Here is a 60948-nt window from a genome sequence, read left to right as displayed (position 1 = left end):
CTGTACTTAAGTAGAACTTTAAGGCAAGGCTTATACTGTACGTTTTAAATACAGGCTCAATTACATTTGTGAACTGTGATTTTGTTGTTCTGCATGTCTGTCTGTCCTGGGAGAGGGATCCATCCTCTGTGGCTCAAGTTGTTTTTTTTCAATATGGCAAGTTTTCCCTCACTTGAATCGAGGGTCTAAGGACAGAGATTGTAAAACCAACTGTGACAATGTGATTGTGATTTTAGGGTATATAAATAAAATTGATTTGGTTGATCGATTTGATGATAATTGTTATTTTGCAGTTTGCATGCTGCATCAGAGTGGGACATTTTTAATTAATCAACAATCTGATTAAAAGAAAACACTGTACTCTTAATACTAAAACAGGCAACATTTATTTCCATTTATTCTGATTCTGATATAACTTTAAGATTTTTCCTCAAGTAGGCTACAAGCCCATTTGTATGGTGACTTTAACTGTTACCAAAGTCATATTTAGGCTACCGTTACTTAAGTAGTCTATAACTCGTCGGTCATGAACAACAAATGTGTGTAGAAGCCAAAAGTTTTATTTATTTATATATTTATTTAAGTTCAGTAGTGCAGAGCTACTTTATGTGAGTTTATGTGCATAAATCCAAAAGACAAAATTCCCGATAACACGTGAAGGCAGCAAAACTTCCCCCCTGTAAATTGAATGTCAGTGACCTGGCACTTATCTACAGAAGCGTACAGAGGCGACACTAGTACATCAGACGATCAGAGCGGGTTTGTGGCTGACTACTGTCGCAGCCATGAACTGTCTGAGAGCGCTGCGTCTGTCCAACTCTGTCCAGCTGATCGTCAAAAACACAGAAGCGGTGAAGAAGGTGTCTCTCCTCCGGCCGGCATGTTGTCTGAGCGCAGGATCAACCACCGCGTCCCAGCGACCACACTTGGACCATTTCCATCTCAAAATGTGAGTGTTTCTGGGTGAACAGCTGTCAGCATCTGGCTGCTGGCAGGGATCCACACTCAGGCGTCATTCACACCGTTTAATGACTTTTATCTCAGATATTAGACAAATTTCATGAGTGGAGAAGGACGTATTCAGATCCTTTAGTAAAAGTATTCGTCCACTGCATGTTAAAAGTCCTGCTTAAGCCTAGTATGTAGCTGTAGGCTTATAGTAGATCCTCACATTTAAGACCCTGAACCATAAAAATATTTGTCATTTTTGCATGAAAAGTGATTAAGTATTGAATCATTAACTCTTACACTAGCCCACTGTTATATTCTTAAGTCTACAGGCCTAATAAATTGTATTATTTCATAAGCTCTTCATATGTTTGGTATGTTATTTTAAAATGTTTAAGGAAAATAAATGTAGCGCAGTGCAAAAAAAGTATAGTAGACTAAAAGTATAAATGGCATTAAAAGAAATACTTCAAGTAAGTTGTAGTAAAGGAAGTACGTAATCACAGTACTTGAGTAAATGTACTTTTTTTCTATTCCAGCACTGCATTTTCCAAAATAGCTATACCATATATGATGGACAGGGGATGTACAGAGTGATAATGTAAAAACTTAATGGAAGATAATTCAGCTATGAGTTAACAGTTAATGCCGGTCACATCAGGCCAAGTGTCATTTATCAGGATGTGTCGGCTATAAATCAGAGGCAGTCAGCACTCTGAGGTGAGTTCAAAGAGAACAAATCATCCAGCAGATAAACTGGAGGTACACCTGTCAGCAAGGATCTCCATAAAACTGAGAAATAAACGCAAGATCCTGCAGGATTACTTCATGTATCATTTCAAGAGGAACGATCCTGAAAAGCACAGTTCATAATAAATAGTTTTTTTTTCTGTCGTATCGACATACCAATAAATTATTTAAAGTTAAAGGTGCACTATGCAGCTTTTTTCAGGTCTGTAAACAGAAACAGATGTTTTGATGCAAAAAATAGCAGTTTGCAAGACGTAACATGAGTTTTGAATCTGCTTTAAAGCCACATGTTTACACTTGTAAACAATAGAGCAAAACAGTGGGGTAAGAACAGATTAGAGCATAATGCCCATCAAGAAGTAACTAGAGCTGTTACTAAAACATCAAAACAAAAAAAAGCTACATATTGCACCTTTAATATTGTTGTTTATTGGTCACATTGTAGTGACAATAACAGTCAAGTTGTAGTTAACTTAGCATGATTGAATGATCCAGCTGGGCAACTGTCAGTTTAAATAACTTAAGCTGTGTGCCCATGTGTAAGTGAATAACACACGAGAACGATCGCTTTACTGCTTTTAACAGTTTCCTCTTCCCTTGATCAGGAATGTTGTCTCAAAGTCTCCGAGCTTTGGAGTGGAAGACATGCTTTTCTACACCATCACAGAGGGAAAAGAGCAAGTCCCCATTTCATACTTTAACTCAGTAAGTAGCTAAATGATCCATCCATCCATCCTTCCTTCCTTCCTTCCATCCATCCATCCTTCCTTCCTTCCTTCCTGCCTCGTTATAATGTTTTCATCTGGTCCATTGTTTGCAGGCCCTGAGGAAAACTGGCCTTCACCCGTCAGACCCTCGTTTAAAGGACTGCATGGAGAAGCTTCGACGAGCTGTTACGGAGTCTGTTGGCGAGGTGATGATGGACAGAGACCTTTTCCACAGGTGAGACAGTGGAGGACATGGACGAGTGGTTAGGACTGACTCAAATCATTAGTGAACTCATAGGCTAATGGTGTAGTATGACAACACTGCCTGCCTGGGATTATTTGGAAATGCACTTTATATCATGTTCAGTTATTTCTATTAGTGTTATCTACAGCCTCTATCTCCTCATGTCCAAAGAGAGTTGTCTCCAGTTATGTCTCATCCTGCCGGCCACGCACACATTATACAGTACAAGAGATAGGGAGCAGTCAGATCCAGAAAAAGATCCTATACAACACAGATCCTGATGTGCTGTGGTTTTATTTCTGTGTAAGTAAGTTTTACATAAACTGACGGTCTCTAATACAGCAGATCAACAAGTTAAACAAAGGGACACAACTTTTTAATGAGCGACGGTGCCCGTGAATTATGGATGTAATCACATAGTTGGCAGGAAATATAACAATAGATTAGATTAGATTGTCTCTGGGAGGACTTCTCAGCGCTGTCTGTCTCTCGGTGTTTTGTTTTCCATTCACCGCCCAGTGAAGGCATGAGAGCGAGCTATTTTTAGTCTGACCTTCCCGCAACATAATTAAGGATTTGTTATATGTGACCTGCTGCATGATTGTCTCTCTGCCAGTCTCCTCCATTTCTCTTTTTTCTTCCCTCGTCTCCGACACATATGTTTCATTTATGACAGGCGTAAGATCATTGGGTTTTGCATAAAGTCATAATAAATTCACCTGAGTAATGACATGAAAATCTAATATGTCAGAAAATGTGTTAACAGTCATTTCTTGGACCTGTAATCAGTCTGAAACATTTTTTTTTTTTATCACTCTGGTCTCTCTTGATTAATATATACTGTAGCTAACCAAAAAAAAGTCATTAATCTTTCATGTTAACTCTTCAGAGTTATAAATTGTGCTAAATGTGGTGAAATATTAATTTAGTTTGGTCAGCCCAAACCTGGATGTGTGAAAGTCAGTGTAGTGCAGCATGTGTCAGGACATGTCAGCCTTATTTACCGTCATGCTGATGAAAGCAAAGGCCTGTTGGTCAGACTGATAGCTTGCAGCTGCTGCCCTCACGTCATGCACACAAACATGCGCACACATGTACTTCCCTCACAGAGCGTTTTTTCTACATTCGTTAGCACACATTTCTCATACTGAGTTACCTATTTCAGAATAGTTCACACTGATCTCTTTAATGACATGCAGCTCAGTTAACCTCAGTTAATCTCACTTAAAGTGCAGCCAAACACTTCGTACATATCTCAGGATCAAATCTTGTTCCCAGGCACTGAGACTTGTCGGCCCACAGTAACACTTTATCACCTACACAATGACCTAATAAACACTGACGACCGGAAGCATAATATGCAGTATTTGTCACTATTAGATGTTTAAAGTTTCATTTTCCTATTAATTCATTTATTGGTCATAAAACAAAAAATAAAATAACTTCTTTACTGCATGGACTGTACTACCTTCTTGTATATGACAAAGAAATAAAACAAAAATGCTGCAATGTGCTTTAATAGCACCCAAAATTATATATTTATTTGAAGATAAAGTAGCAAAATGCAGCAATTTGCAGTAATTTGTTGTGCGTTATGTTTCAAATTAAAGTGATACAGCTGGGCCAAGTTGGTAATGAGTGAGAAAGCAGTTCATGACCTTTGAGAGTCATGTAGTCATTTAATTCATTTGGTGTCAAACCCATGAAACATGATCCAGAAATGAGTCCACATTGACCTCTATTGGGCTGGCTGTAGTTTGAAAAACGAACTCTGTATTGAGAAATGTGTGTTAACAGTGGTAAAAAAAACAGCAGTCATCGTCAGTAAGTGTTCCTGAGTACCACTCCAGTGTCTCGTTTTTCTTTCAGGTGTGTCGGCGGAAACATCGTCCTGCTGATCCAGGCCTTCAGAAAGAAATTCATCATCCCTGAGTTTGACGTGTTCGCACAGAAGATAAATGAAATCTACACAACGGTGCAAGCCCAAAGCCAGGGGAAGGTAGGCGTACGTTGTTTGTTTGTTCCTTATTGTAAAGTAATGCAAACAGTTAACGGTTAAACTGACTGTTACTGTTGTTCGCTTGTGTTTTCTGGCTTTAGGTTGCAGACTACATCCCCCAGCTGGCCAAGTTCAGCCCAGAGCTGTGGGGTGTGTCTTTGTGTACAGTGGATGGCCAGAGGTGAGAGAGGCTGATTATCACACATCACACAATCTGCCTCAGCAGATGGAGTTTGTCCAGTCGTCATTGAATTCTGGATGATGAGACTTTTTATCCGTGTTGGCTTAAGGGGGGCTTGGGGAAAGAGTGATATGTGGTGAGACTGTTATGTTAACTATCATTTCTAACATCGAGAATAAACTCTGAATCTCAACAGATTTGTAGTGAATGAATGCAGATGAATGAGACTGTTTTGCGATGTTGATATATTTTTTTATTACATTTTTAAGACACCTTACCCTCAAACTGCCCCAGTGTTGCAGCTGAGTTAGTACTGAATAGGTTTTTTATGTTCAGAGAGACAAGACACATTATTTTCCCGATTCTTTGGGTTTTAAACGTCTGCTCTGTCTTCTTCCTCCAGGCACTCTGTCGGAGACACTAAGCAGCCGTTCTGCCTGCAGTCCTGCGTGAAGCCCCTTCAGTACGCCATCGCCGTCCACGAGGCGGGAACAGAGCTGGTTCACCGTTATGTCGGCATGGAGCCCAGCGGACTCAAGTTCAACATGCTTTCGCTTGATGATGAAGGTGTGTACTGCTTGAATGTGAAAAAAACATCCATGAGATATGATTTTCTGACTGCATCAGTGTTATTACTCACTGGATGGAATCAATGTCTTTCTCCAGCTGATCATATTTTCAACACATCATATATTTTTTAAGTTTTTTTTTCTCTGCTGCCGTGATAAAAGCAAGAAATGTAATTGTGGACATTGTTTTCTTTTCAACTAGAAAAAACTGACTGTACACAGCGTGTTAGTGCTAAGGCAGTCAGTCAATGAATTGAGTATTTGATCGTCAGAACGTTGTTTATATACAGTACTGTAACAGATATGCTGTGTATCACTGCATATTGAATATCTTATCTTTGTTGGTCAGACAAAAACAATCTACTGGGTTTTTTTTTCTATTTTCTATCCATTTTTAAAACATTTTATGGACTAAATAAACAATTTATCATAAAAAATCTGAATAGTGAAATAACTGATAGTTTAGTTAACTGATATTTAGTCATAACTAGCTTCTGTTTTTCCCAAAAATGACTTAACTCACTAACTCTCTAAATATCTCTCTAAATATTAAACTTGATTACGATACGCTCATGTTGGAGGATTGTTTCATACATACTGATTCCACAATGTTGTTTTATTTGGTTTTATGTTCTTAGATATTATATGTTGAACTAAATAATAAACACCATGTAAAATAGAGCTATTATGTTGCATGAACTCGTGTCAACACTGTGTCTTATCTGTCCTTTGTCCTCTCTCTCAGATAAACCCCACAACCCCATGGTGAACGCCGGAGCTATAGTGATCAGCTCTCTTATCAAGGTAAACAGACGGACATATACAGTGTATATTATGGATGAGTCAGCACATACAGTAAATCATTCTCCATATATTAAAAAATCAGTGACAAAGTAACTATTTAATGAACTATTATTTGTACTTTGGAGCCACACAGGTGTTTTGCCACTGGACAGGAATGACAGGAATCCGACTGGTTATGGAGATTATGGAAATGTTATTTACATTACACATTAATTGAACATACTAAAATGTTTTCTTCTGATTGCTGCATATACATTTGTTCAACAGATACGTCTTTTATTGTCTTTATTTTTTACTTTTATTGAAGCATTTCTTTAACTCAAAAACTATGTTTAAACTGATTCTGCAAAAATATTGACCCACCAACCTCATAGGAAGTGCAGTATGTTCTAGTTAAGCGTCTGCAGCTTGTTGAGTGAGTGTTGATGGGAGGATGATTTTCATGATAGCAGCAGCAACTTATTAAGATGTCTTCAAAACATTTAAAAATCTTATCTCTCCTGACTGAATGTGGCTATTTTTTAAAGATATTCAAAGCTTGTTTTACGGATTCAAATCAGAAATACCAGGATCAACAGTTTAATGTTTTTTTTTCCTGGAGTCTGTCGTCCTGATTCGTGAGATACTCTCCGAACGCAACCTGAAACGCTCTGTGGTTTATGATCACTGCCTATCTTTCTTCATGCCATGCCAGCTGATAATACAATACTTAATGATACAATCGGTGATACATTCATGTGTTGTTTTACATGCTGTGCTATGAGTAGTACTGGGGTCATATGAATGTTGGAATGGTGTGAGTGTGGACATTACAAACAGCACTTTTATATACCTTAAAGTGACTCTCGTTTGGTTTTCAGCCTCGTTCAAATAAGGCAGAGAAGTTTGACTATGTAAGTAGACCAGTCCTCTTCTGTCTTCCTCCTCTGTTAAGAGAATATGACACTGATTATAATCTCACACATCTGACTTTGTCTTTGTTCTCCAAGGTGATGGAGTTTGTGAAAAAGATGGCAGGCCAAGAGTACGTGGGATTCAACAATGCCACGTGAGTGTACTGTCAAATGCATTGGAGGTATTTTATGTTAATATATCTATGTTTTGCACACCTAAGTTGAATGACGCTGTGAGGCAAATTGCCCGTCCACTGCCCTGTTGCATTATTGATGCTTCAGTATTGACGAAGTCTGCCTGTCCGTCTCAGGTTCCAGTCAGAAAAAGAAACAGGCGACAGAAATTTTGCCATCGGATACTACATGAAAGAGAAGAAGGTCAGTTACAGAATGCTGAAATATGTAGGATTATAAGTGCTTCTTAGTTTCTGTTGCATCTGTTTGAGATTAATGTTTACAGACCTATGTCTAACTGTTTGTTGTTGTTGTGATGCCACATACCAATAGGACTGCACCAAAACAAATTCTGTTTTCATTTTGCGATTAATCTGCCATTTAATTTCTTTATTAATTATCAATAAATCATTTAGTCTATAAAACATCAGAAACGAGGAAAAACTAAATTTTAAAGTGTATATCAGTTTACTGTGATATAAAACAGGTGAAACCTGAGAAATACTTACTTAAACAATCGGTCGATTATCAAAGAAGTTGTTGGTTAATTTCCTTTTTTTTCACTAATCGATTCATTGATTAATTGTTTCAGCTCTACACATAAACAGCATTTACATTGGTAAGGATTAGCTATTACTTAGATCTTGTTGTCCGATAAAAACATGTTTTTATTATATTTTTTGCTTGGCCATGATATCGTTTTATTATATTATGTTTGGTTTTGTTTGTTTGAAAGGTTTCACGAGTATTCAATATTCATTATTCCTACAATATTACTTTTAAATCTTTTCACAAATGTTCTTTTTTCAGATTTATATAAAAGATCATTGTATTAAACCATCCATTTTTGCCACCATCATCACTTTGCTCGACCAACATCCTTTGTGTCTTCCTTCTTCATGACCTCCCTCACACACCACTCTGTGCATTGCCACACTATCATAGAGGGGATACACATGACCTTTTGACCCTGAGAGCTGTGCTGGTGAGGGTAATAATCCCTGGCAGGGTCTCTCAAGGAAAACTGAGCCCATTTGTCCAGGCTACGAGAGAGCCTTATGAATTGGCCAAGTTATCCTTTATTTTTTGGTTGAGAAATCATCTGGTTTGATAAACTTCATGATGATCATATTTCATTCACCAGTGTTTCCCTCCTGGAGCAGAAATGATCGATGCCCTGGACTTCTACTTCCAGGTAAACTGCTCTGCCATAAATGGAGCTTCTTATGAAGAATCATTAAACAACCTTTTGCCCTTATTGTGTAGCCTCATATGGATTTTGCGGGACCGGAAATTGTTTCAATAGCGTTGACCATGAACTTCTTCTGGTCACAGCTTTGCTCCCTCGAGGTGACCTGCGAATCGGGAAGTATTATGGCTGCCACCCTGGCCAACGGAGGGATCTGTCCAATCACAGGCGAGCGTGTCCTGAGTGCCGAGGCAGTGCGAAACACTTTGAGTCTCATGCACTCCTGTGGCATGTATGACTTCTCTGGTCAAATGGCTTTTCATGTGAGTACTGTGCCATCTCACCACCTGTCTAATGATATTAAACTGAAAGATGAATCAGTGTTCAGTCTTCTAAGGACCACCACATCCTCCTGCTCTAATCTCTTAGGTGGGCTTGCCGGCCAAATCTGGGGTGTCTGGTGCAATACTACTGGTGATCCCCAACGTCATGGGCGTGATGTGTTGGTCTCCTCCACTGGACAGAGTTGGAAACAGCGTCCGGGGAATACACTTCTGTGAGGCAAGACCAAGGTTTTTACGTTTGGACTATTTCTGGTAATGAAGAAGAGGCTAAAATCTATGCAGACTTTTTATAGCATCAAACCAGTCGGATAGCATATGTTTTTTTTATTGTCTGCCACAGGTTGTTTTTTATAGCACAATATGATATAGAACGATGGAATGCGATACAATGCGATTTGATACAATACAAAAAGATACAATATAATGCAATATGATACAATACGATACAATATGATACAATGCTATACAGTACGATACGATACCATTGCGATATGATACAATGCCATATGATGCAACTGCATATGATACGATACGATACAATACGATACAATACGATACAATACGATACGATACGATACAATGCAGTATGATATGATATGATATGATATGATATGATATGATATGATATGGTACAATACAATACAATGCGATACAACACAATACGATGCAATACAAAACGATAAGATACAAATGACATATCTATAGACGTACAAAGCACATGAAACAGTCACAGCGATAAAACATATCACATAATAGTAATAATAGTAATAATAATCAGCTTTGGATCTTAATTAGCAATTAGCATAGAAGTAATTCTTCAGCCTGTTGGTTTAAAATGGGGGGACTCTGTAACGCCTATTTGAGGGCAGAAGTTGGTATTCACTGATTAGCCACAGTGAGCCACAGGTTGACCAGTAATCTTTGCACACGTTTGGAGTTGATTATATAGCTTAAAGTTTCACAAATATGCTGCTGAGCCAGGTGGTTCTCAGCCCTTTCTAAGGCCCACTTCGAGTTGTTAAAAAAATTGCCAGGACCACTTACACAAATAAATTTGAAAAGTAAAACATAAAACGACAAAAAAAGGAGAAGAAAATAAACTGGGCTGTGAGGATTTCACGCATTCAACACACAGCACTTTTGGTTCAGCATCCCTGCCTGCCATTATGATTCAAAATTTTATGCGTCCTGGGTAATTTTTCCTCACCACACACTTTCTAGCTTTTACTGGCGCAAGGTTGTCTCCCACATCACTTTTTCATTTCATAAACTGATCCATTTTGTGTCACAGCGTCTGAGGAAACAGATAGCAGTGGCAATACACATGTTTCTCTCCACATTTGTCACTGAAATTATGCATTTTAATTTGATGTTTTTCAGTCTGTGAATTCTTGGGCATGTTTAGATATTCAAAAAATGTTTTAATATATCCATTGGCAGTACTACTGCCTCTGAGGCTTACTATAATGCACTGTAGGGCCCGATGGTCGAGAATGGTTGTCTTACATCGGCTGAAGAAAGAATCGATTGCCTGCTTAGTCAGACAAATCAATTAAAGTTAGTGTCTCGCCGCTGTCTACCAAAACCAGAAACCTTAAAGTTTAGGCTCAAGCAATCAATATAATCGAGATATAAACTCCTTCCTCCTTCCTTTCTGTTAAGTCTTTCTGTGAAGCATTATAGTTTCCCTTGTCCTAAAACATAAACAATGCATAAGTCCTCCAGTGTTTTCTTCCTCTGACTATTATACTGTTTCTTATCCTCAGGAGCTCGTGTCGCTTTTCAATTTCCACAATTATGACAACTTGAGGCACTTTGTAAAGAAGCAGGACCCACGCAGGCTGGATGGAGACGACAGGGTTTGTTGCTTTTTCAGTTTGTTCTTTTTTGGTGTTTTTAATGTGTTTTCTTTTCTGCCTCTATGTTTATGTTCCTTCCGTGTAATTGCAGAACAAGTCTGTTTTCAATTTGATGTTCGCCGCTTACAGTGGAGATGTGTCTGCCTTGAGAAGGTACAGCATTTACCAGCAAACCTGATTATTGTTTTCCTGTTGTAACAGATGGCCTTCAGGATGTTTACAACAAGCCTGGGTATTGAAAAACATATAGATGGGTTACAAATGAAATGAAATGCAAACATAAAGTGTCTGATTAAAGTTTAATAAACAGCTTTAGTGCTGCTTGGCATACTGTATATATTCCAAGTCTCTGGATCTCTACTGGGGGGACATTTTTGGTGTCTTGATGATGGTAATGGAGTCCTTTTATCAATTAAGCAATTCTGAAATAGGTATTGTAGATCTATAGTTAAATTACTATGTGAGCAAAATGACATTTTAATTAAGTATTCTGTTTTCACTTTAAATACCAAAAGAAATATTGAACTGTGCTTTTTCGTTCTTCCTTCAGGTTTGCTCTCTCATCCATGGACATGGACCTGAAAGACTATGACTCTCGAACAGCGCTACATATCGCTGCAGCAGAGGGTGAGCGCCACATGATCTGCTCGTCTGTGGTCCTGATATTTATTGAATCAGCAGCACTAAATCAGTTCCTGCAGGCAAAACTATAATTGAGTCAGGCAGCAAATCTGTATAACCGCTTAGAAATAAAAGCATTAAATCACAAAGCTCCTAAAGGTCAAAGACGGCATTAAAAAGAGCTGAAAATTATAAACTCGAATAAAACATGGACAATGACAGAAAAATAACAATTGTTGGCATGTACATCTGATTGTCCTTTCAGTTTTGTGTTTCCTGTTAAAAGGTAACTTTGGTATTTTTCAACATGGACCATATTTTAATGGGGACAACAGTTGTGAAACTGGTCCAGTACTGAGGGAGACCGCTGCAGCTGGAAACCGCAAAACGGGCTACTGTGTAATCGTCAGACTACATCCACTTAAAGTGAAGATTGCTACTCTTAAGTTGCTGACAACATTATTGAAAACATCCCTACACAATTAGATAGTTTTGCTAAAGAATGGGATCCTTTTTGTTTAACCAGAAAAAGCCGCTATTGCTCTTGCCAAAGCCACCAGACCTCATTTGCAAAAACAGCAATTTTATCATTGTAAAACACATTTCATTCAAACCAAACTATAACTAAATAAAACCATTTTGGTTTATATGTACGCTTTTCCAACAGTCACCAACTCTTTGGTCGAAATAAACCCTTAATGTGCCACGTTAGACATGAAAATTCGGATCCCACACGCTGTTTTGCTTTCCATAAATTACTGATTCCTGAGTCTGGTGGCTTTGGCAATTTGGTAGCTATTTCTGGTTTGACAAAAAGGACCTTAAAGCAAAAACAGACATCTTTTCAACTTTCCTCACTCCTAGCATTTCCGTGTACTACTGTTGACGCTGCTGCGAAGAGAGCTTCAGCAACTTGGTTACTGCTAACAGCCTGACTACAGTCCAAAGCAAAAAATGACTGTAAGAATCCCAATTTGACCTAGAAACCCCAACTGCAGTGCTATTAAAAGGCAGAGTACTCTACCTCTTCGCCTTCTTTGCCTCCTCCATCAGCAGCATTCTTATTATTCTGGAGTTTACACAGTTAATCCAGTTGTACCACTCTTACCTGGGGATAGCGACCGGGTAAAAACAATTCCTGTTCCTTCCTGTCTTGGTTGCGCAATTAAAGACTCGCTTCTTTTGCACCTTCATTCATCATTCTTGTTTTCAGGAAAAAACAAGCCCCGCGGCAGACCGAACAGCATGGTAAAAAAGAGGTTTATAGGGAACCAATCTATAAGCAGATGGTATCATTCTCTAAAATCAGTATTTACAACAGAATGATGAAGAATAAAAGTTGCCAGTTTTACAGACATCTATGTCTGCAGTGAGCCTTTAATTATGCCGTCAGACACTTAAAATAACAATCTGAGCCTGTCAGTGGCAAAAACAAGACAAGCCCTTTAAGCGGAAATAATTTGATGGGGCTCGATTGCCCTGACAGCTGACAGCTGCAGCAGTCAAGCTCAATACTGGACCAATTTCAGAAGTTGTCGTCCCCATTAGTCACTTAGACACAGAAGCATCATAATAATTTGTGATTATTTCTTCAGCAAAGCGCCATCCAGCTTCAATATTAGCAGAGAGAGTTAAACAAGCAAGTGAAACATTAATGAAAGTGTGTCACAGATATGATGAGCAGTAACATTTCACTCCACTGGACACCAACAATAATAAGGTGAAACGACATAACAAGTCCGTCACTACACGCTCTGGCATGCTCGCTGTAGTTTTTAAAATGACAGAATATAGAAAGCTACAGATTTCAGCTTCGACATACTTCATTTTTAATGAGGACCGCTTGACACAGAAACCGAAGGGTTCCTTCATCACACGCCCACAAACCTCTGTTCAACCTAGTTGAAAGGATAAATGTGTTTTACTTGCATTGTTTGCTGACATATGTTGCTGTTCTTCATGTCACACTGTTAATCATTCGGTCCCTCAGCACTTCTGTATGAAAACACAATGTTTCTACGCCTTACTTTATATTTTTATCTAAAAAAAAAAATTAAAGTTTTTCTGTGATTGACACTGAAAAGTACTCATACTTGTTAAATTGTTTGTTTTGACACTAACAGCAGCAATTAGCGCTAAGTTAGTTTTTGCTTCATTCGTTTCATAATTAACTGCGGAGGCTCAGCACCTACATTTTACAAAATCCATAACGAATCAGCTCACAAACACCATATGGTCCATTATTTGTCTTCTATTGTGGTCTTAGTTTATCCGCAGCACAAGTTTAATGCTCCACTGCAGTCTCTTCAACACTAACATTTCTCATAAGGAGCCTTGTGAGCGAGTCATTTGTTTACGAGATAAAAGTGGGAGTAATAACTGTTTTCATCCAACAGAAATAGGCAGAGCTTCTGCACTCTGGGGGAATTAGTCATACGTCAGTTTTTTTCATTTTTCGCTCATATTTATATTCACCCATAATATGTCGTGTTATTAGATGAACTTGTAAATCAGGGATTTTGGGGGCGGCATAATCTTAAGGTATATGTGGCTCTTGCATTGCTTTTTGAGTTATCAGAAAAAAAGATTGTCTCTATCTAAAAAAGTATAAATACAACACTTTTGTTTTTGCTCCGATTTTTCAGAGGAGTTTTTATCCACACAAAAGAATCATCAAATTTGTTCTAATCTGTGTTAGTGAGCACTTTAACTTTTGATTAAACAGCCTGATTAGTGCACAGGTGTGGCTTGGACTGGTCATCCCCCCCACCCCCGAACTAACCCCAAATGTATGCTAGCGAGTCTGGCTCAATGGATGTAGGCTGTTGGTATAAGTTACCTTAACACTAAGCTGGTTGCTAACGTAAGCCTACAAACCTGAACAAGCTAGCAGCTCTTACCTTTTCTTTTGGGATTTAGCCATTTTAATGCCAGGGCACACCTCCCCACATGCAAAACAAGTTCCCCGGGATGCTACCTAGCTGACAGGGGCGCCATTTTTGTAGCATAGGTTTGGCCCCGCCCAGGATGATTGTGATTGGTTTAAAGAAATGCTAACAAGCCAGAGTGTTTTTTTTCTCCTATACCAGAATAAGAATAGGTGCAGTGCTAGGTGCTAGTAGCTAGATTCTAGTTTTCATTTTTTTATCAATGTGAAAGTAATGAAATAGAGATACAACAGCAGTAATTGGTTGCCTGTCGTAGCATAGCAAAGGTTTTTTTAATTTATATTTTTTATATTGATATAATGGGGCAGATATTTTAAATATATTTGAATACTGGGGGTTACGTTTCCCCCCCTCAAACACATAATTTACTTACGGCCCTGATCATATTCTCCCTGTTGTCTTTTCTGTTCATTCTCAGGTCACATAGATGTGGTGACATTCCTGACTGAAACCTGCAAAGTCAATCCATTCGTAGAAGACAGGTGAGATCGACATCTGTAACATCTGTCTCTTAAACCTTTAACTTTATATTTCACTGCTCCAAATGTATGGGCTTTAATTATGTTTAACTGTTTTGACTTTACGTCTGTTTTTCATTGTTTTTCGGTATAATCAACAACGTTTTTTTCCTATCCCTTTAATTACAAGCTCATTTTGCAGAGAAAAAGCTATAATGAGATGTTCTTCTTTTCCATCTGTCTCCTGAAACGTGACTTCTAATCCTAGTGGGACTAAAAGAAATGCTTGAATGAGAGTAAAAGGTTTTTACCGTTAATTGAAAATGTACAATTATTTCTCAGAGCGACATGCGCTAACATAACCACAACACGCAGAATAGATAATTAAAGTAACTCAGTGTCAGTATGTGAATTGGCTGTTGGTTCATCATCTAGCAGTAGTCTAGTTGACATTATGTTCTCGCTGGCTTGCTGGCACAGACCATTTTATCTCATTTGCTACAGCTTCTCTGGTGCGACACTCACACAGCCTCACACCCAGATGTAAATCTCCATGCTGTTCGCCATAATTGCCGTTTTAGGCAGCTCTTTTTTTGTGTTTACTTGCAGCTGGACTCGCAAACTAGTATTGAGATAATTCATGTGAAATTCATGTTTATTTGGAAAGCGAAATTGTTGTTTATCCAAATCCTTCGAAACAGAGGTGGCAAGTGCAAAATTAGCACCACCCATAGAGTCACAATAGACGTTTTTATGGGAGACTACCAGGTTGAATTTGCCAAAATTTTGATATAATCTACATATCGTGATTCCTTAATTGAATACTGAAACGTGCAATGCTGAAGACTTTCCCGACTGCTTCCTTCTCTCTTCCTCTTAACCTTCGCTCATTGCTGTGCAGGTGGGGGAACCTCCCAGTCGATGACGCCACACAGTTCGGGCACGATGACGTGGTGAAGGTGCTGAAAGATTACCAGCAGGTCTGCAGCCAGCAGGAAACACAGCACAGTCAGGCCGTGCATTCCCCGAAGCTGGACACCATCGAGGGCATGGTGTGATGTCCCAAAAACTGCAGCATGTCGGGGCACCTGTGCAATCTGTCAAGTTTTGAAATACGAAGCTCCTTTCGTAGCACATAAAATAAGTGCAGAGACTATGACGCCATAAACATAAATGAAATATGCAAAGTGAATAGGAGAAGATTTATAAGTGAAAGGGAAAATGGTCTGAAGACGCAGATAGAATATAAAGCAGGCGAGAAAATACAATCCAGACACAAAGGGCAAAAAATAATAACACAACAAGCCAAGAGAAAACAAGATTTGTGTGTGAATAATGGGATGCTGCGAACCGGCTCAACCTTTAAATCAGTGCTGCTGGACACAATGTTCACGTTATAGTAAGATTCATGCATGTTCCACAGGGAAGCAGAGCAGACAGGAAACTCAAAAGATGGATTTTTGTACTTACAATGCTCCTCTGCTTACTCACAACAGAACATTTCACCGTTATATGTTTTTATCATTCTATTGTGCCTTCTTGAAACCTTTAAATACGTAAAAGTAACTGTTATGTTTGGATGTAAAATCAAATTTTTGGTTAATTCCAAAAGGGAGACGAAGTAAGGAATTGTACATGATCCTAATAAACTTAAAGGGTAACTCCCCCAATTTTACACATTAAAGTGTGTTTACAGGTCTTGGGGAGTACTACTGCATATGTGAAAGAAATAGTTTAAAGCCCTTTGTGGCTCCAGAGGAAGCTGCATGTAATCTGATAAATTGCCACCAATGATGTCACTCAGAGGCTAGTTGCATTGTGGGTAATATAGGCACCAGGTTTTGAAAGCAGTCCACTGGTCCACTGGAGATACTGCCAATGTATATCACGCATTCTTCTTCCTTTCCAAAACCCGGCGCCTACATTACCCAAAATGCAACTCAGCCACTGAGTGACATCACCGGAGGCAATTTATCAGATTGCATGCAGCTTCCTCTGAAGCCACAAAAGGCTTCATACTACTTCTCACGTATGTGTTAGTGCTCCCCAAGACCTGTAAACACACTTTATTGTGTGAAACTGGTGGAGTTACCCTTTAATGTCTGTGAGATACATTGTATATATTATTTTCTTCAGCTGTAAATACATTATTATGTGCAGTGTCTATGCTATTTTTTTAGTTGCATAAGCAAGAAATTTAATGGAGTACTTTATTATGTGAAATATTTTGACATTAAAGACGTCTATTAAACATTTTGTATTTATCCGCCACCCTTTGTGTCATTCTGTTTGGATTTTATTCTGGTATTCAATGCGTCACGCAGTCAGCAATTTGCTCTTAAATATTAAGCAGCGTGTGCTAAATCAGCTGAACGTAGGATGGAATACATGATGAAGAAGCAGCAGGAGTGTTGTCAGGAGGTGGTCGCCACCGAATTGTTTTAAATGCTATTAGTGTAGGAGTGTGCCTGGCATAATTATTATGTTTCTTTTGGAAACAGACCGTAAAAAAAGAATGAAGTAATAAGGGATTCAGCCGGGGCTCGAGAAGATATAACTAATGTATGCTGAGTCATGTCCAGCTCATTTGAACAGCCTTACGTTTCTTTATTTATTTATAGATTCAGAGTTAATCAGTGTTGACAGACTGTCCCTTTAGTGACCTGGTTCATGCAGCTGATACCGACTGAGATGAAGGCAGACACGATGGTTACGGCTTCAGTTGTCCTGGCCTCCACCAGATGGCACTGTGCCCCTGTCAAAGAAAAATCTGTATTCTCGTCTGGTGAGCCCACAACATCCGTGTAAGAGGTGCAGAAAAAGAACATTAAGGAGCAGAATAGAGCTTATGTAAGACCGACCTGTCGTCCAGAGAGACTGCTGCCACCTGAACAGTGTGCGGTCCTGACACATTCTCACATTTCACCCCTGCAGCAACAGACAGGAATCCCTGCTTCAGCTGGGCTGTCAATACACCAGCAGCTAAAAAGACAACATTTTAAGACAAGGACAAAAACCCTAACCTTTGGTGGAGTCTAGCTGCTCTCAATGTAGTTGTAGTTGTTCAAGTCAGGACCCAGGTCTCTCTCAGGTGTGATATAAATACTGTCCAAGTATCAAAATGCCCAACCAACAGAGAAATATAAATATCAGCAGAACTGATATGACAACGTGGTTGGCAGCGCCTGTTCAGGCTTGTGAGAGCTGACCAACCAGAATAGACTGGGCTTTTCAGCAGGAGGGGCCTTAAAGAGACAGACACTCAAACAGAGGGTGAATAGAGGTGCTGCAGGAATGGACAATATGAGAAAAATAATCTAGACATCCAAAATAAAAGCATTAAATTCAGCATAATGTTCAATATACAGTATATATATTTTAACAGTTATCAGACCCAGCCCTGGTTACCCAGTACTGCTCCTGTATGTGAAAGGCCTGTATATGAGCACTACAGAACACAATTCAGACATCCAGCTATCTGAATGGTGAAAGGAAAACTAATTTCCTCGTTAATGTGAGCCCACTGATAAGAGAAGAAGAGTGAATATGGTGCTCACTGTTTTCTCCAAAGCATTCAATAAAACCAACCATTAGTGGACGATCATTATCTTGTGGAAGCTCGTGCAGCTTTCTGCCGTAAGCAAGACAGCAGCAGAGGGATCAATCTGTGTCTTCTGAGCTGGAGACGCTCGGCTGTATGCTGTTGTATGTCGCTTTCCACCATAATGTTAGTCTTGGACCCGGTACCCTTCGTGGATAAAATAAATTGTTTCACCGTGGCAGACAGGTGTGTACCTTGGGGAGCTGTAATGAAACCAGAACATCAAAGACGACTTTAATGAGCTGGATTTGGAATGACTTTGAATCCCGCAAGATTTTTTTTTACCACATTTTCAAGCTGAGGAGATGGAAAAAATGTGATTTGGTATATAATCTACCCTGGCAGGAGTTGCAAGAGAGCAAGATTGGTTTTGATATTCCTAGCCACGTTGTAATGAGGTTTCAGGGGCCGGTCCATCACTTCCGACCAGACTGAAGTATTGAACTATCTGATGGATTGCCAGTGAACTTTGTAAACATTCATAATCCAGCCCGTTGTTGCATAATCCCCAGGATGACTCCTAATAACACTGATGATCGCCTGAACTCCTCCACTGACACCACCAAGAGGTTGATTGACTGGAAGGATTGCAATTAAATTCCACATCTTCATATCCTCCCCGGGATGAGCTGTAATAATACTAATGATGCTCTGACTTTTCATTTGATGCCATCATCAGGTGTTCAGCTTCTGTTGATAATCAAAACTGCAAAACTCATAATATTCCCATCAGCCTGATGTGTTTAGAGCTAATTGGCAAATATCAGCATGTTACAACGCTAAACTGAGATACCCGCTAAACATCAGAGCATTTTAGCACGCTGACGTTAGCATTTAGCCTAAAAAGACAGTTTTCACATGAAGAATTCATATAAAACATTTTGTTTTTTGGCAGAATTGAAGACCTCGAGTTACTTGCCAATTATCTTCCAAACAACAGGTACATTTTTCTAACACACAGCCCAAATCTTATTGGTGGTGACGAGTTGTTTGGTTAACTGCATGTGCGTTCGGTTATTGAATGGAGGTTGTTGTGGGACAAGATGTGGTCAGTTGGCAGCGAACCCAGCTGGCGTTAAAGATGGCTTTAATGGACAAACCTGTGGAGACCCAAGAGTCAAACAGAATATACCAAATACTACAACAGCATTTAGATGACTGTATCAATTTGATACTGTGAGAGCACTTCTGAGAATATTAGGCAACATTGGTATTCTCACTAGCTTACCCCTGACAGTGTGTTGAACATTTTTCATCACAAGAATATGATTAATCAGGCAGAAAACATGATGAATGAGTCATAATTACTCCGACAATGAACTGTTTCTCATTAAAGCTGAGAGCGACAGAGATATTACAGATGCATTAACATTTTGATTTAGTTCCATCGGCTGAGAAAGTCTTAAAAAATATTGTTAGCCATTAATATTGTCCCGATTAACTCATGTAACAATCAGTCATCAGATTTGCCATCTTGCCAATTATTAGCTCAGAGCGATGTGCTGAGATTATTAAATATGTTACGAGCCATTGTGTCCATTTGGAAAGAAATTGAGGATTTATTTGAAGTTTGCATTGTAAAGTAAAAGAAAAGTGTTTTTTGGTACAGAAAATCAACATGTTGCCAATCAAAACATCCAAAATATAAAAGTAAATATCTGACTTCTCTCTGTTTTCTTAAATTGTCGACAGTTTTGAACGTTTACTCAAGTATTTTGAGGCATCAGACTTGACTTTACTGAGAATTTCCTGCTGCCTTCATGCTTTTACTCCAGGACGGATTAAGGTAAAGTAAGTACTTCAAAAATACCTCCACCCAAAACCAGGTAAAACATGAAACAACGTCTTACATGTGAATACGTCAGTGATGATTATAATTCAATAATATCACATAAGCTATTCACTAATCATTCTTTACACTGAAGAGATTTACATGTCCCTCCAAGCTTAAAACAAGTTTGGATGTTCCTCTCACGCGTCAGACAGGCAGTTGGTGTTTCTCTCATCTTAAACACACACCAGATGTCTGTGTGTGTTACAGCAGCAGGACAACATGACAGGCATTTACTGTAGGATGTAAAACTATCATCGGCACCATATGGCCACGCTGCTGAAGAGACACAATGACATTTCACACACACACACACACAAACACACACATATGGCACTATGCGGAGGTGAAAGTAACTCGATGCAACAACTCAAATTGCTATAATTAAGTCATTCTGTGGGGGGTACCTGTACTTTTGAAGTCTGTAATTGTACTCGTACTTAAAGTGACTACGACTAAAATAGATTTTGTTGATTCTGGCAGCCCCTTTTGAGTTGTACGAAAGTTGTACAACACCAGCACCTGTTGTTGTAGAGATCTTTGCTAGCGCGTGCTGGCAGCGCGTGCATTTGTTTTGGAAGCGAGTGACAGAGAGACAGCAGGATGGATCGCGATGAGGTAATGTGTTTGTATGTGATTTTATATGTGATAAATGTGATCAGACCCAAGCACAGGCATTTCTAATAACTTTAAAACAAATAGCAGTCTTTTTCGCAGATGGCCTCCTTTGCTGTTACAGGTCATTTATAATCATCAGAGGAATCACCAGACTGTTTCATAAACACTTAAAAGTTCCTCGTAGTCACTTTAAATATGCATTACACCATGAAATCTGCTTAGTTGCTTTTATAGTCATAACTCAGTACTGAGTACAATTTGGCTATCTAGTCACAAACGGCCAATGAAAACCCTGACAGCCAGAAAAAACCCACAAAACTCTGCAACAGGTCCGGAGAGGTGCCCAAGACCACTGAGCAGAACAGAGCAGGAGTTGGGAGTAATTTAGACTGAAGATTTGGAGAAACAGAAACCCCTGCGGTGAGGAAGTAACTCGTACTCTGAGTAGCGTTTGAGAGGAATACTTTGAACACAGACTCGGCATGGACCTGAGCCAGCTTTCTTGACAGATATACCTTCAATTCGCTTCCCTTCATACAAACTTTTTAAATATTCCAAGACTTTCAGAAAGTCTCAAAGGTGTAACAACAATTACTGTATTTCAGCTGTTTTGGATGGTCCGCCCAGGACGACTTTGACCCCTCACAGAGCTTCGGTTGTTATCTTTGGGAAAACTGGCACGTTGTTAATGAAGTGATGTTTTCGGTCTGAATGAAATGTTATTAGTTTATTGCGTGAGATATCCATCATTCAGCTCCTGTTTATGAAAGCACTCTTTCAGAGAAATGTTCACACTTTTGATGTTTTTGTTTGCTTTTCATCTGATATCCACTTTATCGTTTTTGACAGCTTTTTCCGTCCCCTGTGACTGCCGCAGCAGATTCATATATTTTATCACATCAGATTGACTTGAGTAATTTCTTGCAGCAGCAGCCGAGGGGATCTTCTAGGTTTGGATTTTGAGACGATTTGACAAACTGTTTGACACGTTTAAAGGTATGTTTTTGTTATGAATAAGGCATCCATCTGAGAGGCGGCATAGTATCATGAATTATATTCAGTTATGAGACACAGCAGTATTTCTACTTCTTTACATTTACAGAGTTTCCTGCGGGGCTCTGATCTCCTTTCACAGTCCGATGATGGAGTGAAGGACTCCAGCACCCCATGACCCTGAAACAAGATCAAGCATGTAGAAGAGCACGCAAATGTAGATGTTTCTGTCCCTGTGACCCTCTAAGGAAGTATGTGTGTATGTTTGCATGCTGTAATATTAATGTCACCTATAGCATGGTCTAGACCTACTCCAATTGAAAAGTGTCATGAGATGACTTTTGTTATAAATTGACACTACATGAATAGAATTGACTTGACTCTCCAGGCCTGTGACCTTCACCACCGAGGGCCCTCAGAGTTGATGATCGTACATCTCGCTCTGAATCTGTGCATATTTTTAGCTACGCAGACGATGCAACATGTAACGTAACAGTGATAAATCTGCCAACGAGGCTGAGGTGGGGTGGTGCAGGACAAACAACCTGGGTTTTAAACATTGATAAAACCAAAGAAGTGATAATCGACTTCGGGAGGGGTGAGGTGGCCCCACAGGGTTGAAACTTTTAAATTCCTTGGCACCACTTCATGCCATACTTGGAGGTGGAAGGTCAACACAAGCAATATAATTAATAAGGCCAACCAAAGGCTCCACTCGCTGCGCCAGCTCACTTTGCCAAGTTTGGCTTGGCTGGATAAGCGATAATGCACTTCTGCAAAGCTACTGTTGAGTGTTCTCGCCTTCTCAGTCACAGTGTGGTGCGGCAACACGACCGCCCTTGAAAGAGGACAGCTGGAAAGACTTGTACGCACAGCATCTAAGATCACTGGCAGTGATTCTTCCCTCTGTTTCCTTCATTTATGCCACAAGGCATGCAGTAGAGAGTGATCTCAGCCTCTTCCATTTCCTCCCCTCAGGAAAGAGATTCTGGTGTTTTAAGTTTAGGAAATCTCGCCTCAGGAACAGCCCACATCCTGAGGCTGTCCGTTACTTGAACTCGGACACAAAGGCGCTTTTAGCAGCAGGGGCCGGCTAACAAGTAGGTAGCAGCGCAAAGCAACCAGCACTTTGATATGAATACGGCAGCAATATTCACTTAATGACTGAGGCAAATTCCTATCAACTGTGTTCAACTGAGCTGAACTGAGATTTCTTAAATTGTTTTTTTAATTGGATTGTAGTTTGACAGTTGTTGTTTCAGGCCTCTTTTTACTGCATATGTAGCTGGAAAATGTGCTTTTCTTCACTGATTCAGAGCCTCTTTTCATCACTTCACACCAGTCTTGGGAGCTCAAAATTTACCAGAGTCTAATCACATCTATTTGTTTACCCTTCACAGTAAAATCAGTTAACTGTATATCCACCGCTTCACTGAAAGGAGTATTTAATTATCTCTATTTGTGTCAGTTTAACTGTTTTGCTTTCTAAAACAAATCTATTCAGAATTCAAATATCATCTCACACATCAACACTGCTGTCTGATGAGATTTACTGTACTTCACCTGCAGTTAATTGTCTTTTCTGTCCATTGTTCCAACATAAAAAATGAAGCAAGTGAAATGAAATGACATTTTATTGCGATGGAGTTGAGCAGAAACTGAGATGAATCCAGAGTGTTCAGTCGTCTCCCACGTTCTTCCTTTCAGCCCATGATCTGGCAAAGCAAGGACAAATGAGTCACTATGTTATTATCCTCGAGGTTCGCAAACAAAATGCTGCACAGACAGACATGTATTTGTTAGGATGAATGGATGTATGAAGAAGATTATCACGTCCTTCAGATACTGCATATACTATGAAGTTTTTGATTTGGAGTGTTTAATACTGACGCCGTTCATCCAGCTGATGTAGGCAGACACACGGGTGAAGACGGTGGGCCTCTTGTAGGCGTTGCAGCCGGAGGAGGACACAAAGCTGGTCACACCGTGGACAACCCACTGGCCGTTGACACTGCAGTTCAGGGGGCCGCCGGAGTCACCCTGGATTCAGAGAAAACACATCAGAGACAAACCTCAGGGCCAAACATTCATAACCTTTTGGCAGAGTTGAGCGCAAATGTCTTCAAATTCACTTAACTCGTTCCCACTTGCTTCTTGTGTCCCCTTTCTAATCTTAGACAGCCCTGAGCAAGTTTTGAGCAGCGCATAACTTGCCAGACTTTGACACTTTGTGCAGCTTAAGCACTAGCCTGGATCATTGTAACTGACTTATGCCCCTGCTGATGCAGCAAGTAATCCCACATGTGTCCTCCAAGATATCTTCCCTGACAGGAAGGGGTCAGCCCTCAGCTCAGAGGGAGACGTTCAATTTCACTTTGTCGTTGTGGAGTGGGACTCGATTCTGACAAGTTCTTTTCAGTGTTTCCTCCAGTCTGATTACAGCGCACGCAAACATCATTCCTGCTGTGCTAATCGCCGGATGACACTGTGGTTTGGGAGGCAACTGGAGAGAACGAGTTCAAAATCTGAGCAGGGAAGAATCTGCTGCTGAAATGGCTTTAAAATTGGTCATAAATCAGTTTCTAATGTTTTATAGATTTATTCTAAGCCATTACTAAGAACATAATTTCAGTTGCCAGGTTAAGAAAAATCACTCAGGCCGGTCTTTATCCTTTCCATCTTGTTATAATTCAGTTATAAATATGAGTTAGCCATAAAAATGCTTTTTAAGATTTTAATCTTGTTCCAGATCCTCTGCAACTTGTTTTATACTTCTAAATAAGTGGACATACAAGTCCAATCAGTCAACAGCATGATTCACAACCTGGCAACCCAAACATTTTTCTTAAAAATGGCTTAAAACTGCTTTATAAATCATTTCTAAACCATTAATAAAGCAATTAGTGACATTTTTAAACCCTTTATAAGGGTAGAAAGTGGTGTCCTGAGATAGTTGTCAAGCTCCAGGGATGCTGATCCCATAATCTGTTTTACTGGGATCAGTTGAAGGGTAACAACATCTGTGAAAAAAGCTTTTTGTGGCTCCAGAGAGAGCTGCCCAAAGTCTGATAAGCAGTCGGGGCTGAAGACTACGAGTTTGGAAAACGGAAAATAAAATATGGGGTTGTGGAGTCAGAAAGAAATGAGTGTACCGGATCTCTGTAGCCCGGTCCTTATCTCTGCTAGATGATAGAAACTCTTGGCTACATTAGCATAGCATAATAATAACAATACTAATAATAATGGTAATAATCATCATCATACTGTTTGTACTGGAAAAGCAAATACTGTCACAGTCCTAAGTATTACACACCTGAATGTCTCACTGAGTACACGTTGCATTGTGGGTAATGTAGAACCAGGTTTTGACAAGGAAGAATAAATGAAAGATGTAATCTGTGCAATGCTAACCCAGTGGAGCACTCCCAAGCCTTGCAAAAGAAATAGTAAATGTGAGGTCACACACAGACCTCAGACCTCAGAGGCTTACCTGGCAACCTGACTCATTGCCACCGCCAGCACAGACCATGGAGCTCTTCACGGTGCTACCCCACCATCCGTAGCTGGTGCAGGTTTTGTGGTCAACAACAGGCAGGGAGGCCTGCTTCAGCTGGGCAGACAGCTGACCTCCAGCTGGGGACGACAGTAGAAAAACCCATCATACAGCTGTGATACAGCCCATCATAACAGGATCGAATACTACTATCTAAATACTGAACTGGATACTGGGTTTTATCCAGCAAATGTATCATGTCGGACTCACTCTGGGTGCGACCCCATCCAGTGATGTAGCAGGGATTGTTGTTGGGAAGGACCTGGCCTGAGGGAGGCAGGGCACCGAGCTGGACTTGGTTGTTGAGAGAAGCCTCAGAGGAAAGGCGCAGGAGAGCAATGTCCCACCTGAGGGTCAGACCAACAAGTCAGTGAGTAATAAAGCTTTTCCCTGTATTCATAAAAACTCACAATGGTTTTGTTTGAGGGTTGTCTGCTGTTTGTCTTTCATATGTTCATATCTATATTATGTTCAGGGCTCCAGCTACCAATTATTTTCATGCAATCTGCTGAATATCTTCACAATTCATCTATTAAATACCTGTCAATCAAAAATTTCTACTTTCCAAGGTGATGTTTTCGGATGTATTTGCCTTTTCTGAATTTCTGACACTCCAAAATCAAAACACTATTTCAGAGCAACAGAGCAAAGCAGCAAACATTCACCTTTGCAGATTAATTAATCTGTCTCAGATCTATTTAATATGTTAATTTTGTCAATATTAATAGTAGTGCTATATAAATATATAATGCACAATATAAACTGAACAGCTGAAGTTCATCAAACGTGAAACTTTTGACATTTTTCATTACTTTCATATGTTTATATGTTCTATTTTTATAATCGAATATTGGCAAAGATATATATTTTGTTTGCCAGGATTTGTTATTTTTGAATGCAGATTTGGGTCAAACCACGAGCAGTAGCCACTCACCCTCCGGCGACGTTGTTGGAGTTCCAGTTGGGGTGGATGTAGACGGCGCTCACGCTCATGTACTGCTCTTTGCCCTCGTGGGAGTTGATGTTGTGATCTCCAAGAACAACACGCCAAGTCCTGGAACTGTGGACGCACAAAACATGAAGATTTTCATTCTTCCGCTCACCCGTATGCTGTCTGGCACTAGTACTCTCTAGTGACCCAAGGATACATGTTGATAATTAATATTTAACATTTTGGAAATGTATATATTTCTAGGGGGAGTTATAGATTTTGTTTAAGAGTTCATTTTGGGTTGGAACAAAAGCTCCCAGTCAAATTTAAATCTAAAATATCATGGCTTTAATACGTTTATGTAAATGTTCAGCTCTGTCAGAGAACATCTCCTGCTGCTTCATCCATACCTCCATTAGTTTTGAGCTCAGCAGCTATTCGCTGATTAGTTAAACTCTCACCTGTCCACACAGTGAGCAGCCGTCATGACCCATCCTCTCCTGATCAGGGTTCCTCCACAGGTGTGGTAGAAGTTGCTGCCAGATCTGTACTGAAGAGAGATCTGATAAAAAAACAACAGAGTGTTAAAATTCAAGAAACTGAACCGTTCACATTTGTGCCAAATGCTTCTTGGCAGCAGTCCCGGCACTGAAAGGTGCTTAAAGGCATCACGAGCACACTTGGGGAGGTTAATAAATGAAAGAATAGCTTCGTGAGCTATCAGTTACTTGCACTGAAAGAAGCAAAACTGCCCTACAAAGAAATCTCATTTGATTGAAGCAACATTATGTGACTTTTTCACCTTAAAATAACAAGCTTCAAAATCAGTTTGATGCTACAGTGTCTTTTAATAGGGTGAATGGTGTCTGTCTCAGTCACTTCGCCCCCCTATCACTTGTTACAGAGCTGGGGTTTGTGTTTGCGACAGTGGTGTTGCAGTCAGAAACTGTGGGGGGCGCCAAGTCACATAAAATGCCAATTTCAACATATTTCAGCCAGAAACTTGAGTCTAGGTGGAAGTACTGCCTCTAGCAGGATGGCTCAGTGAGCCAGGTAACTTCTAAAATAGCAACAACTTCTCTGAACATTTGTTCAGTTCAGTAACAACAATCAAAACTCAAGACGAACTGACACCTAATGTTCAAGTTCCCCTTCCCTTGATTGATGAAACTGATGGAAGTTTCAATAGGTCACAAAAAATAGTCACTTAACTTTGTGAATCACTATGCAGATATGAATGTAGCTGAATTAGCCACAAAATCCTGCAAAATGTAGTAAAACTACTGCGGTTCAATACTCCCCAACACTGATTAAATGCACCTTTTGAACTTTGGTTGTATGTATAAATTTACTTACTCACGTACTTCAGTGAAGCTCATACTTACAATTTTGAGGCACCTTACTGAAGTATTTCTAATTTACTTTAAAATTTTATGTTCTCGGCAAATCTAGCACTTTTTAATTGTTACTACAGTTATTTAACAGCTAAAGATAATAGTAACTTGGATCTTACAAACAACACATAGGACCAAATAAACAAAACTATGGTGCACAAGATAATAACATGTAATATAATAGGGTAAGTATGTATAAGGGTAAAAAAATACATCTTCAGGATCAAGGGGGACATTCTGCACAATGAGCTCTATTGATTTTAAGTACTTTTTGTTAGTGATACTGAACTAAACTTTAATTTGCAATGCAGGACTTTTATTGTGGTATTGCCATTTTTACTTAAGTAAAGGATCACAGCACCGCTTTCACCACAATTTCCACCAAAGTTGAAAAAAGCCTACTGTACCTGCCAAGGCCAGGAGTTAGGCCTGGCCACCTCGCCTCCCACAACTCTCTCCTCAACGCTGTCATCCTCCAGGTACCTGGGCTGGGGCTCCAGCTCAGCCAGCACTGAGCAAAGCAGAGTCAGGCATCAGATACAGTATGCAGCTGTGCTAGGAGTTGTGTTTGTGTGCAAAAAGTCGAAGCAGAGGAAGAATGAGAGAGTTCTTACCCAGGGCTGCGAGAGAGGTCAACACTAGAAACCTGAGCATGTCTGCAGTCTTCCTGAAACTTTCTGCAGCAGAGACTTCTGACCACTACTGTTTTATAGCCTGGGGGCCCTCTCGGCTGATAACAGCACATGTCCAGCTGTGCCCGTCTCACAGTTATCACTCCAGTGGGCACAGGGGGCGATTCATACATGGAAGAGCTGACTTAGCAACTTTAGCATTTTTTTCCACCACTTGTATATGCAACTACAGTCAGGTATGAGATTGTCCTACACTGCAGGTTTCATTTTTATCCTCTACTAATTGTGTTGTAGAAAAGCAATTCTTGAAAGAAGATACAGTGTGTACACAGGAAATGCTTTTTTTTTATATGTTTAAACCAAATGTTACACGCTCTTCCTAATGTCTAAAGGAACACAGGTAGTAACATAACAAGCCTGCCCAAGACTTTTGCAAAAACAGGAACAAAAACAACAAGAAAAGGCTGCTGAAACTCCTTAAGTGCAACAGTGAATTACACTGATATTGGAAGTTGATAGCCTTCACTGGCGATCAAATGAAACTCAGGTGTGGGTGACCCGGGCACTCCTGAAACACAGAGAGACAGCTCCCTTCCAAAGAGAGGCCAGAGAAAGTCAGTGGATGTAACAGCCCACTCACACTAAATGGCTTGCAACTGTATCATTATCTGCTCAAACTGGGCCTCGGTTACCAGCTTCAGAGACAACCTAACTTGTCCAAAGTAGAGCAGGGGTCGACACAGCTCACACACACACACTGACATTTTCTGCAAGTGCCTCCTGCAGATAAAACCCATCTTCAGATGCATTTTATCGTTCACAGTCAGTGAAAAGGACTCTGTTCTCTTTCCAGCTTTCTGGATAGCCAAATGGGTGGTGATCAACTGCTACAGTAGAATTAGTCAGAGAGGAAATTATTTTTATACGCAATGATGTGGTACTCCAGTACTCCAAGCACAATTATCTCCACTGTCTCTGAGTGTGATTAAGCATGTCGTCGAATAGAAGACCATGTGTGATTTTAATTTGCCTGAAAGTGCACTTTCACACTAGCTGACGTGGCTGGAAACATAAATCACCTTATCCGTTGCTTCACATAGAATATAAGTGTATGTAGGTTAGTCCACCTCTGCAGTATGTACGGTGCTGAAGGGCCACAGACTCATAACCCCACTAAAAAAGCAAAATACGAACTATAAAACCCGATTCTTCAATCGGCACTCATCCTGTCATGCCTGTATCTTTGAAGGTTACAGACGGGGGGACAGCTTCGTTCCGCCTCTGATCCGCCAGTGGAGTTAGTAACAGAGCCGGCAGCACGGTACAGGGGTGTGAAGTGAAGGGGGTGAAGTGAACATAAACAGACACACATCCTCCAAGAGGGCTGTTGCTCGCAAGCTTGCGACTAATGTATAATAAAATATTCTGGCTGTTCGAGGCAAAATAACCCACGATCAAACCTGCGAATAAAAAATTTGCTCGCTTTCTGTGTGAGCACAGCATTTGCCTCGCTATGTAGCCTTAGCTAGCTTGGCAGCTTGGAGGTTAATGGGCATGTTTCAGTAACAAGGCTTCATTCAGTTCATCTAAGCTCCACCTCTTTGCCCATTTTTGGATTAGTCTGGAGTCACAAGATGGTGACAGCTGGAGCCATCCATATTGACCTTCACAGTGGCTCTTTAGAAACCTATTGGTGAGTCCATGTCCATGTTTTGTACAGCCTATGGTCTCACTTCACTTGTCACTGGTTAACTAGCTCACTGAGATGGACAAGAAAAGACAGGCGTTCAATTGTAGCTATGATTTTTAGCTTTGGTCTTAAGGGAGAGGATTTCCCAAATCAGTACAGGATCTAGGAACTTTAAAGCTAACAGGCTGAGACCAGTGTTAGCTTCTCCAACAGATACAACAGAATTTCAATCATAATGTTTCAGGGCATCTTCACTGCAATTGCCGTACAGACCTGACCACAGTGGCGCTGACGTTTTTGGCACTTACTTTGAATTTTGGACAGGGCCATCCTATGTTCAGAAATTCCTTAAATTTTTATCCTAAAATAAGATTAAGAAATATGTAGAGAGCAGGTTATGTAATGAGATTATGATGGGTGTTACAAGTAAAGATTAAAATCAGTGTTTAAAGCTTACAGTAACAACCCTGAGGATACAGTACACTATTCCACTTCAAGCCTTTGATAAGCAGCATTTTAATGAGGGTGTTATGTGGAGGTATTACTATAACTCTGTGTGTCCCAGTGTGAGAGGTGTACAGTAAAAAGGGCTGCTGCAGGACTTGTTCTGAGGGAGGTGGACAAATGGTTTTGACATATAGTTGCTCAGGTATCAGTGAGCAAATTTCATCATAATTTCAACTACAAGAAATAAGGATACATGTTTCTTTCCAATTACAAACATATATATAAAATTCTAATATGGAATTGGGAGCTTTGTTTCAGGTAACAGAAACCATACTGTGCTTTATTTTATCAGCAGTGTGCCAGCCCGACTGACGATCAAGGATGTAGACATGATCTGTGCTGCTGTTCTGTGCTGTTCTGCTATTCAGGCCGCACATAGCAACTACACCGCTGAGCAACGCTTTGACGACTCATCTATGGCATGCTGCATGATCTGCGTTCTGTTATCTGCCCCTCTCTAACAAGACCTCAGCAGGTTAGCAGTGCAGACATGACTTTTACAAGGTTTTTTCCGTGCACCCGCAGACTGCTGTCACACAATGTAACATACTGTCTGTCATATCAGTGTGTATCTACCAGAAAGAAATTCAGCTGATTTAAAGATGTCGAGCTCATGGTTTGACATGTCTCGTCGAAGGTTAGATAGGAAGACGGCCCCTCTGGTGCAGTCATAACAACCTGGAGCTGAGCGCACTCAAAATCGTGGAGGTGATGGTGAACTTCAGAAAGAGCCATCCATCACCATTCTCAGCGAAACTTCAGGTTTTTGGAATTGACAATCTCACAGCATCTAAAATGTGCATCCAACACCATCATCTAATCCATCACCAAGAAGGGCCCAGCAGAGGATCTGCCTCTTGCGCCAGCTCAGGAAGTTCAACCTGCCTCGGGAGCTTCTGATCCAGTTCTACCCTGCAATAATCCAGTCTGTGCACATCCATCACTGTCTGGTTTGGATCGACTACTGAACAAGACAGGGGAAGACTGCAACCGACATCAGGACTGCAGAAAAAAATCATTGGTGCCAGCCTGCCCTCCATTTGGGACTTATATGTGTACGTATGTCCAGAGTCAGGAAACTGTCATCAAATATCAATGCAGATCCATCACACGCTGGAAACAACCTGTTTCAACTTCTCTTCCCCAGACCACAGAGCTCTATAGGCCAAACAGCCAGGCACAAGATGTCTGCAGGCTGCACATACTGTAGATATACATGTGCACATTCATACACTGTACATAATCACTCTCTGCATATATATCCAATCAATATTCCTTGTATTTTCTCACATGCTTGTAATCCTGTCTATTCTTAACCTTTATTTGTTCAGCTGCGTTGTCCTTGTTCGACGCTGTTGCAGTCAAATTAATTCAAATTCCTCGTACACATACTTGGCACAAAAAACTGATGCTGATCTGATTCTGATGTCGGTGCAGTAAATATGAACCCGGAGCCAGCAGCTGGTTAGCTTAACTTCGCGTAGAGACTGAAACCAGGAGGGACGCAGCAAGCCTGACAGCTCTATCCAAGAAATACAAAATCGACCTACAAGCACCTCTAAAGCTCACAAATTAACATGTTATATCACGTTTGTATAATCTGTACAAATGAAATAAAAAACACAATTTGCTGTTTGTCTGAGAACTGCTCCTGGCCAATAAATATTCCTGTGCACAACCCCCATGAGAAAAGGAAATAGGGTTTTTTTTGTTTTTTATGCATGTGAGGGTTAGTTACTTTGCATAGCTACTTTGATTAAGTTTAACTGCAATTATGGCACTGTGGTAAACACAAGGGTGTAACTCTAGTATGTAGAGCACATCATAGTGTGACATTTCTTTATTTTACCTTTCAAGCTTCTTGAGACATCTGTCAAAGCAATCCTATATTTTTAAAAGTATAGTTTTGAGGATATAACTCAGACATCGACATAAGTAATGGCTATAACCTTCCCTTAGGCCCTACTTCAAACTCCTTTAAAGAAGATAGCCGAGTGTTTCAAGGTCGAAATGAAACATTTAATAAAATAAGCTTGCAACCTTCACTCACATTTAGAATATTTTACATCAAAAGGTGTGGGAAGCAGGAGTCTTGAGAAAAGCAGTGCTTTGCTCAAGGAGAACCGGCTTAAAGGATATAAGGGACACCGAGTTCATTTTCAGCCATTCATCTGTCTGAGATTTTGATGCACAGCTGCAACATATGTGCTGTTCCCGCTATCAGCAGACTTATCATGCATCTAATGCACTCTCCACTAGTGCCTCAGTGCTCACTGCAGCCATTTCTTTCTAAAATGTCACTAAACCCCCAGAGAAGCAACAGAAAGGGTAACACAGACCATCTGTTTATTTAAGACCATTCTGTCAGATGTTATCTGACCGATTTCTGGTGGGAGCAAAAAGAGGAACAAGAGTTAATTTAAAAAATAACAGGAAAAAATACGAAAGGAAAGGCCAACCAAAAGACTAAAGGCTGCAAAATGAATGTCAGCATTTTACTCAGGGCTGCTGGCTGTCAAATTCAGAATCAGATCAAATTTGCATTATTTCTAAAAAAAAAACAAAAAAAAACAAACAAACAAAAAAACAAAAGTGTATCCTTGTGTCTCTGGTACAGCCCCTCTGGTAGTGCACCGTCTGCCTGTCTGTGGTGTATTTGTCCCATTTCTGTCACAGACTTTACTTGCTGAGTGCTGACAATGCTCTCATGCTGCTCTGAATGGGAAAATGGCAAATGTGACGTTTTAGGAAGCCTGATGATGAGACGGTGGCGTGTCAGGTGTGCATCTGAATTTCAGATGGAGAACAAGCACAATTCAGAGTAGCTTATGTTGCAAAAATCATCACAATTTTTAAAAGATGACATTTAGGGAAATATGCCTATTGGCTTTTCTTGCTGAAAATAGACCAAATTCACATGGCGGCCATTTTCCTCTGACGTCACACTCAGGGTGGGAAGCTTGAATGCTGGTGCAAAGTGTGAAAGTGGTCTGAATGTCAGGCTATAGGCCGAGAGCAGGTCAGATTATCTTACCATGAAGAGTGGAAAAGGCCAGCATGCTTCTATTGTAGCACTTTATATCTCATTATATATATCACCTTGTTTAATCCCCTCAAAATCTTCAGTATGAAAACGATAAAATGGCAGATTCCGACAGAACTGGGCAAGATGTTGCCCCCATTTCCAGCTAAATTTACTGGACAGATATCAGAGCTTGCCCATCTACTCCTACAAACACAATCAAAATCGAAAGGCTGAGTTGACGTGTAACGATCTTAAAAACAGATCTGGTGCATGCAGAGATGCCCCACATACCTTGGTTTCATCTCCTACCTTTTTTTTTTTCGCGACATTTTATATTACATGTTCTTTCTGTCTGCTTAATACTTGCCAAGGCCATGAGCAGTGATAAGGCACCTCTTCAGCTCCAACAACTCTTCCTGCAGTGCTGCTCCACATGTCGCTGGACTGAAGCCCTAACTCAGCCAGCGCAGAGGAAACTTATTAAAAACACACTTCAAAAATGGTTTTCCCCTTGTGGCACTTTTTATCTGCAATATTTTCTCCATTTTTCTCCATTTGCATTTTTTCCACAGTGGATTATTTACAGTGCAGCCTTGGTATTTATCACCTGTGGCAGTGAGAGTGAAACAGCAGAAACAGGTGAATGTCTGAAGCATCTCGACATTTCTCAAAGCACATCTTGTTCATTAAACCCCGAGTTGACCTTCACTGGATGTGGACTCACTGCTGAGCTTCTCAGTGGTCAGAAAAGGCACCTGCGGTCCTTCTCAGACTTTTATCACAGTTTGTGATAGTGTGTGACTGCGTGTTGCCACATCACACTGGATTTACTGAAACATACTTAAAGTAGTTGTATGCAACATGAATAAATTCATGAATTGGTGCTTTTGGGTGTGGGTAGGAAGATAGCAAAAGAAATGTCTGATGAGGAATTTGTCGTACTCAAAGTTTAATTATGTTTATTCTCCATCGAATGAGACCGGACAAATGTGGAAGTACAGCGGATGAAATCATGGTTGAATGCGGTCTCTGTGTCCTTATGCTGCACCATGGAAGATCGTCTGTTTACACTATGATCTGGAAGAAAGAAGAAGCAAGTTAAGATTGAACATCATGTGTTACATATGATGTTCAATCTCAATTAATTTTTCTATATGGATGAGAAGTTATTTTAGAGCTTATTCTGAAGCTTATAGATAAACATATCCCTAATACTGACCGAGTTCATCCACTCAATGTAGGCAGAGACGCGGGTGAAGACGGTGGGCTTCTTGGGAACATTACATCCAAAAGCAGACACAAAGCTGGCAATACCATGGATGTAGTATTTCCCACCAACAAGGCAGTTCAGAGGGCCGCCAGAGTCACCCTGAGAGGAGATTAAATAGAGCATCTTCAGTATTGTAATCTTAATGATTCAGTTCATTCATGATTCAACAAAGCACACAGTAGAGTCGTAATTACTGACGCCTAGATGGTTCGTTAAACTGAACAGAGAAGTCACCAATGGGATGTTTGGAAAAGAGCAGGCGCTTTCAAAATATACTTGGCAAATGATCGAAGGAGCTTTGCGTCTGTCACCGTGCATCACAGGCCGACTTCAACCAGTAGAGCCAGTTGGTAAATCAAAGAGGGAAGCCATCAGTGCTGTTCTTTGCTCTTGTTTCAGTGAAATATACTCTCCAGTTCTCCTATAACAGATGCTACAGCTGAATCTACACTAACATCTTCATCTTCACAATATTACTTGCTTTCCAGAAAAACATCCTGTTGTTTCTCTCGCTGGTGGTCGCACCTAAACCATGCCCATACCTGTCGGTAGTTCCTCCGAAGCACATAGCCACAAGGACATAGCTTGAAGACTGGCAATGTTTGCACGAACAAGTGATCTCATGAATCTATTTCACTGGCATACAAATAATAAAGTGAATAAATTACTACTGACAAGGTACAGAATAATATTACGACTATTAAGATACTGTGTGTGCAACTTTTCTAAATTTCTGATCATGCACCAGGAGACTCACATTGCATCCAGCCTCTGTACCACCGCCACCACACACCATGGCGGTCTTGACAGTGCTGCCCCACCAGTCACTGCTGGAGCAGGTCTCGTGGTCAACCACAGGAAGGAAGGCCTGCTTCAGCTGGGCAGACAGGTAGCCACCAGCTAGACAGGCAAAAGGTAAGATACAGTGAGCTTTACAGAAAAGTCCAAGCATTTAAACCAACCGATGGGTACTCAGAGGGATCATGCCATTGACTGACTGGAAGTACTTCCCCATCCAGTGATGTAGCAGAGGTTGTTGTGGGGCAGGATCTGGCCAGAGGGAGGCAGAGAGCCCAGCTGGACATAGGAGTTCAGAGTGGCCTCAGAGGCCAACTGCAGCAGGGCGATGTCGTACCTGAGGTGGAGATCCATGTATCAAACAGGAGGAACCCAAAACAACTTGGTAAAGATACTTCACTCCTGGAGAGGACATTTTGTCTGTGAGTTGGATGAACTACCACTTCCCCAAGGCAGCTCAGAACATATAGGTTTGCCCAAGGATATTTTCAACATGGGAGAGATCAGAGAAATGCATGCCATTCAAATCATTGTAACTTACTTATATAAAATAAGTTTAACAGATGCATCAGATACTTTTATTTAACCAGGTTAGTCCCATTTAGATCACTCATCTCTTTTACAAGGGACACCTGGCCAAGAATGGCAGCAACGTAGAGTTACAACAGCAAATTAACAGATGTAGATTGTACATCTGTAGATTGTTCTCTGCAGTGGGTGTCGAATACCTGAAAGCTTTCTTTCCTAATTCTCTTTGGACGTTGGAAACAACAAATGGCAAAATGGCAAGAGAATAAAGACCGTGATTTCCATAGTTCAAGTTTAAAAGAGAAGATTAGCATCTCTTTAAAAATCAGCAGAAAACGTGGGTTGGAGATGCTTAAAAATATATGAATATATGAAAAAAATGTTTTCCTCACCCATCAGCCAACTTCTTCCACTGAGGATGGATGTGAACTTTGCTGACACCAATGATCTGCTCTCTGCCGCTAAAGCTGTTGAGGTCATGCTCACCGAGAACGACATGATAATCTCTGGGGCTGAAGCAAAGATAAACATGAAATTCTTAATCAATGATGTTGATGTAGCGCTGAGTCAAATGAATCATTGTCAGTGTAGCCTCAGGGATTCTTATTACAGTAAACTGATGTAAAAAAGAAAAGACCACAACATGCCATTAAATGACTTGTCTCTGCTTTGATTTCTTTATCTGGAGACTTTTCTGCCATTCAATTCAAATAAATGAATCTACTTGGTATGAGACAGTTATAAGTGAGGCTGCCACTGAAATAATACCATGATATTGTGACAGGAGTGGGCTATGGATAGTCAAGTCAAAATACTAAGAAAATGGTTACCTTGCGAGGCAGCTGGACTCACATGATCATGCGATCTCGCAAATCCATCTTGCCAGGCTTCAAGTGAGAGAAGCGAATGTTTTAAACAACAATGGCGACTCTTCAGGAGGTTATAGCACTGATGCTGCTAGAGCATCTGTTTTATCAGAACAGTTGTGTGTTTCTTCATTGAAAGCAGAGAAAAGAATTACCTTTCTCAATGTAAAAGATGTTTCCTCTCTTTTTGTCCAATAAAAGCTAAAAACAACTCACAAAAAAAAACCAGAAAGATAATCAAGCAATGCCCACAAGTACACCTAAAACATAAACAGCCAAAGAATACTGAGTCTGTGCTCTAGTTGATGATTGTATTACTCTTCCACACAGTGAGCCGCTGTCATCACCCAGCCTCTCGCAATCAGGGTTCCTCCGCATATGTGAAAAACATAGTCCAACACGCTGTACTGAAGAGTGACCTAAGGGGGGGAAACAGACCAGATTACTAATTAAAATTACTAAACTAAATTAAGGAATCTGATACTAGACAGTCTTGAAACAGTGCATGTATTTTTTGATTTTGTGTTAAAATAGATTACCTGCCAGGGCCAGGAGTTGGGTCTGGCCACCTCACCTCCCACGACCCTTTCCAAGCTGTCTTCCAGGTACCTGGGCTGGGGCACCGGCTCAGCCAGCACTGGTTGAAAACACAACATACATTAAAACATAACTTCTTGGGAACATACACTCATTCCCAGGAGCTGCACGATATAACTTGCTTTCCATCTAAAGAGGGAGTAAATGAGAAATGAGGGCAGCGAGAGTGTACTGGTGCAGAGTAGTTGTGTTGAATAAACTAAACATTAGTGACTAAATGGATGACAGAGAGAGTGACAGACCTTTGGAGAGTAAGAATACAATGAGACAGAAGAGATCAATAATAAATGGTTATACAGCATTATGTGTGCTGTTATTTTCTTACCTAAGGCAGCGAGACTTGTCAACACCAGAAACCTGAGCATGTTCAGTATGTTTGCAAATGCTTCCCTCCTTCTTTTATACCTCAACTCAACATTTGCTGGTGTGGAAAAATGTGGCTGGTGCAAAAGCCAAGTGTGCACCTGTGGTCCGTCTCACAAAGTGTTATCAGCCCTGCTTTGACCAGTAGAGGGTATTTACAGTATGTATTTATTGTATTTGATACAGTCCACCACATCTACTTTGGGCAAGTTTGTGCTGGTATACTCTTTGCTTAAAAACATATACTGTATATTTCTTTCAAGTTTCGAGTCCATCACGACATAATCATTTATGAAATAATAAAGCGTTTGTTCAACCAAGAAAAACCTTGTGTTTTCATTCATTTCATTGTAAATGCCAAATGCGTGCCAAACCGTCCCCATTTCAAAACTGAAACACCTCGTTTGTAGTAATCTGTTAAAGGTGCAATGTGTAAGAATTGGCCACCTCAAATTCGAATTCATACTCATATCACCAGAGTTACCGCTAACTGCTGCTCACTGTAACAGCCATTAGCTAGTTAGCTCCGTTAGCCGTGCAACTAGCGTTCCTATTAGCTGACTCTGCATAGACTGGTAGCTCTGAGAACCAGGGGGAGTGTTTGTGCTGTTTAAACCACAAGCATAGGAGCAGGAGCAGTGGGGGGAATGCTGGCAAGATGCGGCACCAGAATGGGCACCAGGACTGAAGCCAGGCGAGTGGGCAACAGAACCAGGCTCAGCAGCCTCTCAGTGCAGTCAGCCAGCCTGACGACAGGGAAGTGCCGAGGTGATTTAGGCTACAGCGGCTAAAGTGCCGTGAGTCAAAACGGGTGGTTCAGTGGATATTCTCGCGTCACAATACATGGCTGCCTTTGAAATAACATCAAAGCTGTTAATTTTGACATTCTGCTGGGAGTTTTCATTTTTTGTTTTTTTTTACATTTTAAGCTATGATTCTTACATACAACACCTTCAAAACAGTCTTTAGTACAGTTTATTCAGAACAATGGATACAAGTTCTGAGTTAAGGATAGTGTGGAGTCTATGTGCAGAGAGGCCAAGGCCAAAACAGTCTTTATTAAAAATGGCCCTTACATTAAATAAACCAGCCTGAAGGTACAGCTGAGAATTAATCATTTAAACAAAACAATTCGGCACAACAAACAATTTGACCTGCATGGTGAGTTTAAGCAGTTGTGTAGGCTATATTCCCTTGGGGCTGTATTGAAGAAGACGAGCACAGTAACTTCTGGAATCACTTTGAATTAAGTCGAGGTACTTAGCTGGTAGGAGAGGTGAAATATGCTTCACCTCCTCCCCTCCATAGATACCACCTCCTCTCTTGTCTCTCTCTCTCCCTTGACTCCATTGATGCCTGTTGCTGGTCTTTCTCGTGCTCAACGGAGGAGAAAACTAACCCCAGAAAAGAGCCCACAACTCTGAAAAAGAGCGCTAATCACCTCCCTCCTTTCCCGAGTGGAGAGGTGTTGAATCCATCTTGTCAGTGTACCACACACAAACAAACACACACATCAACCTGTGACGTGGAAACATTTCAGACACTGAAAGCAGCCTATAGACTTACAAACAAACTGTTAATTCATCCAGCAACCTTTTTATAAATCTTTATTTATATATATATATATATATATATATATATATATATATATATATGATTAATAAGATAATATGATAATGTTGAACAATGTATTACAATTACAGCACAGTAATAACATGGGAATAGCTGATGATATTTTGATTTCAGTCCTGTCAACATGTTAACTGTGTAATCAGAATAACAAAAATGTCAGCAAGATGAAGTCAAATAAGATTAATTTCAATCGTGTAGTCAGAGTCAATCTCTCTGGTCCAGAAGTAGCTGTTTTATGTTTGCATTTTTATTAACATTTTACATTAATTATTTAATCAGGAATCAGGATTTTCCAAAGGCACAAATGAATCAAGTACAAGTAAATTAACTTCTCTCATGTTGACTTAGTTAATCACTCTCAATGGTCTGGGAGTTCATTTAGATTTTGAAGCAGTCCTTGCAAGTGAGAGAAGCATCGTCAAGGAGGCAGTTTTCTTCAGCACAGCTCGTACAAGTCACATGTAAACCAGTCCTCATCTGTTTTGGGATCTTCTCTATCCAGATGGGGCTTCTGGCAGTCACTGCATTTTGTTTTGTCTTGAGTGACATTGTCCACCTTTCCTTTTTTTTTGCTTTTAGGACCCCATTTTCTATTGCTTTTCCTTTTCCAGGAAATGCTCTTGCCTGGTCAATAACAGCAGCTTGGCATGCTGCCTCATTGTCGTCCTCCCTACCGTTATCAGATTGTCGATTTTGACCTTTGACCAGTTTTTGTGGCTGAAACATCTTCCAGTTGCATCTCTGCAGGCTGTGGTCCACTTGCGATTGTCACCAGGGTATCCATACTTTGATTATATTAATGTTTTACAGCGTAACTACAGCACAATATGTTCAATTACTTTACCTGAACGATGCAGTCCCACATTAGTTTAGTGTTTTTCACTTCATTATGATCCAGTAGTACAGGTCTGATTTAAATTCCATTAACGGCCTTATTGTGAAGAAACAGAGTGCTATATGCAGCTGAACTTGCCATGTGTGACTTCTTGTAAAGACAGAGAAGAAATTCAATCTCAGAAAAAGTATACAGCCACAAATTAACATTATTCTACATATTATCCAGGAGAATTATAGTAAGTATACTGTAGTATAGTGAACATGTGCCTTTACATGAACAATTCATTTTCAGGGATTTTCATTTTCAGCACCTTTCTGTTTTATCAGTTTTTAAGAAAGTAAATGTACATTTTTCAGCAGTAGATTATTTACATTGCAGCCTTGGTATGTATCACCTGTGGCAGTGAGTGTGGTGAACAGCAGAAACAGGTGAATGTCTGAAGCATCTCGGTATTTCTAAAAGCACGTCTCGTTCTTTAAACCCTGAGCTGACCTTCACCGGATGTGGACCCACTGCTGAGCTTCTCAGTGGTCAGAAAGGCACCTGCAGTCCTTCTCAGACTTTTATCACAGTTTGTGATAGTGTGTGACGGCGTGTTGCCACATCACACTGAATTTACTGGAACATTGAATGAATCGTCTTGAAGAGCAAGTGAAACAAAATCTGAATCAGTATGTTTGATGTGGGGAGGACAGTAAAAGACATACAGCCTTCATAATGACATACAGAACTGTGTTTGCACATTAGTCATCACTCACAGTTTAATTAAGTTTATTTTTGGTAGAATGAGACCAGAGAAGTACAGTGGATGAAAACATGTACTGCAGTCTCCTCATCCAGTGATCTTCTGTTTACATCATGGTCTGGAAAAGAGAAGAAGCAAGCAATGGTTACACAGCTATACTAGCATACTAATAAGGAGTTATTTTGTAACTTATTCTGAAGCCTATAGATAAACATATCACTAATACTGACCGAGTCAATCCAGTTGATGTAGGCAGAGACACGGGTGAAGACGGTGGGCTTCTGGGGATAGTTACATCCATAACCAGACACGAAGCTGGCGATACCATGGACGTAGTATCTTCCGTTAACAAGGCAGTTCAGAGGGCCGCCAGAGTCACCCTGAGAGGAGATTGAAAAGAGCATCTTCAGTATTGTAATCTTTCAGTGATGCATATGAAACAGCATTAAACATAGTAGAGTTCTAATGAGTGTGCAACTTTTCCAAATATCTTTGTCATGCACCAGGAGACTCACATTGCATCCAGCCTCAGCACCGCCGCCACCGCACACCATGGTGTCCTTGACAGTGCTGCCCCACCAGCCACTGCTGGAGCAGACGTCGTGGCCGACCAGAGGAAGGTAGGCCTGCTTCAGCTGGGCAGACAGGCTGCCACCAGCTAGACAAGGTGCAAAAGGTAAGATACGGTGAGCTTTACAGAAAAGTCCAAGCATTTAAACCAACCGATGGGTACTCAGAGGGATCATGCCATCGACTCACTGGAGGTACGTCCCCACCCAGTGACGTAGCAGAGGTTGTTGTGGGGCAGGATCTGGCCAGAAGGAGGCAGAGAGCCCAGCTGGACATTGGAGTTCAAAGTGGCCTCAGAGGCCAAACGCAGCAGGGCGATGTCAAACCTGAGGTGGAGATCCATGTATCAAACAGGAGGAACTCAAAATAACTTAGATAAAGATAATTAGATAAACTACCACTTCCCTTATGCAACATTTGTACCTTATATAAACATTAACCGAGGATGTAGGATCTAGGGGTGCTGAGGGGGCTGTACCCCCAAAACAAGGCTTAACATTTCCAAGAAGACCCAAATAATCAAGAATTTGTCAGGAACAGTGCTTAACAAAGTTTATAAAGTTTCTCCTAACTCACACTCACAAAAATTGAGTGATTTTATAAGAGAGTCTGGGGAATTTCTCTCCCTCCCTCTCCGTGCTGTTGTTGACTGGAGTTGATGTGGCTGCTTTGACTTCTAATACGTTGGTGTTCAAGTTTGCCATCTGCTATAGTGTCAACATCCTCAAGTTGATAAAACATTTGTTTGTTGTTGTTAATTAAATTATTTGTTTATAACGATTAGATACAGGTTATAAAATTAATACAAGAAGCACGCTCTCTGCTTAGAATATAAAGGTTTGCCCAAGAATATCTGAGAAATGAATTCCCTTCAAACCTTATTAACTTACTCATCTGAAAAAAAGCTAACAGATACACTTCTATTAAGATCATCAAAAAAAAAAAAGTGAGTTGAAGATGCTCAAAAACGTAAGAATATACAAAAAAAAATGGAATCGTCACCCGTGAGCCACATCGTAGCGGTCCCACCCAGCATGGATGTGAATTTGGCTGACAGCGATGATCTGCTCTCTGCCGCTGTTGCTGTAGAGGTCATGTTCACCGAGAACGACGCGATAAGTCCTCCCGCTGCGATATGTCAAACAAAGAAGCGAAGAGAAACATCATGTGGTAAACAATCAAAGATTAGACGTTGCAGTGACTCAAATAACTCATCAGAAGTCAGTATAGCTTCATGAATTCCTTATTTTGTTTATGCATTGAGTGCTTTGTTTGGAGACTTTTCTTTCATCTGATTCAAGGAAATGAATCCCCTTTGGTATGTGACAGTTATAAATGAGGCTGTGAGAGGTTTTTTATCACTGGTGACATTCAGAAACACTGAAATAAATCAAACCTCTGTATTGTGATGAGAGCGGGCGGTGGATATTTAAGTCAAAATACTACAAATTGCCCACAAATACACCTCAAACTCATACAGCCACAGAACAGTGAGTCCGTGCTCTAGTTAATGATTATCTTACCTGTCCACACAGTGAGCAGCTGTCATCACCCAGCCCCTCTCAATCAGGGTTCCTCCGCATGTGTGGTAGTAATTGCTGCCAGATCTGTACTGAAGAGAGATCTAAAGGGAAAACAGACCGGGAGACATTCTCTAAACATCACCTGATTTTCTATTGAAACAGTGCATGTATTTTTTTTAGATTTTGTGTTAAAGTAGATTACCTGCCAGGGCCAAGAGTTGGGACTGGCCACCTCACCTCCCACAACCCTTCCCAAGGCATCTTCCAGGTACCTGGGCTGGGGCACCAGGTTAGCCAGCGCTAGGTAAAAACACAGGCTTTTTAATCAAGGCTTTTTACATAGGTTATACAGGATATCCCAGAAGCCTCATAACATTATTTCATTTCCACCTTCAGAGAGCGAAAACAAGAAATGAGGGCAGCGAAATACAAGCAAGGCAGAGCATCTGCAGTTCCTGTGTGTTGACTAAACTAAAAATGAGTGACTGACTGGCTGGCAGAGAGAGTGACATACTGTTCGAGAATTAGAGAGTGAATGAGACAGAAAGAGATCAATAATAAATGGCTATAGAGCACAATGCGCGCTGTCATTTTCTTACCCAAGGCGGCGAGACTTGTCAACACCAGAAACCTGAGCATGTCTGCAGTACGTCGAAACGTTTCTACAAGAAGCAAATGCTTCCCTCCTGCTTTTATACCTCAACTCAACCTTTGCTGGTGTGGAAAAATGTGTGTGGCTGTTCTTTCCCCCCTGTGACAAAAGCCAAGTATGCACCTGTGGTCTGTCTCACATGGCGTTATCAGTTTGTTACCACACACCTCCTCCTTTGACCAGTAGAAAAACGGTCCACAGTGGAGAATGACACGTAGAATGGCAAGTTTATCGCTGGATGACATGAGTCACATTGATTCAAAGGGCTTAGAGAGTTTGAGAAAGTCCACCACATCTATTTTTGGCAAGTGTTTATGGAAAAAATAACACATTTTTGTCAGGGATTTGACCTGAGGCAGGCAAGTTTACTGATGACCTTGTGGCTGCAACATTATGATACGACATAGTTTTGTCTTTGGACATATGGTTTGTGACCTTTATTTTCATTCTGTTTTTATGTAGATCCTGAGAGATCAGTTTTGTTGTTACTCTCCATTATGAAGCCTTAGAATGAATTATCTGATGTAACAAAGAGCAATTTTTGTGAGTATTTACGTCACAAAATAAAAATGTGTCCTTTGAAAGAACATCATTAATTATGAATAAGCATGCGAAAACATGTTTCTGTGTCATCTCTTGTCTCAAGTGAATCTCTGAGAAGAAGTAATGGCAAAGAAAACAACCATGAATGCTCATTTACAAGTAATTTTGACTAACATATGACAAAGGTTAACAGTATATTTAGTTTATATATAGTAAAACATGCCTTTGTTGTTAAATGACACATTCTGTTTTTCTTGTGTCATTCAGCAACTTCAGCTGAGTTGGTGTACAGTAAATCCTTTTGTCTGTTATCTTCAAGCACTAAAGACACATTAGAGACGTTTGAAATTCTACACTTAAGTAGAGTGAAGGTCAAAACACACAACATTAAAGAAAACACAACAGTTTTCTGTGATGCTGTGTTTTGTGAAATGTAGTTGTGTTTTGTGAAATGTGGTGTTTTGTGAAATGTTATCGTGTTTTGTGAAATGTTATCGTGTTTTGTGAAATGTGATCGTGTTTATTTAAATGTGGTGTTTTGTGAAATGTTATTGTGTTTTGTGAAATGTTATCGTGTTTATTTAAATGTGGTGTTTTGTGAAATGTTATTGTGTTTCGTGAAATGTGATCGTGTTTATTTAAATGTGGTGTTTTGTGAAATGTTATTGTGTTTTGTGAAATGTTATCGTGTTTATTTAAATGTGGTGTTTTGTGAAATGTTATTGTGTTTCGTGAAATGTTATCGTGTTTATTGAAATGTGTGGTGTTTTGTGAAATGTTGTTGTGTTTTGTGAGATGTCTTGTTTTGTGAAATGTTGTTGTGTTTTGTGAAATGTTATTGTGTTTTGTTAAATGTGGTGTTTTGTGAAATGATATTGTGTTTTGTGAAATGTGGTGTTTTGTGAAATGTCATTGTGTTTTGTGAAATGTTATTGTGTTTTGTGAAATGTTGTGTCTTGTAAAATGTTCTTGTGTTTTGTGAAATGTTATCGTGTTTATTGAAATGTGGTGTTTTGTGAAATGTTTTTGTGTTTTGTGAGATGTCTTGTTTTGTGAAATGTTAGTGTTTTGTGAAATGTTGTTGTGTTTTGTGAAATGTTATTGTGTTTTGTGAAATGTGGTGTTTTGTGAAATGTAGTTGTGTTTTTGTGAAATGTAATTTTGTTTTGTTAAATGTAGTGTTTTGTGAAATGTTATTGTGTTTTGTGAAATGTGGTGTTTTGTGAAATGTTATTGTGTTTTGTGAAATGTTATTGTGTTTTGTGAAACGTTGTGTTTTGTGAAATGTTATTGTGTTTTGTGAAATGTTATCGTGTTTATTGAAATGTGGTGTTTTGTGAAATGTTATTGTGTTTTGTGAAATGTTATCATGTTTATTGAAATGTGGTGTTTGGTGAAATGTTATTGTGTTTTGTGAAATGTGTTTTCTGTAAGGTTGTTGTGTTTTGACCTTCAGGGCCACTATACTAAAGATCTAAAAAAAAACAACTAAATCTAACGATGATGAATGACCACATTTTGGAAGCTAAAATATTTATATATTCTACAATATTTAACACACATATATACAAAATATGTATATATATATACTATAATTATATATAATTTCTATATATAATTACTTCTATAATCAAGAAGAAACTATAATTTCTTCTTGAAGTTACACAATTAAACTTTGGGATGTTCCCAGTCATTTTCTTCTTATTTATTAAATTATAAAGGTAAGGATTTGGAAAAGAAATCACTTTATTAATCATTTGACTGTCCATACTAGAGGATTACAGTCCAACACCAGATGGTGCTAAAGCCTAACAAACATGCTGAATCTGTACTCGGCCATACAGAGACACACAGTTTTATAGAAGACAGACAGATTACATGTCATCTTGAGATATCCATTTCAAAACCCAGCTCTTAATACAGGTCTAATTTAAATACAGATTTTGATGTTGTACTTCACTGACATTTAAAAAAAAAAAACATTTGAAGACAAAGTCAAAATCCACTTTCCAAGCTGGAAAGATTTAATCCAGTGTGAGAACTGAGTTGAAAAAGATTTCTCTCCTCTTCTTCGCTCTGACCTCCTTGACATTGAACAGTTATATCGTAGATGGATTACTCGATGATTCGTGCACAGTGAGTCTCTGGGCAAAACATACATATTAATACTTTATAAAAACCCTTTTAAATGTTATCAACTGGTCACGCTGATATTTCTAACAATAGATTTCTGGACAATAGGAAGGCATCCAATGTGTCTGTCTTTTATAAAACAGCCCTTAATTAGACAGAAAGTCATTAAAACTGTGTGGATTCTGGATTATTGCCTTATCAGGCTATTAAAGAGATAGCCAGTCCGACTGGTAATTGAGCTGGCCCCATGACACGCAGGGAAAAGGGTCCTAATGCTGCAAGACTTCCTGATCAACAGGGGCTCCACAGTTTCACTATTTTCTCATCGAGTCCTCGTCCCCTCCAAACTCCTTCCACCGCCCCAACCTTTTCTTGCAGAGGCATAAATCAAATGGGGAGATCAAAGACAGGAAGTGCTGGGGATGTGTTAATTAAAGATGTTTGCTCTTGATACAGCTTCCCCTCGTTAATGAATAGTCGATTTGGTTCCCATAAAGATGTCTCACACACATGGGCAGGAAATTGAGGTTCCAAAAAAAAATTAATGGGATGCACTGATTGGGTCTATGATAGAAAGTCGGGGAGGGTTATCGCTGAGTAACTGTTGATTGTGTCAGTGTGACACTATTTAAAAAGCTCAGGCTGTGGAGCTAAGCGATTTAAACCCCATTAAAATTAGAAACTACCATTGCTGTTAGTATACAGTCATTCATTCCAGCAAATTCTGTTATTAGTGCTGCAATGTGATGAGGTTACCATCAGGAATACAGAACTTGCTGTGAGGCAAGCGAGTGTTCCTTTAAAGCAGTACTAATTGATTTCTTTTCTTTTTTTTGGCCTACTGGGGGCTGCAGAACAAGCTGTTAACAACACACTTACATATTATCACCTTATAAAGTTGATATGACAAACTTGTTAGCAAACTGTTGCCCAGTGGGTTGTCAGGGCTTGTTCACTGAAAACAGCTGCCTGCTGCTGATGACAGCAGTGAGACAGTAGAGTCGCAGGCTGTAAAACCAAAACCAAAACACAGACCTCAAACACTAGTGTTCAAAACTAATTATTTGACTCACCAGCCAACTTGACTGGTAGATGAAAAATTCCACCAACCAGGAATCTTTTGTACCTGTCGAAATGTATTCATATTGGGTACGGCTTTAGTATTTAAACTGGCAACATATCATTGGTTCCCTATAAACCTCGCTATCACTTTACAATTGTGTATAAGTGGCAAAAGGAAGGTTAACTGGCAGTTTCTGTTTTAGACTAAATGACTGAATAAATGTACGTTTTGCCCTGTGTTGTTGTTGTTGTTGTTTGTGACTGAGGAAAACAGAAACAATCCAGTTGCCTTTACAACAGTGTCGCCAAAAATAATACCACTTGGAAACGCTAAGAGGGAAATGTTGTCTGTTGCCACTTTAATTGATATGAAAAGATGCCATCAAACATAAAAAAATTAACATAGTGGTACTCGGGGACCAAGTATATTGTGGAGCAGTCTTCAAATTTGCCGATGAGCAAATGAAAAGGCTAGTGTTATTGTTTTGGCGCCTAATTATTTTACATTTAGGCACATCTACAAATGAAAATAATAATGATAATATATAAAATAGGAAAGTAATAAAACAACCTTCGTGGCCATTCGAGAAAAGATTTCTGAGTTTCTGAGGCACACAGTTTCTGCAGACACATATGCATAATCAACAGTGCTGAACATTCGCCTCCTGTTCACTTCTATTCAATGCCAGCAAAGGAGCAAATAAAACATTTGCATCCTGTGGTGTAGCAAATTCAGATCTTGGCTTCACGTGGAGAACACTGGGGAACGTTGACCGGGGAAGTCTGAGGCACAACCAATAGCAAAAATGTGTGTGCGGTTGACCCCACAAACTGACTACAAATCAGCAAACAGAGTTCCATGTGCCTTTCATCCTGGACTGCCCACACTCAGCACTGGCAGGCAATTTTCGTTCGCCTGCATTTGCGTGTGTGCGACCACAGCATTAATGAGAAGAGGATGCAAACGTCAGAGGCAGAGCCCTGTTCTTTCGAATGAAAGCTGCTCACGGGTATAAAATTCCCCAGTTCTTTCGAATTGTGCAGCCCATATAGAGCATGCTCACTGGAGAGGCCCCCCTTTGTAATTTCCAGTTTAACCCTCCACTAACTTGAATGGGGATAAAATGATTTAATTGTGCGTCTCTTCTAGACTTTTCAAATGTTATCAGACTGAATGGATCAAATTAAGATAGCACAACGAGTCATTTTGCAGGGGTTGTGACACTACAAACATGTTTCCACTGTACAACGTGAGCTTAACGTTGTAACTACACAGTTTTGGCCACTGTGTCAAATTGAGCCTGGTGCTGTACCTTGGGACTTCGTCAGTGCCCAAAGTGATGTAGATTTCCGTATTTCCAAAGTGCACCTGAATGCACCTTAAAGTCCCTGTTCATGTGTGTGAAATTTGACACAGACAGCCGCCAGAAGCAGCTTACCCCTTAATTAAACCAAAATGCAGTTGGGACTCTCAGCATAGTTTTTCATTACATGACTATTTTGGTAAAAACATAGTGATTTACTTGCCAAACTGAAAAGCTACCCACTCGCTTGGCAGGTGTTAATTTTATACCACGTCAAAGACACTAAAATAATCCGTAGAGTTTAGGTAGCTGCAGAGTCAGGTGATAAATATCTGTGGGTTCATCACTACAAACAACCCCATTCACGCTGTGCGTAATCACTTCATCACTGTTTTTCACTCTTGATGTAAAAATATTGAGGGGTGCAGCTTTAATCTGCAAAGACATTTAGACATGTATATCCTTGAGCTATACATGAGTGCAGAATAACCTCTTTTACTCAGTATTTTATATTTCTAGTGGTGTTTCAAGTTCAACCAAAAGGTACAAAAACAAAAACACTCAGTGAGCTGGAGGTTTCTACCCTGTTACTGTGGTCACTTACAAAGGCATCCGTTCCTTTATATGACATCCGTTCTCAGTTGAGAAAACAAGAAATATCCTGAAACTTGAAGCTCTATCTAGGCCCTTTGTTCACAGCACTCTCTAGCCCTCGATGAGTGCTGTGTACTGTTCGCCACACAAAACCGCACAGGAGGACTGTTAAATATCTACAGAATGCATATATATATATATATATATATATATATATATATGAAGTGAGGTTGAGTAACACGGCCTTCAAACATGACAGGAAATATGACAAGGACAAAAGTGGTCAGAGCATTTGGACTTTTCATGAGCTTCATTCCATCTCAAATGCAGAAACTCTCGCTCTCTTTTCATCTGTTTGGTTGTAGTGCTATTTTCCGGTAAAATGCTTCCTTTTTACTGTATGAGTACAAAGTCTCAGCGCTACATTACTGCACGACATGGCACTAATCTACACACAGTCTGCAGGGACCGACAGTGTATTAGTACTTTTCCCTGCTGGCTGAGGAAATGTGTAGGGATGCATCAATGCTGCCATGCGTCCTGCTGGGTGACAGCCGCGAAACTGATCCACTGGCCTGTTTGCAACCTTTAATTGCAATTATACCACAGTGAAAACAATCAATACATCCACCCACCACCCCCAACCTCTCTCTCTCTCTCTCTCCCTCTCTGTGCAGCTTCCTCACCACCTCACTTTCCCTCTCTTGTTTCCTCCCTCACTCTTCTTTCAACTTGCCTCTCTCTCTATATATATGGCGAAAAAAAGGTGCCATATAGGCTGGGGGGGTGATGTGGTTTGTGGGGGGCGGGGATGAGGTGGTGTTAACTAACGTGCTGCTGGAGAAAGATGATCTGCTGTGGCTACGAGTGCCTGATTGATCCTGTGGAGTACTGTTCATCCATCTCCGTCCTCCTGCGGCTGCTGCTGCTGCTGCTGCTGCTTTCACCTCTAGATGCTCGCCTCTCCCTCTCCTTGTTCCCCTTCTGCCCTGGTCTCAGCTGCCGCCTCACTGCCGGGTCCTGGCCCTTGGTTGTAGCAGCGATAGGGTCTGCTGGAGTGGAAAAGGAGGCTGCTGCTTCGAGCTTCCCTTACTGAGTGATAGAGGGAAGAGGGATGTGATTAAAAACCGATGTACCATGTTGCTTCATCCTGTGGGTGATGGAGCTTGGACCATTAGAGGGCCTTCAGGATCCGATTCTCACACTTGCTCATTAACATGTTCAATTAAAAAACAGGAATCAATCACCCAATCTAAGGAGGAATAAACAGATGAAATTTACTTGAGTATGAACCAAATTTTTAAAAAAGCAGACACCATTATCCCTCTACACTGGAGATCCTGAGATGTTTTTTTTTGATTGACATGTTCATTTGAGCAGATATGAGCATATACGCCCACCCTAGAGCCTTCAACAGCAAATGAGTAATCATGTAGACAAGTAATCCATTCCTCTCTCTCCTGGTCCACTTACATGCCAGCCTCCGGACGAGTGTTGCATCAAGTAGTAGGTTAGTCTCATGCAGGGGTTACTGGGGTCACAAAAGTGCTTTTTTTTGCCAGGCACCTGAGTATTTCCTCAGAAATATTGTTAACAACAATATTTAGGGTTCATTTTCAATGATATTGTTATTAAATTTGAACTTGGAACTTGTAAGATTATATGATATGAACCAGTCGTGTTTCCAGCTGATGGAGGCAGTTGCAGGTCATCTGCTTATTTTTGCATTAAGGTGGGAAAAATAAATAATTCAAACTCCTGTAGATTAATGCAAGAATCACATACAGAGCTTCTGCCAGCTCGGGGGGGGGGGGGGGGGAATAATCTTATAACCTTTCAAAACAGCCCAAAAGCACGCCTTTACTCCAAACGGTTAAATAATTGCTTTAAATTTACTTTTGGCTAGACTTACATAAATTTCGAGGAATAAGTTAAAATATACAGGAAGCGTTATAGTAAGTTAAGCAGCATGTATTTTGATATAAGTGCTAGACAGAATTATAATTAAAACAACCACATACGACAGTGAGGGGAGCTTGTGCAGCTGTTTCGTCAAGCATGTTTTTACTGCACTGCACATTTATACCTGTCACTGCCTGTCAACATAATTATTCCCAGAGGGAAAGAGGAGAAAATAACTATATGTCAATTAGCACAGTTTAGCACGGAGAGTGTCAGTCAGTTTGAATGAGTGCGATGTGATAACATTAACTTGTTAATTTGGAGACTAATGTGTCGAAATCAATACATCCTGCCGCTAATTCTTTCATACCATTTACACATTTTGTTTTTTTCCACAATATAATAAAACCTTCAAAGGTAACACATAAGTCAGATATGTTACAGAGAGGAGTTAATGTGGTGAAATTGGGCTGTTGGATGTCTGAGGACGATGTGAGTTTAACAACACACATATGAACCTCTGAGTTCCAGATATATTGTGTATCCTGTCAGTCATTTTTACCACTGACAATTGGAAGCACGGAGAGACAGGGAGTGCAATCTCAGAGCTTTACTGGTCTGTGCAATATTACTTTCATGCATGACTAATACAGTATGAGCAAAAGTTTAGAGAGGAGAAAATCAACCTGGATGGCAATAATTTTGAATAGTTAAAGGAAATGAAGTTGAAATGACAGGTGTATGGATGGCTGTTAAGTTGCAAAACATCTTCTTCTTTTAGACTCATTGAAATAAAATGTGTTAAAGGTTTATTTTAGTTTAGATTTCTATTCTTGACCTTGGCAGAAACCCTTTACAATAAAGTCCTTGTAATAGTTGTCAGTTAATATGTAATAATTCCTTTCCAATCCCTTATAAGGTGCTTCATAACATTAATAAGACTGTTTGAGTATTAGCAGTAGCATAATAAAGATGTTTATTGTTAGGTTAAGACAATTATAAGCACTTTTATGAAACTTGTTCACAATGTAATTTAATAAATGTGTTTATATTGCTATTGTAAGCAATTATAAGAAACTCACAAGGCTTTTAATAATATTATCAAGCAGTCTATAAACTAATAAAGTTGCTTATAAACATCTTATATAGTCTTACTAGTGTTAAAAAGCATCACACAAGGATTAATAAGGGTTTAAAAACGTATTAACTAATGCTAATTAACTAAACCTGTATGCAAATGTATGCATATCCAATTATATGGCCTACTTTGCATATTGACTTAAAAACATTTAATACAAAAAAATAATAGTCTTATCTGGGAAAGTTTCATGGTGATAGCTATTTGTTAAAATTGCGTTCACTTTTAGTTTTTTCTTCATACTCTGACCACAAATCTCCACTTGAGTCCTTTACGTACATACATACTCCAGTTTTATGCCAATCTATATTCTGGAGCTTTTAGCAGAGATGGTTTGTTCATACATCATTCATAACCTAATTTAAATAACATTTAATTCCTAATATCATAGCAAAATTCAGTTTTCTATGGCTGTTGACAGTATTTTCTGATTTATGGAGTGATAAAAAAGAGATCTCCAAAATCCCACTGTAAAAACGAATAGATATATAGAATATCAGTAAAATGAACCGAGCATCTTGAGCCTGGCTTCATCCAATGTTCATATTTGTGTTCTGCAAATGTATGCAAATCCGTGCGCGACTCGTTTGCATATCTAAGCACAACATTTCAGAGAGCTTGAGACAAAAAAACAATTGTCTTAATGTAAGCAATCAACTGCTGAAATTTCATTATGACATCTATAAGTTGAAAACTTTACCCTAATCACCTGTAGTGCTTCATGATTTGGGTTGATTAAGATATAAAGCCTGCTGCTGTCATGAGCACAGTTTAACTTTTTGCTATCAAGTAAATGCTGCAAACGTAAACCTTATAAACTGTGCAGAATGTTGTTAGTGCAGGAAGCAAAAGGTTATTTTCTCCTTCCCCTCTTGACTGGTACACTCAGATATTTCATCTGGTTTCACTGAAATTAGATGCTGATCCATTCTTAAGAGCAGTGGAGGGCTTCACTCGGCTCTTGCCTCTCTATTTCATTCCGTCCTACGGAGCTAACAATATGAGTTAAAGCTATTGATTAGGGGCCCATGTAGCCAGCCAGCTGCTGGGTAAATCATAAAAAGGGAATATCAAAATGTCTATATCAAGAATATTCCTCATGTCTACTTCAGAATTGCCTTTGAGCGTATAGCAGCAGGCTCTTTATAATTTTTATTGAAAAAGTTCGGTAGCATTTCTCGTGTGCAATTTTACCAGCAGACTTGAAAACCCTGTTCTTCAAAATTGAACTAAAAATCAATGTGAAGTCATCCACAATAAGTATCCTTATAAGCACTCTTCGTGGTTAGCTATGAAAAGTAATTGCTGGCGATTTAATTTTCAATTATCTCTTCAATGAAAACTAATTCCTTTCATGACTAGGTGCCCATTTTGCTAAGCCCATATCTCATACATGCAGTGGCACAATACAATTTACTTTTTTGCCTTCCTCTCAAGTACAGCAGAATACTGTGCAGCAGACCACCAATGAAATACGAGACAGAGACAAAGAGGGGGCGTGAGGGGGGGGGTTAGAGCCAGGCCTGCTGCATGTGAATATTTAATTAGTTGTTAATGAAAAGAAGTCATTAGGATTAATTCCTCCTTAAGGCTAATTTAAATGTTCTTTTGCACTTCTCATGAGAGTCCAAGTCTGTGTGCAAGGGACTGAAGTCGAGTTCCCATGCTGGCCCTTAATGGGGCTTCAGCTGTGGACAATAGCCAATCATTCAAAATTGTGTCGCAGTAATGAGCTCACAAGTCACCACCGTATACATAATTAGCAGCATTTCTGAGCAGCTTGTTTTGCTCATGAAAAATATGAAGGAGTAGCGCGACCATTCGCTTACCTTCTAAATTACTTAGACGTAAATACATCTGTGTTGTCGTACACGTCAGTGATGAAAGAGGATCTGCCTGCGAGCCAAAATACTTGCAACAGCACATTAACTGAAACATTTCACTGCTTTTGCCCGGCGCCTCGATTTGTTAAAATGTCAACACAGTAAGTATAAAATAAGTGTAAAGGTCTTGCATTACTAGCTCCCCAAATATCTCATGACGCTCATTTTTGGATCGAGCCCGAGGCTGTGGGCGCACAAAGTTTGTGGATGATGCTTCTGAAACTTTTCTTCCAGGGGTAGAGAATCAATCTCCGCAGCGAGAAACCTGATGCTGTATTGAACCTGTGACGCAGATGAAAAACCCATGTTGAGGCACAATCAACCACTCTAAGACAGGTAGAAATAGCAGTGGTGAGGTGACCAAAACCATCTTACCCACAAATTGCATTGTGCCACGTCCTCCCACCTGCTCCGACCAGGTTCTTATATCAAAGTCGCTTGTGGTATAATCACTAGGCCTTTCAACAATAGCTCTAAATGCCTGCTATCAACTTAGTCAGAGGCACATGTCAAGCTTGAGAATCAAAACAAAATGGCTATTTTTCCGTAACTGTTACTCTCATCTGGTCTGCAAAGGAACTCTGCAGGTGTTTCCCTCAAGAGCATGAGCTGGCAACATGAAGAATAGATGCACGGAGGGTTGTAAACTTTCCGCTGAGCGTTATCGAGGCATAATTTGCACTTCAGAAAGCGACAATACAATACTGTAATTACAGTGACAGGGAGGTAGAGGAGGACTACTTTTACAAAGTTGCACATAACTAAGCATATCGTAGCTCGAAGGAATAGACATCTCGGTGAACTGGGTTGCAAAGAGCTGTGGCTCAACAGGGGGTATCGAGGCTGATGAATTCCTGTGCTGTTCATAAAGGCGTCCTTGACGGATAATCATCATTGCCCACTGGGGTAGTATGCATTTGTCTTGACTGAAACCTGCAGATTCTCATTATTAGATCTAAAGACCATCTGTCTATAAAGACCTTGTCTGTCACCTTCTGATGATGTCTTCCTCTGGACCAGCGCCAAGGTAACAGTCCCTTGGAAACTGGTTCTAGGTGTGCGGCTGGAAGCAGACCCAAATCATCAGGGTCAAGAGCCTCTTGCTCCCTCTGTGTCCTGCTTACCCAATGATAACTAAAGAGACTTGTCAATGGGGCCCTAGAGTGTATTCATATTCCCTGCCAGCTCCCACTGAGTTGGTTGGCACGACACGTAGCCTTGGCCAAAGTAAAAGCCAATCTGCATGGAGTGAGCTGAAAGGAAAGGAGGACACAAGAGAGACGAGAGGAGAGGAATGGGGAGACTGGATAATCTCCCCATGTGTGTAAGCCTACTCTCACCGCTAGTGTAATCCAAATGAAATATTAAAGGAGACTCGACCTCACAAAGAGTTATGGAGACAAACCTCTTGTTGTGCTAACATGGCCCAGTTTTCTATACATTTCTCTAATCCTGTATGCAGTGTTTAGGAATATGCTGATTGGTGTTGAAACAGTTTGCCAGGTTTAACAGTTAGCTGATATGTACTGATAAAAACTGTAGCCAGAAATATGAATTTAGTTGGGCCTGTGGGATATACTTCTAAGAACCAAAGCAAAAAGTTAGATCAACCCAAACAGGGTATTTGCCTCCTGTCAGTTTTATACATCGTATACATTTACTGTTGCTTGGCAATCCCCCAATAACATCACTGCACAACTGTTGCAGCAGTGTCAAACCCTGGTTTGTAGCGACTGGAATGGTCTACTCACTTTATTTATACTCACATATACTCATATTTCTATAGAGTGGTGTAGGGATGACGAAATTTTGCAGGTTAACTCGGGTATAAGCATTGCGCTGGTTACCTCGACAAAAAGCCAACAGGATTTTAAAATTGGATATTGGATTATTGCTGAAAATAAACTCTGTGGCAAACACAAGTTTATGATACATACATGTTTTGTTCAGTTGTACAGACGTTTGTGATTTTCAAATTCATATTGGAAATTTCGTATCTACAAGTTGTAAAGCTGGACTTAAAAGTTTGTCACTATAGTCAGCCTGTAAAGACGGACAAGTGAGTAGATGAGTGTCCGTGTTTTGCATATGATGTTTAATGTCCCTGATAACTTCTGTAGTCTCATTTAGCCTGTGGTGGCAACAGACCTTATTTCAGGCATTTAACTGAAAACCCATTCAAAAAACCCATTGACTTTGAGTTGAGGGAACCGGATCTGCAAAAATGCTAACCAATTTTCAAGTTTTAGGCCTCACTTCTACAGCACCCTATTGCTGATAGATCCCTTATGGTTACAGCGGCAGTTCCCTTCCCTTCGGAGCACCTTTTCTTAGCCCCATCCCCTTATACAGGCTGTCATTGCTGTGCTAACACTGGGCATTTGTTTTGCAGTGATAATGGTGGCAGATTTAGGCAACATGTTTGCAGATGCAGATGTAGCTAGCTAACTAATTAAGTTAGCATGAACTCTGAGGAACTCAACATGACAAGGAGTTGAGGGGTAGAAAATTAAACAGAATGGCATAAAAGCAATATGTAGTTTAGATTTATGTTTTATTGTTTGTATCATTTTGTTCATAATAACGATATGTTTTACTCTTTATCTTTTTGGCACTATCACATAGATTTTTTGCGAGCGTATGACGTTAATACAAGTGATTTCTGCTGATGAAAACTGTTTTTTTCTCCTCCAATCCAGCTTGATCAGAGTGCTTGGATTTGAAAGTATGGTTCAGTCAGATTCTTAATGACCCCCACTTTGAGCCTCTTATACAGAGCTGCAGGTGACGTTAGCATTAGCATGCCTGATAAGTGCTCACTGAAAAACATTGTTGCCAACATGAATGAGATTTATTTAGCAGTGTTGGCAGTAAACCCAAGACATTGGCCTGCAGGTAACTGTGGTAAATTCCCAGCTTGACATGATATTTAGGGCTGGTGAACAGTGACATTAGCTGTGATTTACAACATGGCTATAACTCTGTAGGCTACTAACACTCAATCCCACCGCAGAGCCTCGTAGTAGAGATGCACATAGTGACTCTCTAAAATGGCCAAAAATGGGGTCCTGGTGACTGTCAAAGGTCCACCAGACTCCCTGTGCTTCCAGCGGAGAAACAGAGTCTGACAGTAGCTTCTCATGGCTGGTTAGCTCTGACTGCAGGCTCTACGTCGCTGTCCGTGCTACGCTGAGCGGTGGTCAGTCTGTCTCAGCTGTGTCCCCTGACCCTCTACTTCACACGCTATGTGGACACGACCAAACCTCCTGCAGTTGTTCCTTCTTTTTTTTTAAATGTGCTGGGAGGGAGGACTGAGGCAGAATTTGAGATTGTAGTTACCCTTAAACATGGCTGCCCGAGACTAAACATCCCCAAATCGACTAAGCTGATATAGTTAAACTCGAGTGACTACCACAAAGTTTTGTTCCAGGGATTTATTTGACTCAACTTAATTATTTAGTTAACTGTATTCTCTTTGGCTCTGGAAGGAACACTTACTGCATGTACTATATGTAGCAATTGAAAAAGCTGCCTAATTGGAGCAAATCTGCCTTGCGGCTGCCTTCAAAGTGCTCACTCAATTTTGTATGGCTTCCTCTCAAACTTTGAGCTAAATCAGCTCCACTTTTGAGAGAGGTGATGCACTCACCAGCATGTGCACTTTTTAAAAACTGATGAGGCTGCTGACGTCATCGCAGATCGAAACACAAAACACAAATTACATCAAAAGACTATTTTACGGAAGCACAGCGACTGGGAACTTCTAATCTATGATTTTTACATTCATACTGTATTTGTGTGCTAGCTGTCATTAATGCATTTTGTTCCCAGTGCCCTCTCAGTGCTCTTCTGCTTCATGAAAACACATCTTTTCTGTCCTAACACTCCTCGCCCAATCAGTATTTTTTAAACAATTTACTTGCAACTACATTCACATATTAGCTGGAGAGAAAAGAGGCACAATAGGGGAGAAAATGACCATATTGTGTCTTTCCTACATTAGTCCTGTTCTTACAAAAAGTACTGATTCAAACTGCCCATAATTGCAACAAAGATTTGGTTGAAGTTGAGAATATTACTCAAAGACACAATGGTAATGTCCATTTAGGCGAGTCTTGCCACTTGGCTGCCTTCTTGGCACTGCCCCCAGGTAGTTATTTCCATCTAACAAGACCAGGCCCTTGTCTAAATGAGTGGGAAAGGAGCTATAGCTTCATTTTCAGTGGTCACATGGACATAAAAACAGCATGTTTAGAATCACCAAAAAGTAACGTGACTTCGTCCCAAAATAGGTTATAGTTACAGGTTATACTTCTGCCACACATGTGCACGGTTTCATGACAACGACTTCTTTTGCCCAATCCAGAGCGCTGCGATGTGACGAGCCCAGTCGCCTACAATATAGCACTTGGTATTACCATGACCTGGATGATTGAAGACCTTCATCAACATCTCACCTTTCTTGGTAATCCTGTGCATTAGCATGATATCCTCCTCCTCCATGCTCATCAGAAGTTCATCTACAGCCACACAAAAATGTGTGAAACTGTTGCGCTCGTGTCAGTGCAACAAAGCAGTTAGCTGACATGTTTCCTGGTTTGGGTGTGATAAAGCAGACTATAAGCTTCTGTGGGGAAGGGGCGGGTCACGTGTCATACAACTGCTGCCTCTGGTGTTGCAGACTTTTCGGTTCAAAATGCTTTCAGTGGTTTGTCACTTTAAATAAAGAAACATTAATGCAACCTAGAAAATAAAATAATGTCAGACTTAATTCATAATACCTGATAACTGTGATACTATAGACACTGCAAAGCTTATCTTACTGAAGCACAGACAGCATATAAGGAATGACTGTGCATAGAAAATGGTTGTATTTTTGCACTACTTTTCACTTGATAATCTGTATAATTAAATACTTCTCCCTTCGTGCTGCCAGTAAATCTGACGTTTCTTTTCAACTTCTCAGCTTTCATGTTCGTGTAAAAAAGAAAGAAAAAGAAAGGTCCACTTTTATAGTGCCAATGGATGGAAATATATTCACAAGCAGGTCTGGACAGCAGGAAAATCTAGGCTGAATTGTACCAAAGAGAGGCTTTTAAAGAAAGCCGCACTGAAAAAGGATTTTGTCAGAGGCCTTTTTATCCACTGTACCTCTGAGGAGCATTATACTATCATATTCTTCAGAATAATGTAAACAGATAGAAGTATCCTCTCTGTAAGCTGTTCTATCATCACTGTGGCCCTAACAGACAACCGTTATATAAATTTGGGTCCTACCACCTGCTATCAAAATGTACCTCAGTAATTTAATATCTACTGTAATATCAAAACCATGTGTGTCACTGCTGCATAATGTCTGCCCAGAATTCACCTCATCTCACTGGAAGAGTGCATGGCTCATCTTCCCAGCACTGCTGATCAATATAAGATGCCACATTGTCACAGTCAATACTATGGCAAATGGCAATTATGGACGAATTATGAACAATTTCATGGGTGAGCTCCCCTCGCCTCTTGGCAATACGGTTTCTATGACAGATTTGGCACTGGCAGTCTTGCGACACATCTGCCTTATTGCCTGTGTTTGGCTCACTCACTCACTCTGACATATTTGGATGTTCCATTCAGTCAACTACAGAGAATTGGTCATGGGAGAAAATAGATTTGCTCAGGGATTTGTGTGAGCCCGTGTACAACTCTGTATATGCGTGCATAAGCATGCCTGAATATGTATGCGTACAAAAAACCTGTAAGCAGATACTATATACGTGTTACATACTGGTGCATCTGTGTACGCCTGTTGTCATATTTGTTTACAAATTACTGTCTTTAAGTAAATGTGTTTGTGTCAGTAGCAGCTTTGAATGGCTGTAAAATGGGCAATGAACCTGCGGCAGAAGCATTTTTTCTCTGCAAGCTTTCAAAATGGTCTTTTGTTTTCTGTAGACCGAATCACAGCGATGTCATGGTAAGAACAACAGTCACTTCCAGGTAGAAAGTTGGCTGTTGGTTTGCTTTGTGAAATCGCCGCACAAATCTTTCAAATTGTGAAATTGTTTATTTCTATTGTTACAGGTGTAACTGTAACGATTGAAGATATAGTAAAACACGATGGTCCGACTTATCTGACGTTTCTGCCGTGCTTACTGTGTTACTTTGCTAGCATCTTTGATATCTACCCAACAGCACATTACAGACTTTTTTTTTTGCATTAATAACAAATACATAATTTTCCTGATATATATTTAACGCAAAAGTAATGCATTACTTATCTTTATCTTATGGATTATACTTGTCTTTCAGTTACACTTCCTGTGAGTTCTTCATGTGGCCCTTTACCATTTTTTGGAAACCTTTATGTGTCTCTGACCTAATGGGAGGCTTCCACTTCAAGTAAAGTGCCCCTTAGCTCAAGATCTGCACTGCTATGCTATCAGAAGAAAATTAACGGTTATTCTGCTGTCGATTTTTTTTAAAATTGTCATTCTTGCCCCTTAGAGAATCTGTCACGACACTGACTCAGTGTTTACTGTTTCAGCTTTAC

At 40.1% G+C, this 60948-nt stretch overlaps 4 protein-coding genes across 4 annotated transcripts; 1 reads left to right on the top strand and 3 right to left on the bottom strand.

Annotated features, from left to right (window-relative positions):
* The first annotated feature begins 733 nt into the window (after positions 1 to 733).
* Positions 734 to 16952, top strand: LOC311254427 (glutaminase kidney isoform, mitochondrial-like). Its single transcript, XM_084348187.1, has 18 exons — positions 734 to 949; positions 2304 to 2403; positions 2519 to 2640; positions 4519 to 4648; positions 4750 to 4829; positions 5233 to 5396; positions 6144 to 6202; positions 7063 to 7095; positions 7192 to 7250; positions 7407 to 7473; positions 8414 to 8464; positions 8605 to 8781; positions 8888 to 9019; positions 10569 to 10661; positions 10753 to 10814; positions 11212 to 11288; positions 14649 to 14712; positions 15590 to 16952. Exons 1-18 carry the CDS (start codon positions 786 to 788, stop codon positions 15744 to 15746), a joined length of 1791 nt encoding a protein of 596 aa, XP_084204313.1. The 5' UTR covers positions 734 to 785; the 3' UTR covers positions 15747 to 16952.
* Positions 16953 to 23356: 6404 nt separating this feature from the next.
* LOC311254244 (elastase-1-like) lies at positions 23357 to 28298 on the bottom strand. The gene is made up of 8 exons (XM_084347884.1): positions 28224 to 28298; positions 28017 to 28120; positions 26677 to 26777; positions 26219 to 26344; positions 25495 to 25631; positions 25222 to 25364; positions 23622 to 23771; positions 23357 to 23446 (listed from the first exon to the last, which is right to left on the bottom strand). Exons 1-8 carry the CDS (start codon positions 28261 to 28263, stop codon positions 23435 to 23437), a joined length of 813 nt encoding a protein of 270 aa, XP_084204010.1. The 5' UTR covers positions 28264 to 28298; the 3' UTR covers positions 23357 to 23434.
* Positions 28299 to 34443: 6145 nt separating this feature from the next.
* Positions 34444 to 37887, bottom strand: LOC311254247 (elastase-1-like; the record flags this gene model as incomplete). Its single annotated transcript, XM_084347887.1, has 8 exons — positions 34444 to 34540; positions 34683 to 34832; positions 35491 to 35633; positions 35732 to 35868; positions 36452 to 36571; positions 37244 to 37344; positions 37465 to 37562; positions 37848 to 37887. The coding sequence occupies 8 exons, from the start codon at positions 37885 to 37887 to the stop codon at positions 34529 to 34531; spliced, it is 801 nt and encodes a 266-aa protein (XP_084204013.1). The 3' UTR covers positions 34444 to 34528.
* A 3222-nt stretch (positions 37888 to 41109) lies between these two features.
* Positions 41110 to 43844, bottom strand: LOC311254245 (elastase-1-like). The gene is made up of 8 exons (XM_084347885.1): positions 43793 to 43844; positions 43396 to 43493; positions 43194 to 43294; positions 42673 to 42798; positions 41860 to 41996; positions 41616 to 41758; positions 41331 to 41480; positions 41110 to 41218 (listed from the first exon to the last, which is right to left on the bottom strand). The coding sequence occupies exons 1-8, from the start codon at positions 43830 to 43832 to the stop codon at positions 41207 to 41209; spliced, it is 807 nt and encodes a 268-aa protein (XP_084204011.1). The 5' UTR covers positions 43833 to 43844; the 3' UTR covers positions 41110 to 41206.
* Positions 43845 to 60948: the final 17104 nt, after the last annotated feature.

The sequence above is a fragment of the Pagrus pagrus genome (genome assembly GCF_965226575.1).
Source record: "Pagrus pagrus genome assembly, chromosome: 3".
NCBI lineage: Eukaryota > Metazoa > Chordata > Actinopteri > Spariformes > Sparidae > Pagrus > Pagrus pagrus.
This window is presented reverse-complemented; position numbering and strand designations above follow the sequence as displayed.

What these genes read in the sequence shown, in the direction of transcription:
- LOC311254427 (XM_084348187.1), top strand. Translation starts at nt 786, where the DNA reads ATGAACTGTCTGAGAGCGCTGCGTCTGTCCAACTCTGTCCAGCTGATC. An exon ending in GACAGAGACCTTTTCCACAG is followed by an intron (nt 2,641 to 4,518) that starts GTGAGACAGTGG and finishes TTTTTCTTTCAG; the next exon opens with GTGTGTCGGCGGAAACATCG. An exon ending in GCTTTCGCTTGATGATGAAG is followed by an intron (nt 5,397 to 6,143) that starts GTGTGTACTGCT and finishes CCTCTCTCTCAG; the next exon opens with ATAAACCCCACAACCCCATG.
- LOC311254244 (XM_084347884.1), bottom strand. Translation starts at nt 28,263, where the DNA reads ATGCTCAGGTTTCTAGTGTTGACCTCTCTCGCAGCCCTGG. An exon ending in CTAACTCCTGGCCTTGGCAG is followed by an intron (nt 26,778 to 28,016) that starts GTACAGTAGGCT and finishes TTTTTTTATCAG; the next exon opens with ATCTCTCTTCAGTACAGATC. An exon ending in TCCAACAACGTCGCCGGAGG is followed by an intron (nt 25,632 to 26,218) that starts GTGAGTGGCTAC and finishes TCTGACCCTCAG; the next exon opens with GTGGGACATTGCTCTCCTGC.
- LOC311254245 (XM_084347885.1), bottom strand. Translation starts at nt 43,832, where the DNA reads ATGCTCAGGTTTCTGGTGTTGACAAGTCTCGCCGCCTTGG. An exon ending in GACAAGTCTCGCCGCCTTGG is followed by an intron (nt 43,494 to 43,792) that starts GTAAGAAAATGA and finishes GTTTTTACCTAG; the next exon opens with CGCTGGCTAACCTGGTGCCC. An exon ending in TGGGTGGGGACGTACCTCCA is followed by an intron (nt 41,759 to 41,859) that starts GTGAGTCGATGG and finishes CACCTTGTCTAG; the next exon opens with CTGGTGGCAGCCTGTCTGCC.